Genomic DNA, 70,969 nt, shown 5'->3' on the forward strand with positions numbered 1-70,969 from the left:
CTTGAAAGACTTCAAACCTACCTTGAGATTTGATTAGTCATTTCACTTCTTTACTTACCTAAAGATGCCGATGTGGCAGTCCATAAATTTAATTGGGTAGTTAATTACATGAAATGCATTTTATGACATTCTACTACGAGATGCCATTGCCCCTGCCTCCTGAATCACAATGCCAGAGCGGAAGAACTAGGGTTATGTTCCACTACTACCTAAAACTAGGAGGGCAAGTTGCATTGCACCCTTGGCCTACTTGCGATTTGCATTAGTAGAAGTCCTATCACCAAAGTTAATAAATCAGTTATTTGCCACTAAAAAAGCTAAATTATTCATAATGTGTACTCCCTACGTCCTAAAAAAAGACAAACCCTGGGTTTCCGTGTCTAACTTTAACTGTCTGTCTTATATGAAATTTTTTTATAATTCGTATTTTCATTGTTGTTAGATGATAAAATATGATTAGTATTTTATCCGTGACTTGTCTTTTTAATTTTTTTCATAATTTTTTTAAATAAGACGGACGGTCAAACGTTGGCCACGGAAACCAGGGTTTGTCTTTTTTTGAGACGAAGGGAGTAGGTATCGATGATATTTCCCTTCACCCTTCTTCCTCATGGCTGGAATGTCAGATCAATGCGCATTTCCACTCATTTTGGTGAAAGATCAGGGAAGAAATTGCAGCACATCTGTCTTTGCTTGTATCTAGTGCTTGTTGCCTGCTGCTAACATTATTCATTTATTATTTATGGTGTCCGTTCTGAGTGCCTGAATTTATGTTTGCACTTCTGAGCAGTTCACAAGTACTGCACAGCGAGGAGTAAACCAAAAATGAAGTGACAGCTACTTGTCCTGCAATATCCTCATTTGATTTTACTCGTGAGACATGGAAATACCAGACTGTCATTTCGACCAAGTGATCCTGATAAGAACATATGGATGCATTAAGAGCCATGTTGGCAACTTGGATCACGTATTGAACAGTATGCAAGGAGATGCTGCCTGTCAATATTGATGCTAGTACTTTCTTCTGATAAGTGCATTTTCTGTTCTGATGAGGATCACAATCAAGAAACAGAGTGGATGAAGTTACATTACACGGACCACGGTTCAATAAATTGATGGAAGTTGATAGTTGTAGCAGCGTTATCTACAAACATTTATGTTCTAATTAGGATCACAATCAAGAAACAGTAACAGATGTTTCCACTCGAGAAAGCAGCAGATTACGAATTTACATTGCACCACAGACCACGGTTCAATACATTGATGAAATTGATAGTTGTGGCAGCACTTTCTCTACAAGTTAAAAACAAAAACAAAAAGAGAAAAAAAAAAGGGGGAGTGTTTTTCTGGTTCTCTATTTTCTCTTTACAGTTGTTGCAGTACCCTCTCTCAGATCAAATGTAGTCAGGTAGCAGACACTAGAAACCAGATTAGTAGCACCTCTGTATATATATAGTACATTTTAAGGAAAAACTAGCACCAAGGTCTGATCCGGAGTAGGATCTCCTGTGCTCATCAAGAGTCAACACAGCTCATCATCTGCTTGGAGTTTTTGAAGTGCTTTCTTCGCATAAATAGTTATTGCAGCGGTAGAAACTGCAGCAACTGAGAAGCCAAGGCCGTTGTAAATTATCTGATCTACCGACAAGAATGAACCTTGGGTAGTAGCTACGGCTAGGCTTTGGAGAAGTTTCCCACTGTTATCACAAAATTGAACAGGTTAACACTAGATAATAATTCAGTAATAATTAACAAAGTGCGTCATATCTGAATAACAGAACAGGGTGCAATGCAAGAGGTACAAACCTGTATATTGCAAGGAAGGTTTCATGTACCGTTCCAGCCATTGAACCAGCAATATATGGCCCATACTTGACATTTGTAGCCACAGAGGCATAGTTAAAAACTAGATATGGAAATGGAGAGATCCTAAGTAAGGCAACTGCTCTAAATTGATGGAACCAATCCCCTTCACCAGCAAGTCTAACAAAAGCTGCTTTCTTCGGCCACTTCTCCAACCACCTCTGCAGAACAAATACCATTACAATTTTGTAGAAAAAAAGAAACTCTTGAACTTATATGTGTAAAATGTGAAGGAGGTTAAGATACTCACGTGTATTTTAGAATGGAATGCGGACCCTATAAAGAATGGCAACGACATGCCTATGCTCATTGCTGCTGTAATTATCAAAAAGCCATAGAAATATCCAAAGGACATCCCCGCCATCCACATAAAAGGAGAAGAAGGTAGCAACACACTTGGGAAAAAAGCGATTGCGCCGAAACATATCAGAGCAATGACTGGCCTGCTGAAAGTTCTTGACTCCCATTCAATAACCGGAGCAATCACCTGCCAACGACAGCAACATGCAGAACAAGGTCAGCAAGACAACAATAGGAGACTTGCAAAATAAATATCACAGCATCACAATCAACATAAGCATAAGTAACAAGGCAATCATAAGAGTTCAAATATTCATTGGATTGGACCTAGTAAAAATGATAGGCCTTTCTGGTTTCCAGTCAGATCATGCAACAATATCTTGATAACATAATATCAAGAACCAGCAGCAATTTCAGACTATTCCTATCAGTTCCACTTTCAGCGAAAGCACACAGAGCATCAACCAACACAGACCACTTGTTAGCCCATGTCAAAATGCCATCCACAAGCACCGACTGGCATTTAACTGAACATCTTGGCTCATTCTGCCCATTTAACAGACATCGCCATCCAACATCCTGATATTCCTTTCTGCTACGAGTGATATCCTTGAATACAAATGAATAGTTATCTAACGAGCCAGCTATATCACCAAACAGAAAACTCGTCATCCAGCACCAGTGCGATATATAGGAGCCATAAAATACATCTCATTTACTCTCCTCCTCCTACAATAGCCAAAAACATGACCATGGAAACAGACCAGGGGAAATATTTTCCTTGTAACTACTTCTGGGCAACAGGCTGGCCCCAAGAGATTGCTTTCAAGTAACACCAACCTGCGGGTCCAGCCCCCAAACACCAGCACATACTGAACTTGCTTGTTGTGTCCATTCCATGTGCTCTTGTAGGTATGCTTTTGGAAGAGGTGGGCTGATATAATTTCCATGTTATTGAGACTAACGAACAGTTCACTTCCTGACAGCCAAAAATATCAGGAACCAATTGCTTTGTGATATTATTCCTACCCATCCACCTAGTAGTGAAAGCTCCCTAGGCCACCAAAGCACCAAAAGCTTGCAGACCCCACATATAGAGCCACTGTGCAGGCCCAGCATACCAATTGACAGGCTCTGGCCAGTATTAGCTGATTGATATTTGATACCTCCGTTCCTTGCAAAGAATATTTACTATATATTACGCATGGCACAGTGTATATAATCCATATCCCCAATTGCGACGTTCCCATTTGATCCAGCCGTCCCCATAACTTTATGAGAAAATCTATGAACATTCCATATTCCACTAGTAATAATTCAGATCCTGCAGGCCGCTATAACTTATTTACTTTTGTAAAACTATGTGGAACTAATCGTCCAGCACCACCACCATTAATCACTTCCTCCAATCCATACGGTGGTAAAATTGAATTAAACATCTATAAATTATTCATTTCGAACTAGACAGAACTGGGCTAGGATAACAATCCAGGCAAAAAAAAAACAGAATCAATCCTAAAGTAGTTCAAGGAAAGAATAGCGCGAAATCAACAAAACATGTGCAAACATCAACGAGCGAGAAGCAAAGTAAACTAGGAGGGGGGTAAATTTGCGAACGTTTTGCTAGCACAAATCAAATCGATTCTACAGCAAACATCCTGAGCAGAATTTGAAGAATAGAGGAGAGATCTGAAACATCGGTGAAGAACCCCTCTAGTCGGCAAGGAACCTTTCCCCAACCAAAAGGGGAAGGAAGGAAGGGGGGAGGGGAGAAGGCGGAAAAGGCAAGCTCGCACGCACCTTTTTAATGACGAGGGGTCCGAGGAAGACGACGGCGGCGGCGGCCGCACCGGCGAGGAGGATCCCGAGGGCGGCGACCTGCGCCCACCACCGGATCGCGCGCCACCGCAGCACGGCGGGGCACTCCCCCTCCCCCTCCCCCTTCCCCGCCTCCTTCCCCAACCCGGCCTCCACGTCCTCCGGGATCCTGATGTACTCGCCGGCGCCGCAGCCATTGGTGGCCCCCGACATCCCCATCGTCGGCTCGTCGGTGCGGACAAGGTGAGCCGATCAGGCGGCGGCGGCGACGACCATGCCCCGGAGGAAAAAAAAACGCGCAGCTCGCTCCCCGCCGCCGGATCCCCGCTGCCCCGCCGGTGTGGGTGGGTGGGGAGGCGAATCCGGCTCGAGCTGGCGGATTCCGATGGGGCTGGGAGGCTAGGGTTTGGGTCGCGGAGGCGAGGGCGAGGCGAGGCTCGCACGCGCTTATGAGGGGGAGGGGGAGGGGGAGGAGAGAGGCAACGGCATTGGAGCGGAGTCGGAGAAAGAATACAGTACAGCCTTTTTTTTTCTTTATTTGTTTTCTTTTATTTCTTCTGTGGATATTTTAATGGCGTTTCGGTTGGAAATTCGGAAAGGGGAAGGGGAAGGGGAAAGGGCAAGGGATTAGAGCTCTGGATTGACCAGTTTGCCCTTTAGGTGTTGTATTTCTACCCGTGTTCGTCCCAAATTAAAGGGGAAATTCTAAAAAAATCAAAATACCATTGTGAGTTTGAGATTCTGACTCGTATGACTCCTAAATTTAGTTTCAGAAATTGGATCTGGAGTAAAGTTGTGGAGTAGTCTAAACTCAGCTGCATATCTCTAGTTTATTTTGAAAGCGATCCACCCAGCTCCGCTCCTATTTTACATGGAGCTGAAACTGTTTGGCTGGGCTCCAGCTCCAGGAGAGATAGATTTAGAGTTGGAGCTACAAGCCCCTAATTCATCTTGGCTTGAGATTTCTTTGTATTTGGTGTTGCTCGTGTATTTTTTTTCCTTTGTTCCGCATGTGTTATATGAATTAGTATATCTCTTGATGGACATGACTCTAAACACATCTGACCCATGTGACCATGGCTACTCGCCAATTAGTATCCACACGATCCATGTGTGGGGTTTGTAGCTCCGAGAATAGCCGAGCAACGGTAATTGAGAGAATCTCAAATAAAGATTAATTAGAAGGGGCTATTTGCAACAAATACTCTTGTAAAGAAGAATCTCAAACTCATGATAACACTCAAGGTGGTTTTGTAATTTTCTCCAAATAAATCTTTTTTAAGTTTAAACTTTGTTTCAAAATTTATTTCCCACCTAATTATTTTTGAAAGAGGGAGTATGTCCGAGGTCCATTCGAATTTAATAAATATTTTACTCGATTATACAGATAAATTAAATATTACTAATATTATAAACCAAACAAATAACTTAGATAAGTGTCTAAACAATGTAATATAGGAAAGATCTTTTGAGAAAATATATATTTGTAATACATTTGAGCAAAGGTATACTAATGCTCAAATGTATTATAAATGGTCCATTACTTTTACAAATGTTTTACAGATATATATCGTCAAATTTGTGTGGGAAAAGATGAGAAAAACACTTATATAAATATTCTATATATGTTGATGTGTTACAATGGGATTGACTCTTATTTTCTTATATATATATATATATATAGCTTCCACCAAATCAAATCAAACGGCTAAAAAGTATATATTTCTTAGTATGAGTTTTGTACTAATGTTTTAATTACGTAGAACACTGCTTTATTCGTCGCTAGATATTGTTCATCCTTGAATTTGATCACTTTCTTTGATTATTACTTCCCCTGTTTCACAATATAAGTCATTCTAACATTTCCCACATTTCATATTTATGTTAATGAATCTAGACATTTCCCACATTTCCCACAGTCAGTCTAGATTCATTAACATCAATATGAATATAGGATATGGTAGAATGACTTACATTGTGAAACGGAGGGAGTTCTAAGTTTATATTGTTGAGGTGATATGTTTCGAATTTTTACCGTCTAACTCAAGTTGTGTGAGTTGTGACACAAAATATCTATATATTGTGTTAGGTAGTATCCCTCCGTTTTTTTATATTTGACACCGTTTTTTCTTTACAAAAGTTTGTCTAATTATTATTATTATTATTATGATTTGTTTTATCATTACAATTACTTTAACCCTGACTTATATTTCCACACATCTGTATGATTTTTTTTAACTAAAACGAATGATCAAATGTAAATTTAAAGAGTCAACAATGTCAAAAAAAAAACATGGGGGAATGTATGTTTTGATGCGAAAGAGAAACATAAAGATAAATACAGATCTGCCAACCTAATTTACCTATCGAATAAAAGCCTAGCTCATTTTTGGAATTGTCACACGTGTATAGTGCAAACCCCACGAGTACTTATATAGTTTAGTTCGTGGTGACCGTTCCATTGACACAGCCAGGGTGCCAGCATGAAGTTTGCATGACTTGCACACATGAGTTATGGACGTCACATGCTTTTTTTTTCCAGGTGAAAATACAGGGCAGACTTGACCAAGAAAAGGCCATGGCCAGTTCCGTAATTTCGCACGATTAATTACCAGCCATTTTCCCATTAATTAAACAATCACCATATATCCTACTACTACTACCACTGACTGGGAACGCCCCCCGGTCATGAGGTGGGCCCACGAGTCCAGCGACGAGGACCTCCTACCCGTGGGCCCACCTGTCAGTGGCGGTGGGCAGCTGTCCGCCCGCGTGAACGAAGCTCGTTTGGCCCGGTCGGCCGAAAGCGACCGCCCACGAGCCGCGCCGGGTTGGTCACGGAGGCGGACTGGCGGAGTCAGGCTCAGACCACCCATCCGTTGGCTATTTTCACTTGGAGTCTAGCGCTGAGTGGATGACATGTGGGTCCGGATAGGGCGGGCCCGCTGTTGTCAGTGGCGCTGGGTCGTTGCGTTGCGTTGCGTTACCTCGCGGGATACGGCGCGGTCAAAAGTCGGATTCGTTTCACTTCGCCGGCTCGCTCGTGCGGCCGTCCAAAAAAGTGAATGAAACAAAATATATTTAAATTTTTCTCATTAATTTCACTCGGTTTTTTTTTCTTCTTTACTTTTGAGATTCGATTCTATGGCGGTAGGGTAGAAGCCAACACGAAATGCACCGCCGCGATACACACGGCTGGTTTATTTTATCGCAAAATCTAAACCGAGAAGCCTCTCGGTTTAGTCTTACAGCGCGACACCGCTGAAGCTATTACTCTACTCAAAATATATTAGTCCATCAAGCAAATAGTAATAATCTATGCTTCAAATAAAATTTTCTCTTAAACTACTCATCCGATCTACGATCCGATTACACCATTGTGTTCGTAACAATTAAATATTTATAACAAGATCTCACATGATTATATTTTGATGAAAAAACTTGCTCTAATATGGCATCTCTTCTTCCTTTTCTCCTGCAAGCAAATGGTGATAACTTTTGTACTCCCGTGCCCCTATGAATTGTATGAATAGAAAAAATAGAGGAATAGAAAAAATATAAGATTTTTAACATAAATATAAGTGTAAAATAGAGGATTACAAAACACAAAAAAATACTAAATGATCGTTTGATTGAACCGTATGATAAAGAAAAAAAATGAGGAGAGATAAAAACTCAAAGGAAATATTTCATGAGGTTCTGCCTCATGAAATATCCTCCGAAACTTACCTGGAATGAGACATTTCATAGGATGTCATATGATTTATTCCTAGTAAAAAAATAAAATCCTCCAAAATTCGGGACATTTAACTTATTGCCACTTTTAAGATGTGGCAATTAATTATTTATCACTCGCTGTCTATAACATGTGGACCCTCATGTGTCTATGATATGTGGGTCCAGTGGCAAATAATTTAGCACCGCTCGTAAGAGTGGCAAATAGTTAATTATTCCCCGAAATTCCTATAATTTTTCTTTGAATCGAAGGGGGCCTAAAAGGAAACTTTCCTTGAGATTTTACCTCGTGTTAAATTTCTCTCAAAACTTACATGGAAAGAGGCATCATAGAAAATTCATAGGATTACATACAGTTATTCCTTTGATTCAATGGTTTTATAGAAAAAATTTCTATAAGAATAAAATCCTCTAAAATTTTAGCCTAAAGGTACGAAGCACTGTGCACATCAAGTGCAGGCTGTGCACACAATTTTTCCACAAGTCCTTTTCAAGCTAAGAATCAATGTCAAACTCCACCTGATAAAACTCCACCAAAAGCATCGGGTACATCCTTGCTTGGAAGCAAGATAATTTCGTCTTTAAAAAGAAGGAAGCAATCGGATTTCATATTGAAAAAAAAGAAGCGACCTAATTAATTCTGATCCACTTTTTCGCTGGATCTGAAACTGAAACGGATGGTTGGAACCTAATTTCCTCTGCGCCTAACTCGTTTTTTTTTTTATTTTTCCTACCAGTTGAAGCAGCAAGTGCCAACTCCATCAGGCTACGTGTGATGTGAGATGGCATGGCTTAAAACTACAGGAAAATTTGGGTCCTGAAAAAAAAATGTAATACTAATAATGAAAAGGGACGACACCAAATCATGCCCTGGCTGATCAATTGATTGAACGTGCTACAGATCATTGTTTCAGTCTTCATGACGCCAATCCATTGTTAATTTATTTATTGATCAATATCCTCTCATATAAAAAGGGACAGTATTCATTGTACAACCTAGTTTCGATGATGACACCATGTGGCTTCCAATGATATGGAACTAACAAAAAGAATGTTGGCTTTCATGGCAAAATAATGACCGAACTGAACTTGAGGACTGAGCTTAATTACTTGCAACTTGACTAGTTATATGAATTAGAATTTCAGTCATCAAGTGCAACTCCCTTTGTAAATATTTAACATGTAAGACAAAAAATAGAAAAAAAAGTTAAAACTCTTCTCAAACGATTAGTTAAAAAAGAACATATATACACATTTATCTTAAAATACTAGGTGAAACCCCGCGCATTGCTGCGGGAATTTAGTATGATAACAATAAAAAAATAACGTGTAAGATAGCTAGATAACATCAAATTAAGTAAATTAATGTGGTTTATGATAATTCAAATTTAAATAGTATGTAGAATGGTGATTCAAACGTAAAAAGTAAGGTGTTATGACTTTATGGAAGAAGAAAAGTAGAGAGATAGTTTGGACCGTAGATTAATCATCTAAAGGCTAAAAACAATTGATGTGATATGACTTAATTAGAGGAAAAAAGGAAAAAGATAATTCGGACCATAGATTAATCATTTAAGCACTAACTAAGTGAGGATGAACTATATAAGTATATAGGATATCATAAAACATAATAAAGATATACATTGAAAAATTATGTGAATTATGTTGGATGATAATTTAATTTAACATGTTTGTATTTGAAAAGCTCTTAAATTATAAAAACTATAAATATATAGCATGTTTGCATGATGTTTAAATATGATGATTGTTAGTGGATGATGATGTGGCATCTTGTTAATTAGTGGATGATGATGTGGCATCTTGTTAGTGGATGATAATGTGACATCTTTACATGTTAAGTTTAAGGAGTTAGTGGGGGATAACTTTACAGTAAAATAGGATTCTATCAGGATAACATAAATTTATCTCAATAATCAACTTATATTTTTTTTATTAACCATCTTGGTTGGTTTGTAATTGTTTTCTGTGTATTTGAGCGATTCTGATTCTTTCGCTGTTAGCTCATACTTAAGGCCTCATTTGATTTGCATGAAAATTATAGAAGCATATAGTAGTAGAAATTATTTGGGCCAATGGTTTGTATAGATACATCAGTATTTTGCTAATTTATTGTTAGGGGTAATTTTATTTTCTTTAATCATACTGTTAACAACCAAATTTGATACCTAGATTCGAGATATGAAAACATTGCTAAAATTTACAAAGGACCGGGTTTCCTTTATGAAGCCAGTCTAACCGCCGCCTATGGGCTGATCTGACCGATGATATGGGTCTAGTTTGACTGTCGGTATGTGGCCGATCTGACCGGCTAAGTCTGAGGCCAAGTTGAATTTTGTCGGGTCTCAGGTTTTCTTGCTTTTGAAGGTATTTTTCGAGTTATAATTGGTCTCTACCCCGAGTTTAACATGGAGGAGATCCTGTAGGAGACAAGACCAACCTCTTTTATAAAGGCTATGGACGGTTCAATTGGACACACAATCTACTTTCAACACAATTAGCCAATTGAATCGTTTTTTCAATATCACATCTACTTTTGCCTAGTTCTAGCGTAGTTTCATTCATCTTTATCGATTTACACCGTAAATCGTCCGCCTTCGCTACGAGAGTGCGAAATCCTTTTGTAGCTTTGTCCCGTAAACCTTGTTTATCCTTGTTTATCCCTGTCCGCCCACGAAACTGGTGTTTATCCTTGTTTCATCTAAATTGGCTTTGCTAGCCGGTTTAGTTTTAAAAAGCCATCTTGATTTAGTTTTTGTTAGATTGAGGTGATTGGCGGCTCCATATTATCGCAAGACGTTTAGGTGTTCCGATTATGATTGTCAACTTGCCAAAAAAGTTACCAACACGTAACGTAAGTCACCCGTATAGCAGCGATGGCGACTCTTCATTCTCACGTCGCCTCCTCCATCCGTCGCTGCCATTGCTGTTGCCATTTGATCTCCCTGTCTAGACGACCCGAGCGCCCAATCCCTGCATAGGAACCATGACTGGCGTCTTCGTATGGCTTAAGTTTGGATTTGCATGCTTAAGTAGTTTTGCCCTGTTGGTCCATCCCAAATTCGTGATGGCTTCATGTTAGGGTTGTGGTCAATTTCAGGTAGCACATCTACAATTTGGTTCATCTCTCAAACTTGTTTGCACTCATGTGATCTGTTAATCTTCTAAATGGTTGAAAAAAAATGTTATTTCTATCTTAGCCCTTGTCTAAAGTCTGAACTTGTTTTAGAACAAATCATATTGTTTCTAAGGCTTCTGCATGGGTTTTGCTCTAGTATGACTTAATTTGGCCTTTGTTGATGATTCTATACCTATATGTGGCACTATAAATTGCTTCACCATTACCGCCATAGATTGGCGTTATAAAGGGGGCAGTAATTCAGGATTAACGTCTTGTTAAGATGGTTGCTGCAACACTACTTAATTTCATGCTCAAAGTCAGAGATAAATGAGACGCTAACTTCTTTGGAAAGTACGGCCTAACTTAGGGTTTCCAACTGAACTAAGACATGTAAAATCACTTTACCCCTCCAAGTCAGCATTTCTACGGGTGATTCTATCCTCCTATGTTTCTATCAGCATTAATTAAGGTAGTAGTATAAATGGATCTGAAACTTTCGATAAGAAATGATCAACGGCTTAGATTTAACTTATAATACCAGTAGAGAGCACCGTAGCAGGCTTTTGAAATAAATAATTGAATCCTATCTATTTATTTAAATATTTATGGAATGTATAATCCTATAAAAATTTTGAGAGAAAATTAGCAAGAGCTTAGATCTCTTTAAAAAAAATCTTTTGAGTATCTCTTAAAAAAATTTCTTTGCGTCCATTTCTCTCTATCATATTCTGTATTTTTTTATGTGGGCTAATCAAACAATTATTTCTGTAATTTTTTTCGTGGTTTGTAATTCATTGTTTTACACATTCTATGTTTTTTTATATATTTGTTTTTAATCTTGTGTTTGGAAGGAGCTGCCCTTGAAGGAAATTCCGGTGATCCCAGTAGTGCGAGCATAGCGGATTTCCCAGGTTGCAACGGGTCAACGGCACCACAAAGTGGACACTGGACAGTGACACAGTGGAGATCTGTCAGCATACGTGCATAACCATTACTACGTCCATTCTGTACGGTGATCGATCGAGAATGTACAGTACACCGGACAGCGAGCCACATGATCGAGCAGATGTAGCGTACAATCCACGTACCGTCATATCCGGCTCCAGGTCCCCTGGGCCTCCGTTACAGTTGGCGATCAAAGGAAGTTTTCCACTTAAAAAAGAAAAGAAAAGGAAAGAAAACGATCAGACAAGGAATCACTCATCGGCAACCAAAACCAGACGCAAACGCCAACCCCGGCCACAACGAACGAGCGAGCGAGACAGCTGCTATCTTCGTCAATCTCGTCATACGCCTGGTGAGTGCGCGTCGTTGCCGTTTTTGCCCCCCAAAATCCGCACGCAAGCAAGCAAAGCAAAGCAAAGCTAGCGTGCGTGACGTCGGGGCTCGGCTGAACGGCCACCACGAGCACGAGCGAAGGTGGCAAGGCAAGAGAGCACGATCGCGTGGGCAACTTGGCCGCGCCGGCGCCGTAGCCGCAGGACGCATGATTGGTTTGCGCGTTTCGTTCCTCCTCGTCAAGCCAGGCTGTGGCCGCGCCGTAGGTTGGCGAGGCCGCGAGATCCACCGGGGCTCGTGTCGTCCTGGCGTGGTTGGTTGGGGGGTTCCGGTGCCGGTTTGTGACCCACCGACAGGGACGCGTTGCCGATCCAATGGCATATCCCCCGCCCCCGGTGCGGTTTTAGGGACCACTCGGATGCTATACTAAATTTGTCACCATTCACCATACTTTTATGCCACACTTATCACCTTAGCTACTAAAATAGGATTATGCCACACTCTATTGAGTTGATGACATGTGGGGCCATAATAGATGGGTAGAAATCTTACCACAAATATGGCTATGAACCAAACAATATGCTAACTTGGTCAAACTTGCATAACATGAGGTGTGGTAATCTTTGTCAAACTTAGGGAGCAAACCAAACAACCCCTTAGACCGGTCTACCATCTCATGTATAGTACGACGATCAACCGGGCCGGGTCGGTCTGTCTGCTTCGCACATGTAAGGAGCGTGCTACTCCATCCGTCCTAGAACTGGATGTGACACATTCTACTATAACAAATCTTGACATATGTATATTCAAATTCATAGTACTAGGAATTGTCACATCTAGGACTAGGTTGATTTTTTATGCGACGGACAGAGTACTAGTATAGTACATAAAATGGGCCATGATTGATTGAAACACGGTACAAACATAGGCGTTCACGATACGTGTACGCTCACCTCTATAAACGTATATACGTACACCCTATCTCTGCGGGTAGTTGTAGTATGCAACTGTTACATTTACTTTGCTAGGCCAAATGATGAAGCAAGGTATATATGTTCTGAAATGAACAAAAGCACGTGTGTTAGATGCTCGAGGGAGAGCGGTCAAAGGTATCAACGCGAGATTAAAAGCCAAAATTTTTGGCGCCGGACAAATTCATTTTGTAAATGCAGTTAACGTTTCTCAAATTTGGTGAATACCTCTGTATTAACATTCGTCCGAGTCTACTGAAGCATATCACTAATTTACGACTCAATGTTAAACCTCGTAATAGCTACTAAATCTGTAGAGGCTGCTGGAGGGATTGTCGACAGGTCAGGCAATGTGCACATCTCAAAAGGTCCTTGGTGCAGTCATCGTTGTATTTGCCCTGGTTCCCCATGATTTCATCCTCCAGTAATGTGTTATCAAAATTGCATGTTTGTGTTCTTTATATATCTTTAATTACATCAAGATCAATCCTAATGAGATGTGTACCGGGGAATTTCGATTCCTCCTATATATACATTGTGCTCAACCTTTAATATTCTTGAAAATAAGTTCCACTATCCTTTAGAATTTTTCACACTTCATGTTTTATCCATTGCTTATGTATTCTTTGTGGTAGAATGAAAGTACTCAAGATCGTGGTGTTTTTTTGTACTTGATAGTAAAATAGAAGGGATTTCCCATACTACTTAATTTAAAAATTTACTGCTAAGAGATGAGTGGACAGAGTAGAAAAGTCACTCATTTTTCATGTGTACGTGTTTGAAGCCTTTAGGCCCCCGGTGTTAATTTTGGTAATTAATGACAAGCACTAATTGTGGACTAACCGTTGTCTTTGAGCTATACATTTTAAGTTAGGTCCACGTCATATGTGCGCATGGATGATTATCGATGGATTAAAATTGACGGCGCAAAGCAAAGGGGAAGAAGACGGTAAAACTAGCGCTTTAATTTAGAATTGATCGAGGTGTAGGGCGATCAAATTTGCTAGTTTAATTTTAGTTTCGCCGTACTATTAAGAGGGGTAATGACCTAGCAAAGAGATGATTTTAATTGCCACATTAGGTCATTGCATTTTCATTTGTGCTCTCTTTTTCATTACACACATATTCACTTGCAAATTCACTGGGTTCGGCCTGACCAGGGGCGGTCAGACCGGCCACATAGTGGCGGTCTGACCGGCGTGCCCTGCCCGGTCAGACCGGCTACATAGTGGCGGTCTGACCGGCGGCACTTTCCCGGTCAGACCGGCCCCCTAGAGGCCGAGATGGTGCTGCTCGGGATGGCCGATACAGAGCCGATGGAGCCGTATTCGGTCAGACTGAGCCGAGGCCGGTCTGACCGGCCACCCCATGCCGGTCTGACCGGCCAGGCCGATGGGGCCCTCTGACAGGGCTACAACGGCTAGTTTTCTAGCCGTTGCAAAGTAGCACGGTCTGATCGGCCACATACCTCCGGTTAGACCGGCAGAGCACAGAGTTGGGGGATTTCGCCCCCAACGGCTAGTTTTGGTGGGTGGGAGTATAAATACTCCCCCACCAGCAGCAAGGGGGCTCTCTTGGCACCCAATTCAATTGCATACACCCCTTGCACCTCTCTCACACTCACTTGAGCTTTGTGTTCATCCATCTAGTGTGTTAGAGAGTTGTTTAGCCAAGAGTCAAGTGCATTTGTTTCCATTGTAGAGCTAGTGTGGCACTTAATCATCTCCACACCGGGTCATTGCTTGTTACTCTTGGAGGTTGCCGCCTCCTAGACGGCTTGTGGAGGAGTTGCCCAGTGACCTCTACGAGAAGATTATGGAGGAGGCCCGGCGCCGGTTTGTGAGTGGTTTGGAGTTCACCACCTTCGGAGTGAAGGAAGAACTACCCCGAGTGATTGAGGCTTGGGTAGTCCTCTCCGTGGGCCGGCTCCCACCTTGCCCACCCCTTGACGAAGGGGGCGTGCGGTGGCTTCGTGGTTGAGCGGTGGAGTTGGGCTCGCCTCAACGGGGAGTAGGAAACCGGCGAGTTTCTGAACCTCGGTGAAAAATCTCTTGTCTCATTGTCTCATTTGATTGTCGCATTTACATTTGTGCAATTTACATTTCTAGAGACACACTTGAGATCATATCACCCTAGGATTGCAAAACATTGACATATGAGCGTGATTTACTTTCCTAGAGATATAATTGAGCCACTATCACCCTAGGTTTGCAAAACATAACTTAGTTGCTTAGTTAGAGTTCACCCTCACCAAGCCCAGCAAATTAGGTTAGATTTGATTAGGTGTTATTTAGTTTTAAATCGCCTATTCACCCCCCCCTCTAGTCGACATCTCAATCCTACAGTGTTCCAAACTACTAAACGGTACCATTTGCAAAAAAATTTTATAAGAAACTTCTTTTAAAAATCATATTAATCTAATTTTTCATACACAATCAATCATACACTAATAGTATATATATCTCGTTTTACGTATCTTCTCGATCTTCTTTTTCCCACTCCTATCAAACTTAGCCTTAGGGCCTCTTTGATTCGTATGAAAAATCATAGAAATCTTCTAGGATTCAAATCCTATAGGAAAATTTCCTATGAAAGCATTGTAAAATCAAAGGTGTTTTTAATTATTATTCTGTGATGAACAATTGGGCATTGAAGATTATTGGTTTTGTTATTTGGAATTTATTTACGAAGTGGTTTTGGAGAAGATTGGATTTCACAGGTGAATCACAGGTTTGTTATTTCATATGACCGGTCAGACCGGGCAGTGTGTGCCGGTCAAACCGGCGGTGATCGAGCGGTCGGACCGGCCGACGCTGAGTCGGTTTCGGTTTCGGGTTGTTTGTTTGGATATCCGTGATTATTTCATGATTATGGCTTCTAGATGGATACTATACGTATGTAATACTGTTGTTTGCTACTAATAAGTCAAGTTGGAGATAGCTTGGTCTCGGAATATGGTTTCTTTGTTTATTTCATGTGTAGGTGACTCGATGCCTCAGGAGAGTATTTGCGGTGATGGACCGGGAGTCGGCTTGGGGATAAGATGACGTCCGTAGTGGTCAGAGATCATGCGGGATACTTAGGCTAGAGTTGATGCACGTGGTTGATGGAGATTTCATATGGCATACGATGGAGGTATTGTGTGCGTATGGGATGCGGAGTCGATTTTGGAAGGAGTCCAAATTTGGTACGATTGGTTATGTAAAGTTTCTTTCTTGTACTAGAGAGTTTCCTAAGGTGTTTAGGACTCTTAGTATGAGTTTGGTTCGTGGTTTTAGGCTGCCTACCTCATGTATAAATAGAGGGGGAGCGTGAGGCTTCCCAGTATTGCTTTTGAGAGCAATAGAGTTGAGTTTTGAGTTAGGGTTTCAAGTTTAGTCAAAATTTTTGTAAGGAGTTCTGTTGGTGCACTTTGTAAACACAGAGAGAATCAATAAAGTTGTCATCCACTTTAAGAGTTCTTCGATTTGTGTTTCACCGGGTTTCGGCGATCTAACCAGCAACTCACCGGCGGTCAGACCGGCGGCAAGCGGCGGTCAGACCGGCGGCGGCTTCAGGCGCGGCAGGCGACATCGGCGGTCAGACCGGTGGCATCCACACGGTCAGACCGGCAGATCAATCTCGGTCAGACCGATCTCTGTCGATTTCAAGGGTAACTTTTATTTCCGCTAAAAGTTTTCGGTTTTTGGGTATACCAACCATTCACCCCCCTCTGGTTGGCTTAGTTATTGTGATTCGATCCTACAATTGGTATCAGAACCTTGTTTTCTTCTTTGGATTTTTATCGATCTAGAGTTTTTGCCATGGCTACTCTTGCTAGGTTTTCAACTAAGCCTCATGTTTTCGATGGAACGGATTTTTCTCATTGGTGTAGTAGGATGCATTCTTACATTATGGCTGAAGATTATGATATTTGGAGAAAAGTTTCTCATCTTTATGTGATTGCTGAAGCTATTAATACTGCTGCTGAAAAAACTGCTTTTGAACAAAATTGCAAAGCTCGCAACATTCTTTTGAGTGGTATTTCTCGTTCTGATTATGATTGTGTTGCGCACTTTCGAACTGCTCATGAAATTTGGAATGCTTTGAGTAACTTTCATCAAGGAACAAATAACATTAAAGAACTTCGATGTGATATTTTCAAAAAGGAGTACATTAAATTTGAGATGAAACCTGTAGAAGCTTTGGATGACTATCTTTCTAGGTTTAATAAAATTTTGAGTGATACTAGATCTGTTGATTCTTTTTATGATACTAATTATCCACAATCTAAGATTTCTCGTCACTTTTTGAATGGTCTTGATATGTCTATTTGGGAGATGAAAGGTACATCTATTCAGGAGTCTGTTTTAACATGTCTACTTTGACTTTGGATTCACTTTATACAAAATTGAAAACACATGAGATGAATGTTCTTTCTCGAAAAGTTGATTCTAAGTCGAGTGCTTTGGTTTCTTCTTCTTCTTCTTTGGATGTTGATGCTTCTTCATCTAAGCCTTCTTTTCTTGTTGTTTTTAATGCCACATCCGATGATCAACTCGAACAGATCGAGGAGGAGGATTTGGCTTTGGTTGCTAACAGAATTGCTCGAGCTATGAATAATGCCAGGAACAGGAAAAGAGGTGGTCCAAATCGTTACTTTGAATGTGGTTCAATTGATCATCTTCGTTCACATTGTTCTAAGCTTAGAAGAGGCAAAAGAGAAGACAAAGATGGTGAGAAGACCAACAATAACAAGCCAAAGGGTTCATCCCAAGGAAGGAAGCTAGACAATCTCAGGAAGGCTTTTCAACAAGTTTGCGCCGCCTTCGAGCCACTAAGTGATGTAGATGGTGAAAGTGGAGATGATGATAAGGGAAAGAACATCACCGATGTTTGCTTCATGGCGCGTGGTGAATCTGACATAGAGTATGAAGATAATGAGGCTTTGGTGGCAAGGAAGGAGAATGTGTGGATCGTGGATTCCGGTTGTTCGCGGCACATGACCGGTGATAAAAATTGGTTCTCCTCACTCAAAAAGGCATCCAAGACTGAATCGATTATCTTTGGTGATGCTTCTACAAGTGCCGTTCTTGCTACATGTTTTGTTAAGGTAAATGAAAAATTTGAATTGAAGAATGTAGCTTTGGTTGAGGACTTAAAGTACAATTTGCTTTCAGTTTCACAAATTGTTGATGAAAATTTTGAGATTCACTTTAAGAAAACTGCAAGTAAAGTTTTTGATTCTTGTGGTGATTCTATATTGAATATTTCTCGCTATGGAAGAGTGTTTAAAGCTGATTTTGAAAATCATGTTTCACCTGTGATAACATGTTTGGTTGCTAAGTTTGATAAAGATGTGATGTTTTGGCATCGTAGACTTGGACATGTTGGTTTTGATCATCTCACTAGGTTAAGTGGTTTGGATCTTGTTCGTAGTTTGCCTAAACTTAAGAAAGATCTTGATTTGGTTTGTACACTGTGTTGTCATGCTAAGATGGTTTCTACTTCACATGCTCCTATTGTTTCTGTGATGACTAATGCACCGGGACAGCTATTACACATGGACACTGTTGGTCCAGCTAGAGTGCAATCTGTTGGAGGAAAGTGGTATGTGTTGGTTATTGTTGACGATTTTTCTCGATATTCTTGGGTTTTTTTTATGGCAACTAAGGATGAAGCTTTTCAACACTTTCGTGGTTTGTTTCTTCGATTGGATCTTGAATTTCCTGGTTCTTTGAAAAGAATACGAAGTGATAATGGTGGTGAGTTTAAAAATGCTTCTTTTGAACAATTTTGCAATGAAAGAGGTCTTGAACATGAATTTTCTTCTCCTCGTGTTCCTCAACAAAACGGTGTTGTTGAAAGGAAAAACCGTGTTTTGGTTGAGATGGCTAGAACGATGTTGGATGAATATAAAACTCCTAGAAAATTTTGGGCTGAGGCAATTAACACTGCTTGTTATATTTCAAATCGGGTTCTCTTGAGATCTAAACTTGGAAAAACTTCTTATGAACTTCGATTTGGACATCAACCCAAAGTTTCACATTTGCGTGTTTTTGGTTGCAAGTGCTTTGTCTTGAAATTTGGAAATTTGGATAAGTTTGAGGCACGTTCTACCGATGGATTGTTTCTTGGTTACCCCGCACATACTCGTGGCTATCGTGTACTTATTTTGGAGACTAACAAAATCGTTGAGACTAGCGAAATTTCTTTTGATGAGGCTAGTCCAGGTACTAGACCCGATATTGCAAGTACACTGTTATAGGTTCAGGGGGAGGATGGTCGTATTTTTGAAGACGAGAGCGACGACAACGCCGACGACGAGGTCGGCTCGGCCGGTCAGATCGGGCGCCAGGCCGGTCAGACCGCCAGCACACCTCCGGTTAGACCACCACAGGAGGTGCGGTCAGACCGGCCAGGATCGTCGGCTGAGGGTTCTGTTGATGCTGTTCGAGATGGTCCTCCGGAAATTACTACTTCGACCAGTACTGATACAGAACGTGGATCAACTTCAGAAGTTGCTGCTCCTTTGCACATTCAACGACGACATCCGCCGGAACAAATTATTGGTAATATAGGTGAGCGGACTACAAGGTCTAAGGTAATGACTCATGATGTTTGTGCAAATTTTGCATTTGTTGCTTCTTTTGAACCCAAAGATGTGTCACATGCATTAACTGATGAATCGTGGATTAACGCCATGCATGAAGAACTTGAAAATTTTGAGAGAAACAAAGTTTGGACTTTAGTTGAACCACCTTCTGGACATAATATTATTGGAACCAAGTGGGTTTTCAAAAATAAAGAAAATGAGGATGGTTTGATTGTCAGAAATAAAGCTAGACTTGTTACTCAAGGTTTTACCCAGGTGGAGGGTTTGGATTTTGATGAAGCTTTTGCTCCTGTTGCTAGAATTGAGGCAATTAGACTTTTGTTGGCTTTTGCTGCTTCAAAAGGTTTTAAATTGTATCAAATGGATGTGAAAAGTGCTTTTCTAAATGGTTTTATACAGGAGGAAGTTTATGTCAAACAACCACCAGGTTTTGAAAATCCTGATTTTCCCAACCATGTTTTTAAATTGCCTAAAGCTTTGTATGGTTTGAAACAAGCTCCTAGGGCATGGTATGCTCCTAGGGCATGGTATGATAGGCTTAAAAACTTTTTGCTTGCGAAAGGTTTTACAATGGGAAAGGTTGACGAAACGTTTTTTGTTCTTAAGCATGATGATAATCAACTTTTTGTTCAGATTTATGTGGATGATATCATCTTTGGTTGTTTAACTCACGCTTTGGTTGTAGATTTTGCTGAGACTATGCGCAGGGAATTTGAGATGAGCATGATGGGTGAGTTATCGTACTTTTTGGGATTGCAAATTAAGCAAACACCTTAAGGTACTTTTGTGCATCAAACGAAGTATACGGAGGATCTTTTGAAACAGTTCAAGATGGAGAAGTGCAAGCCAATTTCAACACCAATTGGTTCTACAGCTGTGTTGGATCCTGATGAAGATGGTGAAGCTGTTGATCAAAAGGAGTATAGAAGTATGATTGGATCTTTGTTGTATCTAATTGCTTCTAGGCCAGACATACAATTTGCTGTGTGTTTATGTGCACATTTCAAGCTTCTCCTCGTGCTTCACATCGTCAAGCGGTCAAGCAAATAATGAGGTATTTGAATCATACACTTGAGCTTGGAATTTAGTATTTTACTTCATCTTCTATATGCTTAAGTGGATATTCCGATGCTGATTTTGGTGGTTGTAGAATTGATAGGAAAAGTACTAGTGGAACATGTCATTTTCTTGGTACATCATTGATTGCATGGTCTTCTAGGAAACAGTCTAGTGTTGCTCAATCAACTGCTGAATCTGAATATGTTGCTGCTGCTAGTTGTTGTTCACAGATTCTTTGGCTTTTATCTACTTTGAAAGATTATGGTCTTACTTTTGAGAAAGTAGCTCTCTTTTGTGATAATACTAGTGCTATTAACATTTCTAAGAATCCTGTTCAACATTCACGCACAAAGCACATTGATATTCGTTTTCACTTTTTGAGGGATCATGTTGAGAAGGGAGATGTTGAATTGCAGTTTTTGGACACAAAGTTGTAAATTGCTGATATTTTCACTAAACCTTTGGATTCTAATCGTTTTGCTTTTCTTCGTGGTGAATTGGGCATAATTCATCCTTTTGGCATGGTTTGAGGGGGAGTTTGTAACTCATGGTTTTATCAAGCAATAATATGACAATAAAAAAATTGAGAAAAGAGAGATTTGTTTATGCATATGGTATTTTCTTGTGCATGCTAGCAATACTTTGAAGGTTTATTTGTCTCTAGCATAGCTTGTATGTATTCTAGTCTTTTCATGAGATTTATATTTTACTTTTAAGGGAGATGATACATGACACTTAAATTCTACTTGAATTAAGTAAATATGCAATGTTGATGCTATCATATGGTTTGATTTATAAATGCTCTATATATATGCTTTATTGAATTGTTATTCCTCAAATAGCTTTAATTGCTCATTGTGAAAAAGAGAATAAAAAATATGAAAAAAATGAATACCGAATCCTTGGAAATAGTCTTGATGACAAGGACGTATTCGATGTGAGCAAAATAATGGGTGCCAAATCCTTGGAAACAGTCTTGACGACAGGGACGTACCCGGAATAAAAGAGAAAAATATGAGCAAAAAGGCTCAAGAAAAGAAAAGGTTCAAAAAAAATTCTCTTGGTTATTTTGTGCTAAAGGTTATTTGAGAAAGAGTGATAAATGCAATAGATATATGTGTTTAGTGTTTATTCTTCAACCTATGTGCTTGTTAAGATGTTGCATTATAAATCGTATGAAATCATGAATTTTGATTGTTGATTCAAGCTTAATTGTAAAATCTTTAGTTCATGGTTATACTTTAATGCATGCTTGCTATATTATAAATGAGTTCATCTTCTTTTTATTGCAGCACATGACTTGATATGCTATATGTATGCTAAGCTTTTGAACATTAATGAACATAATTCCTATGCTTGATGAAATCATTGTCAAAAGGGGGAGAAGTAATGTGAAAATTTTTAGATTTTTGGAGAGTTGTTGATGAATTTTTGGAGAGTTGTTGAGAGTTGTTGAGAAGAGCATGTTTGGTTCAATTGGGAATTTCTTTCTTTTAAAAAGGGGAAGAAGTTTTCTTTTAGATTTTTCGAGCACGATGTGTACGTTTGTACGAAGTGTGCTTTTTACCACTTTTGTTTTTATTTTTTCCAAACACCAAAACATTTTTGATGAGTTTGCCAATGTGTTCATCAAGGGGGAGATTGTAAAATAAAAGGTGTTTTTGATTATTATTCTGTGATGAACAATTGGGCATTGAAGATTATTTGTTTTGTTATTTGGAATTTATTTACGAAGTGGTTTTGGAGAAGATTGGATTTCACAGGTGAATCGCAGGTTTGTTATTTTATGTGACCAGTCAGACCGGGCAGTGTGTGTCGGTCAAACCGGCAGTGATCGAGCGGTCGGACCGGCCAGCCCGCGGTCTGACCGGCCGACGCTGAGTCAGTTTCGGTTTCGGGTTGTTTGTTTGGATATCCGTGATTATTTCATGATTATGGCTTCTAGATGGATACTATACGTATGTAATACTGTTGTTTGCTACTAATGAGTCAAGTTGGAGATAGCTTGGTCTCGGAATATGGTTTCTTTGTTTATTTCATGTGTAGGTGACTCGATGCCTCGGGAGAGTATTTGCGGTGATGGAACAGGAGTCGGCTTGGGGATAAGACGACGTCCGTGGTGGTCAGAGATCATGCGGGATACTTAGGCTAGAGTTGATGCACATGGTTGATGGAGATTTCATATGGCATACGATGGAGGTATTGTGTGCGTATGGGATGCGGAGTCGATTTTGGAAGGAGTCCAAATTTGGTATGATTGGTTATGTAAAGTTTCTTTCTTGTACTAGAGAGTTTCCTAAGGTGTTTAGGACTCTTAGTATGAGTTTGGTTCGTGGTTTTAGGCTACCTACCACATGTATAAATAGAGGGGGAGCATGAGGCTTCCCAATATCACTTTTGAGAGCGTTGAGTTTTGAGTTAGGGTTTCAAGTTTAGTCGAGTGCTGTTGGAGCACTTTGTAAACACAGAGAGAATCAATAAAGTTGTCATCCACTTTAAGAGTTCTTCGATTTGTGTTTCACCGGGTTTCGGCGGTCTAACCGGCAACTCACTGGCGGTCAGACCGGCGGCAAGCGGCAGTCAGACCGGCGGGAGCACAGCGGTCAGACGTGTGGCGGCTTCAGACGCGGCAGGCGACATCGGCGGTCAGACCGGCAGGAGCACGGCGGTCAGACCGGTGGCATCCACACGGTCAGACCGGCAGATTAATCTCGGTCAGACCGATCTCCGTCGATTTCGAGGGTAACTTTTATTTCTGCTAAAAGTTTTCGGTTTTTGGGTATACCAACCATTCACCCCCTCTGGTTGGCTTAGTTATTGTGATTCGATCCTACAAGCATTTGAAACAAATCATTGAATCATATCATATCTTTGAAATTCCTATGGAATGTACTATCTTATAGAGATTTTAAAGAAAACTTAGCAAGAGCTCTGACCTATTGGAAAATTTTCTTTTTTTTGTCTATCTCTCTTATCCGATTCCTATGTTTTTCCTATGTTACAATCAAATAATTTTTCTTATATTTTTGTATTTATCTGTTTCGCACTTGTATTTCAATAATGTGTTTTTTCTATTTTTCTGATTTTCCATTCCTCTATAATTTAAAGGACTTAGTTTATGATAGTGATGGGTGTAGATTTTTTTTTCCAAATTCTTTGTTCGAGAATATGAGATGTGAGATATTGCTACTGCTATGCAGCGACAAAACGGGTCCCATCCGATCACCTGTCCTTACAAAGTGGGCCCAGGATACAGCGACCCAACCAAACCCCGCCGCACACGGTTTCCTCCCTCCCACCCGCGCCGCCACCGACACCTCCCCTACGCCCTAGCTCCTCGCCCCCCGCCGCCGCCGCCGCCGCCGACGACGACGACCGCGCGTGTCCCTCCCTCGCCGGAGTAGTGAGGGGGGCACCGCGAGAATGGATTGCTGCCGGCGCGTGAACCCGTTCCGCGCCTGCTCGCCGCTGCGGGGGCTCGGGTACCTCATGCTGGCCTTCGTGGCCGCCATCGTCGCCGTCTCCTACTACGCCGTCGTCGTCTACACCTGGGGCCCTCTGCTGCTCGGCGGCGGCGCCGCGGCCGGGGCCGCGGCCGTCCTCGTCGCCTTCCACCTACTGGTAAGCGCTGCTTGCCACCCTCTCCTCTCTCTCTGGGTGCCTATTTTTAGTACGCTACGCTGCGAGCGGAATCTGCGATATGTGGCGCTAGACAGAACACTTTAGATTCGATTTCCGTTGAGATCGCGATCTCCCCGCTTCCTCATTGATCACGCGGTGGAGTCCTCTGCTACTGCGGTTTTCGCTTTTCAATTTAGGAATTCTATATGTTACTTCAGCCATTCTTGCCAAATTAGCATCTCAATTACACCATTGGATGTCAGGACTCAGAAGAATTGATTCTAACAAAATATTCCTTTTACACATACAAATTACAGCTTACCTTTACTCTTCACACATGCAATGTTTCTTGCTTGCCAAATTTAACAAATTGTGGCACAACCCGGTAATTATGTGAGAACTAGATTGAATACATTGAATGACAATTCTTATTGGTTGATCAATAGAATTAAAAGTGTTGTTCGGTTTGAAGTGTTGTTCGGTGACTGAGCTATGTGGCACTATGTGTTGGATGTGGTGGTACATATCGCTGCAGGATGAACAAATTGCCAGTTTATTTATTTATTTGGTAAGGATGGGGTCACCCATTGGTGTTGAGCATAAGTTAAATTAGAAGAAAGATGGTTTCACTGGGTCTCGTGATAAGAAAAACATGGTTTTTCTGGTTATGGATTGGCGTGCCACCAAATAATTGAACATTTCTAAACGTGATTAGACAACGTTTGACATTTGGTCTTAATTTAGGTGAAAGTGCATTTCTGTAATTAGAGCGGACTCATGGTTTAAAGGTAAAACCTAGTTTCAGAAGCTGTAACTGAACCCTGATGACCCTGTCCCAATTTCCATTAAGAAAACAGAGTCCAATAAGGTTCACAGCAGTTTGAGTTCCAAGAGACACCATACCATGAGTACACGGCAGTACAGTATCACTGTGCCTCACAAAATCTTGACACTAACCCAGGAACAAAACAGGCTCCCAATCAGGTTGGTGCAGGACTGCAGGTATATGATTTTTGACAGCACTGCCCATTTTTCCTCCATTGTCAAGACCATGATTCCTATAAATGATTGAGGATCCTTTTCTACTGTTGAATTTGTGCACTAAAATATCTGAATATGTCTGCATATATAATCATTTTGGAATGTATTCATTGCACATAGTTTCCTCTTCCATGCCATTTTTTGTTAGATGTTATTATCTGGCAGAATAGATATACCAAATTTGATGGTATGACTTGGTTGACAGTTTCCCTAGTGTTAGATAAACCACATTTGATGATATGACCGGTCTGATAGTTCCATTAATCTTTTTGAAGAATTCTTTTAGTCCTTTTACTCATCATACTAGTATTTTGCTTTTAGTGTTTTCTACTCCCTCTGATTCCAAATGTAGATCACTTTAGAATTCTCTACTCTTCTCTAATTGTGAGTTGTCATATAACCTCGAGATACTCGTCCTCTATTTTTTCTTTTTATGCCCTTGCTAATCAAGAAACTACTCTCATGTATGAATGAGGTACCATTTCCAATGTATAGTAACTACAGGGCAACAAGTACATTTTAACACTTTCTTAATTCCTGTGCACAACTCTAAAGCAACCTATATTTGAAATCAGAGGGAGCATATTATAAGCAAGGAGTTTCGATTCCTGGAAATTTTGAAGGCAAAGAAAATATTGATTCATCCAACTATACTGAGAACAATTCATTTATGCATGACATCTCTAAATGCTATTTAGTTGTTATCATGGACTTTTCCTTTTCTAGAAGGAGAATAATTTACCATGATTGTGTTTGATTGTTTGTCTTAAAACTTCTTCAGGGATCTTGTTTCTTCTGCAGCTTGCAATGATTATATGGTGCTACTTGATGGTTGTTTTCACCGATCCTGGTGCTGTACCTGAAAACTGGAGACATGCTTCTGAAGAGGATGGCATAGGTGTGAACTCTAGGACTATATCATATAATTGGGATGCTACATACCCCAATCCAGAAGGGCAAAGTGCACAAAAATATTGTTCTCGCTGCCAAAATGGCAAGCCGCCTCGTTGTCACCATTGTTCTGTTTGTAAGTCAGCTTTCCTGATAATGACACTTAATCTATAAACTTATACTCACTGTTTTGCATATTCCACATAATTCCTTTTTTACATTAGGCAATCTCCATTTTTCAGCAAAAAAATACATAGAATGTTGTCTGTGATGCACATGATCTAAATTATCTGATTTTTGCAGTACTGTGCTAATCATTGCCCCCTGATCTATATCATTACTTCTCTTGTCATTGTCTTTGCAATGATTGAAGAAATGAAAAATCTGTCAAGTGTCTGTCATAAAACCAAAAGTTAGTGGAAGAAAACAAAGAGCAGTAGCCAGTTATAGTATAGCATATCTAACCGATCACATGTACCATCCAGAAGTGTGGAAGATCCAGCATTAAGATGATATATGCCTTGAGGCAATAAGATTTGGGCGCACCAAATCCAATAATTCACTGTAACCGGTTCACACTGCTAATTTTCCTTTTTGTAGAATGTAGTTCCCTCTGGTTTTCCTCTCCAGTTTCAACCTGGCACTGAGTTCTACTTACAATTTAAGCACTTTTGAACTTTCCAATTGAGATCGAACACTTTCAAACTGCACATTTGAAACTCTGAGAACTGAGATTGAACACTTTAAAATCGAATAATTCGTGCTACTAAAAAATAAGAAAGGACTGGAAACACCAGTTTTAGCTAAAAGAAATGCACAAGTTTCATCCAAAAACTTTGAACTTCAAACATGATAAATTAAACCTCTTGTGCTTGGAGATATAAACTTCCAACTCAATTACTGAAAGACACTCTAGGATACACTTCCATTTCATGCTAACCCGAATAACACAGGTATTTGATTTCTGAGAGTAAGTGGGTACCTTATAAGTTACAACTCCATGAAAGGTAAAGATCAACAGTAGCCAAAAAAAAAATCTGATTTGAAGTTGTTCATATTATAAATAATGTGCTTGTTCACTTTGTTGCCACTTTCAACCTACCACATTTTGGCAATGTCAAATTTTTGCTTATTTTGTCGTTACAAAAACTTGGCCGTGTTGGATGTCTATTGGTTTAAAGCCTTACCAAATTTTGGTAGTGTTTGAGAGTGGAAACTTCCCGAATTACCAAAAGTTGGTAGAGTAGCAATGGTAAGGGTTGAAAGTGACAAGAAAGTGAACAAGCCTTTAGTCTGTATCATGCTTGACTGATTATCTGCCATCTTTTATGCCTTTACTACTAATTTGTCCTTGGAATTTACTAGGAATAAATTCAAGTAATATGTTCATTCTCCTTATTCTTTTTCTGAGCGTGAGATGTTGCCTACGCAGGTAACAGATGTGTGCTCAAAATGGACCATCATTGCGTTTGGGTGGTAAATTGTGTTGGGGCAAGGAACTACAAATATTTTCTCCTTTTCCTGGTACTTCCGAAACACTTTGATTTGCAATTTCTTATCATTTGCATTCATGACAAGTTTTCTATAAAACATCTGTGTTCGGTGAAAGAGAGAAGGTTTGTTTCGTTTTCCACGCGCACGCTTCCCGAACAACTAAACGGTATGTTTTTTTGCAAAAATTTTCTATATGAAATTTGCTTAAAAAATAATATTAATCCTTTTTTGAAGTTTAAAATAGTTAATACTCAATTAATCACGCGCTAATGGCTCACCTCGTTTTGCGTATCTTCTCAATCTTCTCTTTTCCTCTCCTCTCAAACTCAGCAGTCCCTCTGTGTCCACATAGATTTCGATTTTTATAATGCTATAATTTGTTTTATCCATGCTCAACCTATCACTGAATACATACACATTTAGAAAAGTTGGGCAGGGTGCTAATTTCTTCCTTTCGTATTTTGTAGACAACTTGCTTATCTGAACTATACATGGAACATAAATTCCTTGCTAGAATAGACGTAGGAATGTACTCGGTAGTATTGGTTTAGAAAGTGTGCAGTCAAACCTTAAAAACTTTGGCTTCTAGGTATGAAAAAAAAGAAACATTAAGATTTTTTGTGAAAAATATTTTCATAGCATCATATTTTTCATGGATAATGGTCCAATATTTGTGTTGGAGACAAGTGAAACAGAATGGAGGGAGAATGTCTTCAACCCTCTTAAAATATTTTTTCCCTGTAATTTGGGGACCTGAAAAGTATTTATAAAGCCTTAAAGGCTTCAAAATTTTACTCCAGGTTCCACTTTTTTGCTGTACTTTTATTTTATAGTTAGCATGCTCACAAGCTAACAATCAATGTATGATATGCTTGGTGTGTGAGCACTGGCTTTTGCTACTACATAAATTCATAAATTTCATATCAATGAGCAAGACATTCTTCTTCTCTAGTCTCAAGTGCCAAAACATCAAACAAGTCACTGAAGACTATTTTATATTTTCTGTTTACTAGCATCTTCTATAGTATATACTTTATAGACCATTTCTATTTAGCTTCATTAATTCTTTCTATTTTCTATGTAATTGCATTTTGTCTGCCTTTTAGGTATATACATTTGTTGAAACAGTGTTGGATACATTGGTACTACTTCCTTACTTTATTGAGTTCTTCCGAGATGAAAGCAGACGTTCCAGCTCACCTGGCGATATTGCTATTCTATTTGTTACTTTTGGTATCCTCTGCCTTCGAAGCATTTTAACTCGCCTCAAAATTGTGCAAGTTACTTACTAGTAGACCTTTATTGCAGTTCTTAATTTGGCATTTGCACTGAGCCTTCTATGTTTCATTGGAATGCACGCATCTCTTGTTACAAGTAATACGACTTCTATAGAGGTAATTCGGTGAACTATAGATTTTTGCCTTAATGTTTGTAATGCTTATTATCTTAAGAAATGCCTCCATGAAACCTCTAAATTTCATGCTGTCATTTACACTGGAGGACCTGTTAATCAGGATCTAGACACTGTTCTGAATATGTCCACAATTTACTACTAGATTCAAATTGCAATATTTGTTTGTAGGACCATGTATGTACAAATGTTTCAGAACTGTACAATTATTTCAAGTGAGCAGCTCGGTTTGGATAATTTACTCTGTTACCAAAGTGGTAAAGCTAAAGAACTTCAAGTAGTTTATGCATGCAATTCTCAAAGATCAAAGGCATAAATTTCATGAATTTCCTTGCTTGTGATCTGGAGAGCTTAGGAGAGCTAAGATAGCCAAGCTCATGTATGAAGTTGTTACGCACTGATTGGTGTTGAATTTCTTGATCTCTTGGTTGTAAGGGTGCTACTAGGTTGGGTTGAAATGGACTGAATTGGTGGATTTAAGAGTGGATTGATTTTGGGTGGGTTTAAATGGGTTGATGTAAGAATTGGGCTGGTTCGATTTGGTCCTGCTAGTGAAATGGTTTGGATTTTATTGGTATTGGGTGGAGTTTTGTTGGTTTTAAATGGACCGAACGCATGGGCCCAACCAATTCCTGGACCACGGATACTCTTCTGTCCATAGGAGAAGGCGCTGCAATACGCTTTGTCTTTGAAGCATCTAGCTGCTGCCAGCGGCCGGTCGCCTGGTGTGATTCCTGCTCCGCCTTCACCCTCAGGCACCGCCTCGCCACTATAATTACAGCTTCCTGTTACTTGAGGGAGTTTCAAATTACAACAAATGTAAAATAATTCATTAGTAATTTTATGTTGAACTTATACAATTCATTTCACATAATGTTTCTTCTAAGTTGAGATTAATTAAGAAAAGAAAAGTTGGTTGTTTTTTTACCATGATCTTACTTTATTTTATCGCCAGTCCAGTGGTACAAGAGCACCCTGGCTTTTGGTTTGACTTTCTTCAGAATCTGGCCTAGATCCCAATTGAATAATAGCATATCATATTCCTTGCTTGTCATGCCGATGTGTGTTTGATCGAACTTATTTCAGGTCCATGAGCGAAGGAATTCAGTCTCATGGAAGTATGACCTGGGATGGAGAAAAAACTTGGAGCAGGTTTTCTTTACTGCATTTTGAGTTCTCCATCTCCCCTTTTTACATTCCTCATATCAGCAAAATAATTTACTGCAGGTTTTTGGCACCAAAAAGTTGCTCTGGTTTCTTCCATTGTACTCTGCTGAGGATCTGCACAACATTGGAGCACTTCATGGCCTTGAATTCCCTACTCGATCTGATGCAGTCGTCTGACTACATGTACTTCCACCAGCATCTTGTTCAAAATATTCCATATTGCCGACTCACTTGTAGATTAAGCTACCTGATTTCTGTACAGAAATCCATCGTCGTTCTTTCATAGGAAGTGTGAAATGCAATATCATTCTTTTTGTATAGTTTTGTGGTACTTGATCCATGGACCATACTAAATTACACAAAATCATGTTAATTCTTTGGTTGATTTAAACGGCGTGTATCATTTCAATTGAAGATCTTCACAAGGTCATTATGAATATGTCAGCTGACTCGGTGTTATTTGCACGCGTAATGGATGTTCATGGCATTGTTCATGTTCAGTGGATAATTGGATACCGACATTTTAAAATTTGATGTTTTTAAGATAACTGAATAACTTTTTGTCCTCTATTTCAATTATAGATGTCATCAGGCAATAATAAATTTTAGTTGGAACCAACATACAAGGAGTGAAGGACAAAGCTTGTAGAGTTGTAATATGTACTCCTATATGTGATGCATCGTCAAACAAGTGAATAACTCCTGAGCATCTTCATAAGCAAACTCAACTCGTTTCTGCACATCAAATAGAAACAAATAGGAGTATGGTTTGATACTTGGATGCCACAATCTTCCAAGGATTTCTTTCTCCTTATTAAACCTCTTTGGTTCACAGAAAAGTAAAGGCGATATTCCATGACATGACATGACATTTTTATGGCTTAACTTTATAGGAAAATAAACAGCCCAATATCTCGGAAATTTTGCTTTGTGTTCCTTTTTTTTTTTCTTTTCGAGCAGAAAAGAGCTTTCCATTAACTTGAGACGCAGCGTAATCATGGGCCACTGGGTTATAATGGGCCTAACATTTTAGCCTACAAAATTTACAGGCTAGATAAAAAAGGTTATACTGAGATTTAATAGATTTTTGAGTATTTAGCATGTGTTTGGTTTGGGGATAAATCAGACAATATCGTGGGGACACTTACAAACCAATGCCACTAAGGCGTGAGCAACTTTATTACATACTCGAAGAGCAAAAATAAAAGAACAAGAAATGAAACTAATTCTGATCGGGTTCTTCGATTTGTAGATTAGCCCACTAGTGATTGCCAATCGTTTAGTTTCTTTGGTACCATTGAATTAGTTTCAAACACCACATGACTCATGCCATGTTCACTCGCAGCTCTCCGGTCAAACACGCCATGACTTCTGCCTGGAAAGCATCCAACAGGTGAGGTAGTCTACCTACAGCTGCATTAATCACGTCTCCCTGCGGATAGGCAAAATTGCAGTAACATGGATAATCAACTAGATAGAGCTTAGATTAAAGGACATGTGTCGCGTGGGCTAGAGGCACACAAATGTATTCCTAGCCCATGTGCATATTTGCACCGGCTGAATTTTTGGCATAACCGTATACAAAATTGTCATCTTCCTCTTGCTCGTTTTGTTTTCAACCAATGCGGCAAAGCACCATGGCCTGGCAAGGTGATTCCTTATGTTCCACAACCCGATCTGTCCCCTCCTCTGGTCCTCCCTCGTCCCCACCCACTCCGTTGCTTCGCCATGCCGCCTCCTACCTCACCCACCGCCCTCATCCGATTCACCAGCGGCAACACGCCAACCGCTACTCAAGACCAATCAACCACTCCCTCGGTCATCCCTTCAAGCCTTAAGAAAACCCCACCTCCTCCTCCCAATGCCCCGTCCCTCCCACCCACCCCACCTTTGAACCCTAATTCTAAACTAGTCGGAATGCACATTAACCTTTTTCACTGGATAGGTAACTTTTTAAGTACAAACTTCCATATCTTATAATTATATTTTTAATATATAATCATGTATGCCAAACTTTATAATTTAGTAGGTGATTTAAGTAATAGGTAACCTACCAAATTACTTCTTGCTACCGAAGTATGTGAGATCATGTCCAAAACCCCAAGAATTTTGGAACCAAAGGGATTGATTGTTTTTAAATTTTCACATGAGTTAAAAAGAAAATCATATTTAAAGTCAGAGTAACATAATATATATTTTTCATTGACAAAATTTGCTACATGATACTCGAAAAGTTTAGTTAGCTATAAGACATCGTAAGAATCTGAATTTGTTGTTGGGCAATATAAATTCGTAGTATTTTGCTAGTGGACATGCTTCTCGTTAACATAATATTAATCTATCTGAGTGATCAAAAGATAAACATAACAAAGAATGACCTAAGTACCCTTCTCATTTTCACTTCTTTTTTTAAAAGAAGGAATTGGTTCACTTAATCGGAGACAGTCACACATCTCTCTCCCTGGAGCATTCGTGAATGGGGAGGGAGCCACTGGCTAGCATGTTGGTAGCATTTCGGTACTCCGGCTAGTCTCGCTCAGTGGCTTGCAGGCTCTCCTCCTTTGTCACTGCAGGTTGCTCTGCATGACAGTCTAGCTTCTCCATGCAACAATCCAATCTTCTCCACAGCCACCAAGGCATTCTTCTTCAACTTCGATGAAAACTCCAGCGAGCCTGATCTCTTCATGCATAGCTCTATTTAAAATTTTCTTTCACCCATGAGTTCTTATATTAATACTTGCTATATTTCTATTCAAATGGCTTTTATTTTCTTTTATCGTCAATCAAATTGTTGTCTTGGCCTTCGTTCGGACCTTGCACTACTGACTCCATTGGTGTCGAGGGAGATGAAGAAGAGCACGTCCAACTGCTCTCCTGTGGCCTATCCGGTCTCCTTGGCCTCCGCGAGGTTGCAAACTTGGATGATAACCAGTCGACCACAAGCAACAGACTCTCCAGGTGCCGGCATGGTTGACGAGGAGGCTGAATGTGACTGCATGAGGATCTGAATCCTGAGACTCCTCTCTAACGGACACAAAACAACCATGCCTTGCCGTTGGACGGTAGGAGGAGAGGCCATCGATCTATAGAGTTAGTGCATCTTGCGTCCGGCGATCTGCATAATATGAGAAATGGGCTAACCATAAAAATTTAGTTTGGACATAAGGGTAAAATGGAAAACTCATAGGGCTTCTCTCTCCTCAATCGTATGAAAATAATATAATAATGCTCGTGGTGTCTAGAAAGAAAATATCATAATTTTGTAATGTCTAACAGCACTATATTTTCTCAATATGAAGTAGCTAATATCACATCTTTTGAGTTTTATACATACAAATTTTGTCATTTTTATTCCGTTATAACGGCGAGACACACTGCGAATGTAAAAGAGAACGAAAACCAATTTCCCGCCCACAAGAATCTGTAACTAGCGCCCCCCGAAATCGGTTAAACCCTAGAAGAGATCGCGAAGAAGGCAAGCTCGCATCGAATCCAATCCATGGCGGCGCACGACCCCAAGGACGACGTCGACCGCCTCTTCGCCTGCTTCAAGTGCGGCGTCTCCCCTCCCCGTAAGCTCCTGGACCTCGAAAATGGCGATTTCTTTCCCTTTCCCCCCCAAATTTCTGATCCGGCTTTGTTCCAATCGGGTGGATTCAGAGTCGGCGTTCAGGGAGAGGCCGCGGCGGGCGGGCAAGAGGTCGCGGGTAGCGTCCACGGCGGATGGAGGCGGCGGCGGCGGCGGCGGGAGCTCCTCCTCTTCTACTCCTACGCCGGACGCGGCGGAGAAGGTGCGCGTGATGGGGTCTCCATGAGGTTCTAGCTTAGAATGTACGTAAGAGGCAAGTGATGAACTGCTACGATTGTTTTCCCTATCCAGCATGAGGCGCCGTCGTCGGCGGTGATCAAATTTACTGGCCGCAAGCAGATGTCCCCGGTTGTGTTCTACGGTTCCCCGCAAGGTGTCCCGGTGAAGAAGCCGCTCAGCCTGTTGCGGTTGTTGCGGGAGATCCGAATTGATCTCAAGAAGCAAACTGATTTGGTCCCCAGGTCTCTGAACCTCTGATCTGTTCTGATGTTGCATTTGTTCAAAGCAAATGAGCCCCCATTTGTTCTGAATTTTGTTTGTTGGGTGTGCAGTGCCGGTGTTTGGGCAACCTTCCCTAGGCAAGAGGAGGCAATCAGGTTCTGTAAAGCACATGCTTATACCAATGTCTTTAGCTACCAAGATCATTTAAGTGGGCAGAGAAGATTCCTCGTGTCTACATACGATGAGTTCTGGAAAAGGTTGTGACCATGATACATTGTGTGCCTCTGCATTTCTGACATACCTTGTTGATTCCTAATTTTTCTTTTGTGTAATGGCCTATTACTAGAGTTTGGAACATGCCACGCATTCTCATTGATGAAACTAGTCAAATTTCTTGCACAATTGTGCAGAATTATTTTAAACAGAATTATATTTTGTACATTCCCTTATCTCTATATATCCTTTTCTCTTTATCCCTTCCTTTTCTCATTTTCCCCTTATTCATGCAACTTTGTAACTTATCATTTCTATCAACGAAATGGCTATAAGGTAGAGCTGGTTCTACCTTCTTATGTCCGTCCCAAAATATAAGAACCTAAGACTGGATGAGACATTTCCTAGTCTGTCCAGATACATTGTACTAGAAAACGTTTCATCCGATCCTAGATTCTTATATTTTGGGACGGAGGTAGTAAAAAAAAGAAAATTCCATACAAATCTATCTCTATTTGTAAAAGTATAATTGTAGCTATCCATCATTCCATCTATAATCTGGTCCTACCAGGTGTAGGTCTTTCTCTTTTTCCTCCAAGTAACAAAATATTTTAATTTTTAACTAATTTCTAGCCTTGAGAGTGAACGTGGTGGTTCCTTTTAGCCCTCTCTTAATAATATAACATATTAGAATGTTCATCACTTCTTGGCTAATTTAAGATGCTTCTTTTCCTTTTATCTCCATGGATTTATTCTGTTCTATGTTGTGACCTTCTCTAGGTACAATAATATGGATCCGCAGATTCGCCATCACTATGAAGTTATACAGGATGTAAGTATCCATATCTGTATTTTGTTGAAATGGTAAAAATATTATATGCTGCCAAGTAGTAGTTGCATAAAAACGCTTTTCATATGCTTGTTCTTTTTCCCAAACCTGATGGTAATGATGTGATCAAATATTTGGTAAAGCACATACTTGATACCACAACTTCTCTTTTGACGGGAATTCTCCTTCTCTAAGGGCCTTAATTTTGGAATCATGTCCATAGAATCCTGGCCTCAAATTTGCAAATATATTTGTTTGTGCATATCCTCTTAATCATTATTGTTTGGGAATTATTCTGTTACATCATGAAGATAGTGCTATCTTTTAGGATGAGGAATCAACCTGCATATAGTCGTACAAACAAATGTCTGAAAAACGGTCATACCCTAGATAGCCAATAACATGTTACATCAATTTTGATGCTACAGGGTTCACCTTGCCATATTTACTTTGATCTTGAGTTTGACCCAAGATTGAACAAGATGAGAGATGCAGATGAAATGGTGGATATATTGGTTGCAGCCACATTCAGTGCTTTGCATGATAAATATTCCATTGAAGGACAGGAGGAATGGATAATAGAGTTAGACTCGTCTACTGAAGGTGCCTTATTACCTCCTTTTGCATGTGTGTTTAACCTATAAAATTATGTCAATAAGATCAGTGGGATCATTTTATGATGAATAAGATTAGCCTTTGCATCTTCTGGATGGCTAGTTGCCTAATCCTACACAAGGATTTTGTTTTCTATAATAGTCTAATACATTTGTACTGTAGGGCGTTTCTATGAATCATATGTTTTAAGTGGATGCTATGCATGATGAATGGAGACATTGTCTCCGTTGAGCCTAAGCAGTTCTCAAACTTCAGTCTTAAGGTAGGGTTATTCATAGAAGCTGAGGGATATCCAAGTTGAGAAGATAGGAAAAGGAATACTTACCATATTGAACATAGGCCATATTTGAATAAGTTTTAAGAAGAGTTGTAGCAATTGTTCAAGAATTAGTTTGGCTTTTGTGCACTCTATATATGGATTTCATCCACAAGCTAATCCTACATGTGAGTGGGGGGAGAATGAAAGGAAGTTACCTTTTTAATTATCAGGAAGGATCTACTATGCGACCCCCATACCCTTTTTACATTATGTATTGGTCAATCTCAATCGTTGTGACAACCTTATGTGCTGCATACTGGTACTCATATGAAAACTTCTGTTGTTTGCTTAGAAAAGTTCTCACGCCATTTGATCATCCGCATACCGAAGACTGCATTCAAGGACAACTCCCATGTTGGTGCATTTATCTCTGAGGTACTATTCGATCTCAATCTTCAGTTTTATTATCATCAGTAGATTTGTTATTTTCAAGTGCTCTATGTTTTGTTGAGCTAGTTATATTCAAGCAAGGAACAGTTCTAAGTCTATATCTTTCAGCAATGCTCCAAAATAAAACATAGAACAAATATATGAATGAAAATGTTTTGTACCATGGATACATAGTATATGACCCTGACCCTGATAGCAGATACATGGAACATGCTCTCACCTACACTGAGAATAGGATCTAGTTACTCAGTGGAGCATGTTCACCTATTTAATAGTTTCTTTAACTCTTTAGTCTGTCTTCATCCTCCCCATGACGATGGACACAAGTTTTATTTGTTTATCCTCGAAGAGAATCCAGGCTTGCAACTAATCTATTCACTCCAAAATTGAATTTACTTTGTCTTCATACGTCAAGTTTTTGAGGAAAAAAAAATCAAAATGGAATAGGTCTATAGTACGCAGTAAGGCCCATATGAAACACAATGTATTTATGCTAATGAGTTGTTATCTTCTACACTAGAGGTGCTTTGAGCACTTGCACATTTCTGTATTGATGCCAAGTTACAAGTAAAGTAGAAACCTATCTTTGTTCTTGCCATACTTCTGGGCCTCCTGCGTTAGTCAATTCATCTTTTGGTAAAATGAAATGCAACTCTGAAATTAGAAAGAACCAGAATAAATTTCTTCTACTTTACAGGTGTGTACATCAACGCTGACTAGCAATTGATTTGCAATATATATGTTCTGCATATATGTTTGCCAACAAACTTAAGATGTGTATCCTTTTTTCTGGCCATGGGATTTATGTTCAGAACATTTGCCTTTTTTGCTTTGCTTGGTTCAATATAGAATCGACGTGGTTGATTGGAATTTTTTTTCTACACTGAAGTATTGCTCTTCTTTGCAGATCTGCTCACGGATCGCATCTCAGCGTGCAGCTAATCCTAACTTTGATAAACTGTACATTACGAAAGATAGCAGTTGTACAGGTCATGCTGATCATCTCTTTATGGATATTGCTGTTTACTCCCGGAATCGTTGTTTTCGTTTAGCCTTCTCATCGAAGTCTGGGAAGAAGTCATTTCTTGTGGCTACTGAGCGTTTCAAACATAAAAACATGGTGAGACCTTGATCATAAGTTCTTTTCTTTGTTCTCGATAAATATTCCTAATGTCAAGTTTTTGATTTCACATGCCGACTTGTTTCTGTTCTTCAACTACATTAGAAAATTTAATTTCTTCTTGGAGATTTGATGTAAATAAACGTCTCCTATTTCAAATGGTAGAACAATTTTTTGGGGACGGAGAATAATTGTAAGCCTGTAATAGTGATAAAAAGTTGATGGTTTATTGTTTCATGCCATGATGCTGAAATACAGAAATAGTGAAGATGTTCACTTAAAATAGTTGTTTCTTGCTTTTTAAACTTAAAAAGGCTATTTTATATGGCCTTGGACCTGTCAAGTTTTCCTGAAATCAGTAAGAGAAGTACTCTACTAGTTGATCTGGTCCTCGCTAGTGTTGTATTTGTTGACACTTGTAAGCAACACCATTTCTGAAAAAAAAAACATGTGTCTACACAGTGGGAAAGTGATAGTTTTTTCATTTGCTTGTAAATCAGCTCTTTTTGGCACCCCAGTTCTGATAGACTACATAAATTTTGGACTGATGAACCGCCATCAATTTTATATCTATTCCAAGGAGGCTTTTTAGAATAATATCACATTTGTTTTGATAGTCCATAATTGCCCTGTTTTTTTTTTCTTGAACAAGCCAGTTTATCAACACCCTAGTTCAGGAGTAGTTACTAGTTAGTACTGCTTGGTTTCCAGAACCTGATCCATTCTTGAAACCTTTTGATCCATCGGTTACCACAAAAGAGTGTATCACAGATTGTCCTTTCGGTAGTAGGTCCTTGTATAATTTCTAAAACACAGTAGATGAATTTTAATTTAGATCTGCACTGCAGTTTGATATGCCTGCTGGTATGGCTAATCTGCTCAGTACAGCGATCCTAATACTTTATGTTATCTTTTCTGTGTTGTATGTCTTCTTTGCCTTATGTTATCTTCTGTTGACTGCATGTGAACATGGAACATTTTGTCTGAGGAGTTATGACATTTGGATATATGTCACCCCTGCACTCCGACAGCTTGTTTGTCTTAAGGAGTTATGAGATTTGGATATATGTCCCCCCCTGCACTCTGACAGCTTGTTTTAAATGTTACAGAGTGATAAGGAGCTCTTTATGGAGTCACTTATTTGCAGATTAGATGATGACTGTCATAAACTTTTGACATGCAAACTTGATTTAGATTGCAAGAAAACATTGCATTTTGACTCGGAAGCCAGCATGATACGAGTAAGTATATATGCTTTCTTGTATTACCTTGCAACTTTCCTGCTTGGGCATTTTCTGGAATACCCAAAATAAGTTTATTTTTCATCCATCCCACACATACCAATACAAAACCTAAAAGACTCTAATACCCCTACTCTGTCAAATTCCAATGCAACTATTTATCACTTTATCTATTTCCAATATAATTATTCCCTATTTTCACAAACTCTGATGCAGGTTTTGTTTGACGTATTTTTTGACCAGCTAGCTATGTGGCTTAGAAGTTGCAATAAATGACTCGTGCATTTTGAAGCTTCACTATTTCTGAATTTTGTATTGAAAATTTACAAATATATTGGTTGTTACAAAAGTGTCCTACATTTTGATCCTTCACTAATTCTGAATAGTTTATTGAAAATTTACAAAATATTGGTTGTTACGAAAGTGTCCTATTGGTTAAATGTGTCACGTGCTTCTTATAAGTCCTGTACCAAATATACTTAAATATTCTGTTGATTTTGTTATATTAATTGGTTGTCTAATGTGCTGTGGTTAGATTCAAGGAAGAAACAGCAAGGACTCCATTGGTACCTATCGAAATGATTTTCCTGTTTCAAATACTTATGGGATATCTCCTTTTCCAGCTCTGGATGTCTTTATTGAATCTATAGCTTCTTTTGGAAATGTCTCAGGTGGTTTATCTTCCTCTCAATTACCCCTCTTTCTTATTGATAATCAATCAGTCATCAGGACTCTGTTTCACTATGTTTCTCTCGGTCTTTCTGGAATTCGAAGGGTGTATTTATGTGCATAGTCAGCTCAAATAGCTTGGTATGGGTCAAGTGGTTTGTTAAATTTTTGTGTGAAAAACATTAGTGAAGCCAGAGTAGTATACTCCATAAAATTCTTGAACTTTCCCTATCTCCACTTGATGCAGATACTACTCTACATTATCTAAAAAGGATGCCATTATGCATTATCTACCCAGGATCCCTCCACCGTCAAAATTTGACTCTGCACACCAATACTGATGACTTTCTGCCCTGCTCCAATTATGTTATTAGACAATATATTGTATTGGTCTTATTTCTTGTAGTACTGTCATTACTTGCATTTTAGGCAAAAGATTAACAACGCTGCATCCCAGGAAATACGAGCTGCACACTTTCACTATATCTTAAAGATTTCTGCACCCATCTCTGCAGGAAAAATTAGATGCTGGTACTGGTTTTCACATTATGGTTTGATGATTTATAGTATGTCAAGGAGTAGATACTGTGAGCATATTGGAAGAGAACATAAAAGCAATCATGGTAACAATTTACCTTTGTTCTGTTCAATCTTCTTGTACATTAGTGCATTACTTCGTTAATGCTGATGGAAATTTTGTGCAATGAGTAGAAAAAAGGAGAGTTATATTTATGCTTCTACAGTCTTATTATGATACCTACTTCACTATTTGCTCTTGCTATCACATGCTTTTGTTATTTCTTTATTCCTTGTCAGTATTTTTTTTGTAAAAACGCATGCACCGTATAGTGGTTTTTATCTTTTTCGTTTTCTTCTCTTATATCTTCTATTTAATGTTTGACACTTTATCTGGAAATGTTTTACATGTCTGTTAAGCAAACCAATCTTGTGTTTTGTTTCCTCACCTGTTTACTACGGTGCAAAATAGTTAACTGCATTGTAAGTTGATTTCATAATATCTCTATTTATTTGAACAGAATAACGCTGTGATAACAAAATTATGCAAATTGTTAGTTTATGCTACCATGATATCCGAATCACTGACATGCAACCTCACTCCATGCCGTTCTATCGTTCGAATATATTATTGGTCCTATTCACATTAGCTAATCACTAGCCGTGCTTGTGCAACAGTAATGTATATTGTTGAATTCCAGAGAGCTGCATATTACCAAAAGTGTTATGACCCTGACTGCCAAGGTAAAGCACGGGAAGATACTCCATAAGTTCTCACTTATACATGATCCTTTTTTCTCTTATCATCATCACTTTGGAATAGGTTACCGTTCTCCATTGCGCCCTGTTCCCTGGGACGTGATTCCTGAGCTCAGCTCGATATCCGATTCAGCCCAGAGGGAATATCAGGGGGAAGTTGTAGAGATCAACATTGAGGGGAGGAACAGGAATGATGAGTACCTTTGCAATGGGACGAAATCAGTTACAGAGAGCGGTGAGGATGATCCGAGCTGGTGGGAAGAAGCGGTGAAATTTGCTGACAGCATCGAGAACACCGATCATGGTCCTGACACACGTGACCAAGTTGGTAGTCTCTTCTGTTGTCTTCTTCTTCTTCTTCCCGCTAGTATTTCCAAACGTGCTATCACAGAAACTGCCATCCATGTATGCGCGCAGGACAAGGATTGTGATGACGCAGACTGGTGGATGGATGCTGAAAGGATTATGGTGCAGATTGAGGAACAGATAGGGTCACAGAGCAACGCATAGCCGTCCCTTCAGGTACGCGTCCCTGAACACGTTTGTGTTATAGTGTAGCTGCCCAGAAGAAAACACGATGTACATAAAGGCAATCATGATGCATATTTGTACTCCTAATCCTGTGGTGGTGCCTTCCATGTTTACTGGATATAGAAATTATAAGAAATTTCTGACCCTCTAGCAGTGGAGGCAACAACCTGCAGATGTACTGTTCTTCTAGTCTGCTAGGATATGGCCAAGCTATGAATATAGCTGTGGCGGACAGCCATACTGTTGTTTAAGTTCTAGGCTTCTAGCAAAAAGCTAGAGTGCTACTCTCCCCGTCCCAAAATATATATACGGGGTATATATAGTATAAATTTGAACTACAAAATTAGCTATATTTTTAAGGACGGAGGGAGTATTAGGATGGTTTTCTCTGAATTTTCAGTTTGCTCGTCAAGAATCAAGATGCGAGCTGAATGAGGCGGGTCGACCGTCTCGAGCCGTAGAAGTGTCGATCTTTTTGCCCCCAAATTCTCCATTCCACACTTGCGATCTGATATGTAACCGCCTGATGGTAGTAGGAATAAAAGCTGTCGTCTTCGCATAAAAAATAATCTTAATCCTCTAGGTAAAGCAATAAATCTGATCAATCCGGTGAATAGCTGAGCTGTCCAAATTGAAGGGTCACGCCCAGCAGTTAATTTTGAGGGACCCAAACTTTTAGCAGTTCTCTCGAACTCTTGATGAGGTCGATCCCGATGAACTGACTGGTTTATTACTGGTGGTTACTTCGTACTCCATTACACTGGGGAACTTATCCATGACCAAATTCTTGGGCAAACTTTTTATTTAGACAAAAGGCAAGATGCCCTGCTTTTGATTGAAAGCAAAGTTTGTGGCTGGGGAGACCAGCGTTCATTTTAGCACAGTTCACAGAGACAGACACAGCAACCAACTCACATAAGTTCATTTTGGGACAGTGACTGGCTAATCAAAACTCAACTCACTAACAGAAGAGCAAAAGGAAATGGAAAACACATCAGGCCAGCGATGACTTCAACGCTCACTTTGTGGATGCATCCGGCCTGCCGCTTCAAGCAACCAGGATATTACGCACTCCAGCTTCAGGGCCTTCTTTTGCTTCATTAGAATCCTCCACTGTTATAACAAGGAAACAAGTCCATAAATCACAGTTAGAGGGGTCGAAACATTCTTATCTCTAATCAATTTAGTTATCTTAGCTCTTTCAGGGAATCTTCTCTAGAGCCCTACCTGGAGTACTAGGATCTTTCCTTATTCCTCCCAGAGACTGATCATGTCATTCCAGGTAATGCACAGCTGCCAGCTGATCGCAGCTAAGATTACAAAACTCATTCTATTCACAGACACATCAGAAACATGTAACACTAGAGAGAAAATAACTTTCAAAGCATCCCTGCAAATGCACCATACAAATCTAGCAATTGGACATCTAAAATCTACATGCTAAGCATTTTCTATATTCCCACACAGCTCACAATACTCAGAGCCCTCCCAGTTTCTTTGTTTCAGTTGTTCGGTGGTTTGGATCCTGTCCTTCATGGCTAACCACAGGAAATGCTTTTGTTTTAGAGGGACAGGGGAAAGCCAAAGCATAGTTAGGCTATTGGAGCTTGGCTGGCGCGAAACATATTGCGAGATTATTACCATGAGGAATAGAAAGGTGGTCTGGCGTGCAAGCTTGTTTGTAGTTAGAATTGTACAGTTTTTTTTTTCCTTTTCTATGTAATTTAACTCCTATCAATGTAACGTCATCCAATCTGTTTGGTCGTTCGGGAAAAAAAAAGCCAAAGATTCTTAGCATGATATTGGGGAATCTCCTTGCTATTACTCAAACAAGCATGAAACGTATGCTTGCATATTCGTCCATAGGGCAAATCGGATATGTAATTATTGGAATAATTGTTGGAGACTCAAATGATGGATATGCAAGCATGATAACTTATATGCTTTTCTATATCTCCATGAATCTAGGAACTTTTGCTTGCATTGTATTATTTGGTCTACGTACCGGAACTGATAACATTCGAGATTATGCAGGATTATACACGAAAGATCCTTTTTTGGCTCTCTCTTTAGCCCTATGTCTCTTATCCCTAGGAGGCCTTCCTCCACTAGCAGGTTTCTTCGGAAAACTCTATCTATTCTGGTGTGGATGGCAAGCAGGCCTATATTTCTTGGTTTCAATAGGACTCCTTACGAGCGTTCTTTCTATCTACTATTATCTAAAAATAGTCAAGTTATTAATGACTGGACGAAACCAAGAAATAACCCCTTATGTGCGAAATTATAGAAGATCCCCTTTAAGACATCGTAGGATTACTAACCCCTCTAAAGGTAAGGGCTTGGTACATTGCTTGGTAAATTCTTGGCAAAATGGGGAACTGATCCACGCACATCGCCTGATCCTGATATTCCCTACCACAAGCTCACAACCGATAGCATCGAAGATAACCCATTTTATTAAACATTACCCTGCAATCAAACACCCCCTCTCCAAATAATCGTGGCAGGTCTAGCAGCATCTCTACAAGAACAGGTGATCAATTTAAAAACATTAAGATCTGATTATATTGCTGCCAAACTCAAGAACATCTGGATCACCAGATAAATCTTTTATATCGTCCTGCCACAACCTGACGGGAATTTGTCCTCGCATCATTGCTCATGCTTAACAATTTTTAAATCGTCAACCTTTTAGTTTGGGAGAAAGGCATCCTCGTGTCCCATGCACGATGATATATATCGTGCATATGAACTTCAAACTCCATTTTGGCAATGCATGGTAAGGGGAAAAAATAACATATCCATCATCATGGAATCTAGGTTGGGCAGCCAGCCAATATAATCTCTTAATATCTTAATATAAGTATGCGTGCTCGTGTTCCTTACATAAGCATGAAAATTGAAGTGTGTCAACAGAATTGTACATTTAACGTGACACCAGCTGTATATTTGCTTTTTTTTCTTTGACATCCTCTAATTTTGACGATAAGACGAAATGTTTAGTTAAGAAAAAATAATTTCGTAATACCTTTGTACTTAGGCCGAGTTTAGTTCCAAATTTTTTTCTTCAAACTTCTAACTTTTCCATCACATCAAAACTTTCCTACACACATAAACTTCCAACTTTTTCGTCACATCGTTCTAATTTCAACCAAACTTTCAATTTTGGCATGAACTAAACACACCCTTATTACTATGTTATTTTAGGTGCCAGATATATAATGATATTATTTTAGGTGTATCGAAGATACATGCATGATGATAGAAGTTAAATTAGTTCCTACAGTGGAATCCTGGTAAAGCATCCTTTTATTTAACTGCTATCAGAATATGATCATCTTCATCCTACGTTGTAGAATCTTAATATTCTCCTGACTACTTTTAATATTTAATATTCTGTAAACCCAAGCCAAACCAGGAGAACGTGCTTTGAACCGAGCTGCGGAGCCACTAGCCGGCGACAGTCTGCGTCTCGTCGGTGAACACATAATTAATTAATATATTTTTTTCAAACATGGTACAAACATGCACTCATATGGAGTAAATTCGTGTGCACTCACTCATATAGCGCACACGCGTACTCGCTACTCTTACGACTACCTCTAAAGAGCTGACATATTCTAAGATTAATGAAATCATAATTAGGATCTGTGTAGACTGTAGCTAAAATAAACCTTACCAAATTTTGATAATGCTAAAATTTTGGCAAGTTGACAATATTACCAAAATTTTTGGTAGGATTTCTTATGTATTTACTAAATTTGACAACAAACTAAATATAGATATTTTTTTGGCAACTTTGCCAAAAAATGGTATAGTTAAAAATGGCATCAATCTGGCCACTTAATATTACTTTGATATTGTTATAAAAATTAAAAGCATATACTTCTTTAAGCAAATACTTAACCGGGCTCTGTATATTTTTGGCCCGGTCACTAACCAAGCGTGAGCAATACTCCATCCGTCCTTAAAAAAAATAATCTACATAAATAATTGATCCATTGTAATACAACGAATAACGAATATGAATAGGGACTATTTAAATTTGCTATATTAGGATGGATGACATAGGTGGTGTTTAAAAGTCCTGAAGATAAAGATGAAGATGAAGATTAAGTGTTTTACGCAAAACAATGTTGTAATAACATGTGATTAATTGAGTTTTAATTATTCCAAACTTAAAAAATAGATTAATCTGATATTTTAGAACAACTTTCATATATAAAGTTTTCGCACGAAATGCACCGTTTAGCAGTTTAAAAAACGTATGCACCGTTTAACAGTTTAAAAAACGTGGCACGAGTATCCAAAATTTAATCCAACTTTTATTGGAGAAAAAATAGGGCCATAGATTAGGTTTTATGTGACGAAGGGAGTAGCTAGTAATCCTACGTCTAAACCAAACATTTTGGTTCGAACCAACGTGACGGCCAGATGGAGCATCCAGGGGAGGGGGCGGCACCATGTATTCGTACTAGATAAAATAGAGAATTATTCTCGTGGGTCTCATCATTCCTAAATTATGTGAAAAAGCGTTGCTCAAAGAATAATCGAACAGGTATTTTTTTGTTGTGGGTCCATGGCCGATCTTTGGTACGTGAACTAGCATTAGAGATTCCCTTATTAGGATGATAACTAGGATTCTCTCGTCGTAATTTCCAGAATGCGACAACGGCAATACTATTGGGTATTGGATTTTCTGTCAGGATTCTGATTTCAACAGTAAAATGATATCTTTAGATTTTATTTCTGAAATATTTCGTGATACAATGGTATAAACTATAGGTGTTTTCGAGGTAAACTTTGAGAAGGGGGACATGGAGTTCCTGTTTCATATTAAGAAGAACAAAAAATTAGAAGAAAAACCATACAACTATACGATTTATTGATGAAAAACCGTCACAAAACCCAACTCTGGTCATCTAAACAACAGACCATAGCAAAACAAGCGAAACCGACAAACCACCTATGCGCATGGCGATGGAAATTAGTTGTCAGAAAAGTATTCTTTAGCACTCTGTGATGTAAAATAGCACATATCTCCTCTTTTCTACCAAGGATTTTTTTTGCAAAAACTGCTAAATCTTCCCTGCCACACAGTAATAGAATCTCATATCCACAGTTTGTCTAAAGTCAAAACTGAAAACGGCCTTTTATTTCCTGTTGGTAGCTTCTATGCCTCATGTTTCTGCTAAGGCATATCCGTTTATTTCAATAGAAATGGGAGGGGATAATCTCTCTAGTTTAAAGAGGAATGGAAGGTTATGCTATTTTAGAATCAAATTTGAAAATATACTTTGTTTTTTCATATTTTACGTTTATATACATGTCTGGGATTAATTTGCAAAAATATACCTAATCCGCAGAACGGTTGCGCGGGAGCGATGGCAAACCGCAGACTGGGAAAGCGGGAGCGGAACCCGAGCCGGTCGCGTGAAACCGGGATGCGCGACCGAGCCGGTCCCGCAGTGCCGATGTGCGGGAGCGATGGCGCCCTCGGCCGCGTGGCGGTACCGCGGAACGGCTACGCGGGAATGCGTAGGCGGCTGTGTTATTCCCCCAATTTTTCTAACTCATCTCCTTTTTCCGCACACGCTTTCCAAAGTGCTAAACGGTGTATTTTTTGCAAAAAGTTTCTATATGAAAGTTGCTTAAAAAAATCATATTAATCCATTTTTGAAAAAAAAATCTAATAATTAATTAATCACGTGCTAATGGACTGCTTTGTTTTCCGTGCGGGAGATGTGTTCGCTGTTTGGGGGAATGATGCATGCGGAAGAGTCGGTCCCGCACATCTGGCGTGCGGGAAAGAGGCTGGTCCCACGCATCCATTATGCGGGAGCGTGCCAGCTCCGGGCATCGCCCAAAAAACCACGTTGCTCCTGCAGGACTAGCGCGGTACTGCATCCCCGGCCTGCGGGACCGGCTCGGTCCCGTATCCCGGTTCCGCTGGACCGGCTTGGGTTTCGCTCCCACATCCCTATTCTGCAGGTCGTCCTCGTTCCCGCGTAGCCGTTCTGCGGATTGGGTATATTTTTACAAATTAATCTCATGCATGTATATAATCACAAAATATGAAAAAAAGTAATATATTATCAAATTTTATACATACGTCCCTCTCGGAACGATGCTCGTTGCACGCATTAGCTCTAGAATCACTATAGTTATCCGAGTAGCACGTACAATCAAACAAACGACAACTGATTTATCGATCGATGTAGAAGCCCTATATATAAAAGCAGAGCCTATCCCTCATCGCTGAGCCACACGCACAAACTGCACAATCAAATCAAGCGTTGGAGAGAGGAAGAAGGTAAGCTAAGCAAAGCAAGCAAAGCTAGAGAGAAAGTGACAGCAGCAATGGCGGGGGGCGAGCTTGTGCTGCTGGACTTCTGGGCGAGCCCGTTCGGGCAGCGGTGCCGCATCGCGCTGGCGGAGAAGAAGCTCCCCTACGACTACTCCGAGCAGGAGCTCCTCGGCGCCAAGAGCGACCTCCTCCTCCGCTCCAACCCCATCCACGCCAAGGTCCCCGTCCTCCTCCACGGCGACGGAGACGGCCGCGCCGTCTGCGAGTCCCTCGCCATCCTCGAGTACCTCGACGACGCCTTCCCGGACGCCACCCCTCGCCTCCTCCCCTCCGCCGCCGACGACCCGTACGCGCGCGCCCGGGCCAGGTTCTGGGCCGACTACGTCGACAAGAAGGTGTACCCGGTGGGGACGCGGCTGTGGAAGGTCAAGGGGGAGGAGGGCGTACGCGCGGCGGCGGGGGCGCGCGGCGAGCTGGTGGAGGCGCTGCGGACGCTCGACGGCGAGCTCGGGGAGAAGGAATTCTTCGGCGGCGAGTTTGGGTTTGTGGACGTGGCGCTGGTGCCGATGATGCCGTGGGTGTACAGCTTCGCGAGGTACGGCGGGTTCAGCGTGGAGGAGGAGTGCCCGCGGGTGGCGGCGTGGGCGCGGCGGTGCATGGAGCGGGACAGCGTCGCCGGCAGCCTCCGCTCGCCGGAGGAGATCTACGACTTCATCGGCCTCCTCAGGAAGCACTACGGCATCGACGACTAGCTACGCTATTGTGTGTACACCTTAATTTGGTTGTTATTATTACTGCTATTTACTCATTTAACTACTTGTCGTAATTAATCAAGGTCGTTCAAAATAACTTGTTTAATTTCGCCGGCTGGCAGGTTCAAGTAATTTGTATTTGAAGTTTACAAGCGTAAACTGTACTCTCCGATCATTACTTTACACTTTAAAAGAATTAAGAAATAAGAAAGATAGATTCACCTTCCTGTTCCATTCATCTCATCTTCTTTGTCCTCACTCTCTCTCTCACGGTATCGAATAAGGCGTTGGGAAGAATTTTAAGTTTGTTTGTCGCATCGGATATACGGATACATATTTGAAGTATTAACCGTAGTCTAATAATAAAACAAACTACAGATTTCACCAGAAATCTGCAAGACAAAATTATTAAGCCTAATTAATCTGTCATTAGTAAAATATATTTCCTTTCTCATTCAGAGCCTCTATTCTACCTACATGTTTTATGAAGTTTTAAACTACAGCCTAACATGTATACTACTAATTTATATATGTAACTTTATCCGTATAAACTTTATATATACTAATTTTGTACATAGAAACTTTATGTATGCATATTTGTAACTTATTATATATAAACTTTACACGTGTAAACTTTCAACGTAGATTTGTTTTCTAAAAAAAATATATAACTGGTTTTTAAATAAAATAATAAGCTCAGAAAGAAAAAATATTCAATATCTTTCTACTGTATTAAAGTGGGCCAAAGTAGAAAGTAGAATTTATTCAAGTATATTTGTAATATAGTTTTTGAAATAAAACAATTTAGACACATGCAAACTTAAAAAATGGTGTGGACCTCCTTACGTACACAATAGAAAAGTCAAGAAAAACAAAGAAGTGCATGGCAGCATGGCATGGGGGCCTCCGATGATTTATATCCCCTGGGTCCCACCTTGAAAATGATGTGACATATGCAACCCGGACAAGTAGTGCTGTAGTGGAAGACTGGAAGGAATCGGAAGAAAAAAAACGCAGGAAGTGTTTGTGCAGGGATAACCCTCACCAATTAGCTTTTCCATCTAACGTATGTTCAGGTCACGCTGAAATTGAAAGCTTGGTTGAAATTGGAATGATGTGACGGAAAAGTTAAAAGTTTGTGTGTAGGAAAGTTTTGATGTGATGTAAAAATTGGAAGTTTGAAGAAAACTAAACTCGGCCCCGGTCTCCCCATCTCCCATCTTTTAGGGTGTGTCTAGTTCACACCAAAATTGAAAGTTTGAATGAAATTGGAACGATGCGACGGAAAAATTAGAAGTTTGTGTGTGTATGAAAGTTTTGATGTGATGGAAAAGTTGGAAGTTTAAAGAAAAACTTGGGAATTAAACCCGGCCTTATTCAGATATTTTGTAGGTAAGAGAATTCTCATCACACAAAAAATAATTATTGCTTTAAAATCATTTATCACTTTTTATTGTTCTGTATCATTGAATTCATTCAGATTGATTATTCGTTGAATTCATTTGTTGATTAGCTATGTTTAACTCGTAAAAAATACGTTCTTCAGTCCTATCATGACCCGCATGCCATCCAAACTATCAAAAACAAATTCAATTAAAATCGAGAGTACACACAATATCATCACTTCACGAACTCATGCATAGTTAAATTATATCTACAGTGTTGAAAAAAAAACTCTAAGTGTGAATAACATTCCAAATAAAAAATCCCTCCATAGTTTTTTTTGCCATATTCTCACCCTTTACATGCCACCCAACTATTGTAGAAAAATTACCAAAGACCGGTAGGTATTAAACTACACATCCGGTTATCAGAGCATCTAAGAAATTAAACAAAATTCTAAAAGTTCTTAAAATAAATTAAAAAAAATCAAACCTTAATTCATTCTTGAAACCAGTGGTCCCACCATTTTAGCATGCGAAAACGTTCCCTATCTTTTATGTTAGTTCATTGTATTTCATTGTAAACTTTAGCAACTAGCAGCACAAGAAGATTGATTGATCAATATGCACATTGAAAGTTGATGTTTGACAAACCCCCACTCTTTGTCGTGGGGGATCCATGACTAGCCATCATCTTCACTCTTCTAATAGGACCTCAGGCTGATGCCATCAAAGAAACAAATCAGTGATCCAAACCTTAAGGACTACATTGCCAATTGGACCGTGAACAACCCGACAGACAAGACTCTCTAGGTCCTCAACCTCACAAACGAAGAAGCCACTAACAAAAAGAAAGAAGACGAAAGACAAATCTAAACTCTAGGCTTGCAAATAGATATAATTGAAAAAACTTTGTGATGAAGAAATCATAAAGCTTACTAAACCAGAACAGAGACAAGATCCCCCTCTCCATCGTCATCGGTGCGGGCATCGGAGAGAGAGGGGATCAAAGCGGCTGCGAGTCTAGGGCTCCATGTGAGGACGTCATGACTCACGTCCCCAAGACTCCACCAGGCCCGGAGCAGAAATAATGTTCCATAGTTTTAATAACTTAAGTTTGGTCCTTTCAACAAAATTATTAAAGAATGCTCGAAAAACAAATTCATAATAATTTTTGTGGGAAAAGATCGGAACTTTTAACTCACCTAAAATTAAATATTCAATTATTATGGTAAATTATTTTATGGAACATTAATATGGTGCCCGCGCAAGTGCGGGGGCTTCCGTCCTAGTTGATCCAATAGCCATATACAAATTATAATCGTATGTCTAAAAGCGAGTTGTATATTAAATTCAATCCTTGGGGAATGTATTTTAAACCTTTGAGGGGATGTCCCCTAAATATTTTTCACGCCACACAAATAGATATTATAAAAATAATTTTAACAAGATAGATTAATATGTACTATATCACTTCTATCAGCGTACGCATGCCAATATTGGGAATCCAGCGGGACCTCCTTTTGTGAGTTCGGCCCGGGGTGGGGGGGGTGTCACGCTAGAGTGGGAGCTTGGGTTTATACATGTTCAGACCACCCAGAGGTTAATACCCTACTCCTATTATGTTGACAATTTCTCTCTTGGTGGAGACGGATCTTACAAGTTTTATACAGACTCATAGCAGTTCCTCTTCCTCTCTTACGGATTTCCTAAGAACTTCACATCTGGTAGCTATGGATTTCTTAAGAACTTCGCAGCAGGTAGCTATGGATTCTATTTCTCTGGGTTCCAACCCCCTTTTGATGGTCATGGCTCTCCCCTTATAGTTTTACAGGCGGACACCATGTTGATGGCTGTTAAATGCCAAATTTACGCCATCAATACTGTCGGTGACATGGGGCCGGGGGTATCGTGACTAGAGGCTTGGGTAGCCGCGGTCACCCACGTGGCCTGACCCCCTCGGGGGGGTCGGGCCCGAGGGTGACGTGGCCACCCCTCCCTCAGTCTCCCCGAGGGGTCGGGTCGCTCCCGTTTCGGCCCCGAGGGCTGGGGCACCCCGACCCCCTGTGGTGTTGGCGCCACGTGTGTGGGTTAGGTGAGCACAGCGGCGCTCACCTAACCGCATTTATAGCGGGTTAGACGAGCGCGCCACGCCGCATTCAATGCGGCGCAGCGCGTGCTTATCCGGTCTGTGACCAGTCGCGGTATGTGACCGGTCACAGACCGGTCAGATCGCGGGTTAGGTGGCAACAGGCGGCCTGTCGCACGCCTCGCCCCGTCCCGTCGGAATGATGAGAGCTTCCTGGCTCTCGTCTCTAGCCAGAGCTGGCGTGCTGACTCCTGGAGTTGGTATGTCAGTCCCGGTCAGATCCATTCCAGGCTTCAGCGCAAGCATGGCAAGAAAGTCACCGGCCATTGAATGAAGGTTGAAACGGGCGTCCACCGGGAGAGCTGAGGAGCGGAGCAGGAGGCGTGTGTACTGCTTGTCAGAGGTCATTTCCGGCTGTAGATTAGCCCTCATTGTAAAAAGCATGTTTCTTTTCTTAGGCATCTAGAGGCCCATGTGGTGACCCCTAACAAAAAAAAAGGAGGCCCTGGCCTAAAAGAAAAGGGAAGGAAGGGGAGGTCGGAGGCTGGCGACGGGATCGGAGAGCCAGAACTCTCTGGCTCTCGAGCTCTTTGGCGCTGGAGCTCTCTGTATTCCTTCACACACAGATCCACCAGAACACAGGAGTAGGGTATTACGCTTCTCAGCGGCCCGAACCTGTCTACGTCGCCCGTGTCTCGTGCGCTTTTTCTCACTGACATTCCTCAGATCGAGGGCGAAGAACCTCACATAGCGCCCCCGGCCGAACCGGCAAAGGGGGCCTGCGCGGTCTCCCGGTGAGGAGCCCCAAGCTCCGTCATCTGGCGCGCCAGGTAGGGGGCGCGCGTGTTTTTCGAAGCCCTCGTCCTCTTTCGTGTGCGCCAAGCTTCGCTCGCTCAGCCCAATGGCCGAACGGGCAGTGGCGCACAGCCTCTCTCCGAACGCTAGCGGTGACGACGGGGAGCAGAACCCGCGCCGTCGGGCTCGCACCCCACCGTCCCCCTCTCGCCGAAATCTTGAGCGGGGGGAGGCGCTCAGGGAGGTCGGAGGATCCGCGACTTCGCCACACGTGGGCGACGGGGGAGGACGGCGAGACGGGGCGCGTCGCCGCCTCATCTACGGCGATGGCGGCACGCCCCAGGGCGCGCTCCAGGCTGCAGGCGCGCTCCTGCGTCACCCGCCCGTCGTCCCCGATCCAGAGACTCCAGCCCGACGTTGGCTGGATGACGTGGCCGATTTGGTCATGACGGCACAGCAGCGCCTAGGCGCCGGCAGGCGGTCCTCCGCCACCGAAACCTCTGGCGCTGCCGCCGCCGGCTCCACGTCGTCGAGGCGGAGGGCGCGGCGAGCGGCGGCCGCTACCCGCCGTTCATCCGCCATTCCCTCGTCAACGCCTCCGACCCAAGAAGATGTGCGTGGGGGGCTGGATGCCCAGCTCGACATCGAGCGCCGGCGCGACGATCGTCGCGCCGCCCACGCAACGGAGGGCGCTTCCTCGTCCGGAGCGCCACTTCGGTCCGGGCACGGGGGCCGGCCCCCCATGTCCCCGGTTGGCGGTGCCGGCTGTCGAGCCTTTGTGGCGAGCCTTCGGAACGTCCGTTGGCCCCCAAGGTTCCGGCCCACCATCACCGATAAATACGACGGAAGCGTCAACCCCGCCGAGTTTCTCCAGATCTACACGACCGGGATCGAGGCCGCCGGGGGTGACGACAGGGTCATGGCGAATTTCTTCCCCATGGCCCTGAAGGGTCAGGCGCGGGGTTGGCTAATGAACTTGCCACCCGCGTCGGTCCACTCTTGGGAGGATTTGTGCCAGCAGTTCACCACGAACTTCCAGGGCACGTATCCACGCCCAGGCGAAGAAGCGGACTTGCATGCGGTACAACGAAGGGACGATGAGTCTCTTCGCTCGTACATTCAGCGGTTCTGTCAAGTCCGCAACACCATACCGTGCATCCCCGCACACGCGGTGATCTACGCGTTCAGGGGGGGCGTGCGGCACAACCGCATGCTCGAGAAGATCGCCTCCAAGGAGCCCCAGACCACCGCGCAGCTTTTTGAGCTCGCGGACCGTGTGGCTCGCAAGGAGGAGGCCTGGACCTGGAACTCCTCCGGCTCTGGTGTGGCAGCTCCGGCCGCCCCCGGGTCCGCCGCTCGGTCAGGGCGACGAGACAGTAGGAGGAAGAAGGGGTCGGCCCGTTCCGACGACGAGGGTCATGTCCTCGCCGTCGAGGGCGCTTCGCGGGTCCCCCGAAAGGGGAGGCCTGCGAGCGACAAAAAGAAGGAGGCCGGCGCTCCCAGCAGGGAGCGCCCGACCGGCAAGTGGTGTACCGTGCACAACACCTCCCTCCACGACCTCGCGGACTGCCGCGCGGTCAAAAGTTTGGCTGAGCGGACGAGGAAGTGGGAGGAGGAGAAGAGGCAGGAGCGCCGTGAGGGCAAGACCCCTGCGGCTCCCGCCGGCAACCGGCGAGGTGAGGCCAAGCAGAAGGCCACCGCCGAGGACATCGACGATGGCGACGATGACCTGGGGTTCCAGGAGCCGGAGGCCACCGTCGCCACCGTCGATGGGGGAGCGTGCGTTCACGCTTCTCGCCGGAGCCTCAAGGCCATGAAGCGAGAGCTTCTGGCCGCGGCCCCTACCCATGAGGCGACGCGGCGGGCGCGGTGGTCGGAGGTTGCCCTCACCTTCGACCAGACCGACCACCCGCCGTGCGTTGCCCGGGGAGGACAGATCGTGATGGTGGTTTCCCCCACCGTTTGCAAGGTGAAGTTGGGGCGTGTCCTCATAGACGGGGGTGCAGCCCTCAACATCCTTTCCCCCGCGGCCTTTGACGCCATCAAGGCCCCGGGGATGGTGCTCCGGCCGTCCCAGCCGATCATCGGTGTGACGCCGGGGCACACCTGGCCGCTGGGTCATATTGACCTCCCGGTCACCTTCGGTGGTTCCGCCAACTTCCGCACGGAGCGGGTGGACTTCGATGTGGTGGAACTCAGTCTGCCCTACAACGCGGTCCTGGGGAGGCCCGCGTTGGTGAAGTTCTGTCACACCCAGAAATTCCCGAGTAGAATTTCAAGCAGAATGTGCATTAAAATCCCCGTCTAGGACCGGCCGGGGTACACAAACGACAATGTTGACATTCAGATCCACGTCTTACAAACATCATAAAAGTCTTACATAAATGCAGCGGAAGAAAAGAAAGACAACAAGAGCTAAGCCTTGACTAAAACTGCAGCGGGAACACCACTCCACAGGCATCCTTGACGGCACGGACGAAGCCTACTCCTCGGAGAAACCTTCATCTGACCCGAACTCGAACTCTGGGGTTGGGAAAAGTAGAGCAAGACTGAGTACTACCCACTGTACTCAGCAAGTCATACCGGAATAGGGGTATGGTGCAAGGAATCATCAAAGAAGAGCTAAAGTGGTTCATTTGCATAAAGCGAGCATTTATAAACAGAAATTGAAAGATTTAAATAGTTGTAATAATTAATTAATATTAATCATCCGCTGTCCAACGCTATCCCACGTTGCGACAGGCCCAGCCATCCACCTAAACTATCCAAATTCAAAAGATTACACTAAGGTGAGACTAATCACGGTGAATCTGGTTGACCGCCCATAACCGCGGGCACGGCTATTCGAATAGTTTTACTCTGATCAGAGGTGTACAACTGTACCCACAAGACACAGCCCCACGACACGTTTCCGTGCGCCGACATGCCACCACGACACACCGGAAAGAGGCCGTGACAGGACCCTTCGCATAACCCCCTCTAGCCAAGCACACCACACCTCAGGTTTCACCCCCGTCCCCAGCGAGCAACGGGCAGTCCCCTCTCGTGCCTAGGTGAATCCGGAAGCGACAGAGGCCGTCGCAGGGCCCGCCCCGCTCCATCACGCCCACCCTTGCCTGGATGCGTCGACTAGAGGAAAGCTACACTACAAGCCCAGCCGTTGCCCACGCTGGCTTGTGGTAAGTACGATAAGTTCTTCCAGGGCATCCCGCGAACCGGTCCTTAACTGCCATGGGTGCGACCAGCAAAACCATGCACCCACAGCCCACCATGTGATACATTTTAATTAACCAACACCAAAGCGGTGTCACTAACCCAACAAAACCATTAGAACCAACAGTCTAATCATTAATAGGATTTTCCCCAATGTGAACTAGTTGAACTAGGCATGGCTAAGCAATCCCTAGTCCTAACTCTAATCATGTTAGAACCCCAAGTTGACAAAGAAACAAGGTACAACAATAGCATGGCTACGGCAATAGGTAAACAACCCATAGTAATATTATAAAACAATGCAATATTTGAAAGAAAACAATAGAGCATTTGCAATATAGGATCAACATGTTCAAGTGACAAGCATGACTTGCCTTGCTCTGCTGCTGGAGGAACCTCGGCGACTATCTCGAAGTACACCGGAGCGTCGGAGGAACCGGAATCTAGCGACATACAAAGCAAACATTGCAAACAGACTATAAGACTACTGAAACAGAGAACGAAACCATTTTTAATGGATTCTACACATTTTTCTTGATTTACTGAGACTTGAATGGGCTTAAACGGAGCTCGGATGAATTAGTTATGAATTTTAGAAGATTCAGTGTGTTTATTACTATAAAAGAAAAACCTTAAATCATTTATTGCGCAATATATTCCAGGGCTGACGTCATCAAGGCGGGGCGCGGCGCCGGCAAGCGGGCCCCACCGGTCAGCGGCTCGGGGAGGGAGGAAGGGGTGCCGGCAAGCGGGCCCCACCGGTCAGCGGCTCGGGGTGGGCGGTCCACGGCGGATCGGGTCCACGGACCGGGGAGGAGCGGCGCGCCACGCGGCGGCCGAACCGATGGCCCCGATCTACCCAAGGGTAGATCGGACGGCGGCGGGAGCTCGCGGCCGGTGCGCGCGGGCACGGCGCAAACCGGCCCGGCGACCATGGCGCGCGACGGCGCGGCGCACATGCGGCAGCGGCGCAAGACGGCGGCCGGCGGCGACTGGCCGGCGGCGGAGAGCGGCGGCGTCGCGGCGAAGCGGCAGCTACGCGGCTAAGCGGCGGCGCGATGGCTAAACGGTGCGGGAGAGAGAGAGAAAGAGGAGGAGAGGCCTCACCGACAACGGTCGACGACGGCGGGACGAGCTCCGGAACCTCCTAACGAACAAAAGGAGAGGGGTTAGAGGGAGAGAGGAGAGTGCGAGAGGACGAGGGCGCCGGCCGAAGGCGGCGGCCATGGCATCACTCACCAGCGCACGACAGGGATGGGGCTCCGGCGGCGAATCTCTACGGAGGAGGGGTGGACGAGGTGGACCTCGGCCGCGCGATCCCAACGGCGGCGACGGCGCGGTGCGGCGGCGAGTGTAGCGGCGGCTAGAGGCGGCCGGAGTAGCGGGAGAGGCGGCGGCGGATGGGCGCACGGCGCGGGAGTGATGGGGAGCTCGGGAGAGGGAGGCGAAAAGGGGAAAAAGCGAGAGGGAGCGACGGGGGAGGTTAAATAGGGAGAGAGAGGGCCGGACGTGGCCGGGAGAGGCGGGAATCGCCGACCGACGTGGGGGAGAGGGGGAGGAGAGAGAGGCGGGATTCGAAAATCGAATCCCGGCCATCTCGGGCGCGGGCGCGAGCGGGAGAGAGAGAGGAGTGGGCGCGGGAGACGCGGCGCACGCGCGGACGTGGCCGACGTGGACCGGAGGAGGTGGGGGCGTGGACGCGGCGGCGGTTGCGGGCGCGGCGGTCGCGGGCGCGGCGGTCGCTGGAGGTGGGGGAAGGACCCGACAGGTGGGCCCCACCTGTCGGCGACCCCGGAGAGAGGAGGGAGGCGGCCGGCCTGGCTGGGCCTCGGCCTGCAGCCGGCCCAGCAGGGGGGGGGGGAAGGAAGGGAAAAAATGGGCCGACGGCCCATTTGAAAAAAAAGGAGGAAAAAGTGAGGAAAAAGAAAAAGAAAAAGGAAAAAGGATTTTCCCTGGAATTAAAATATTGCTTGCTCAATTTTAATTGGTTAAAATTATTTCTAGAGCTCTGAAAATTCCACTAAAAATCCTGTTAGTGAATTTTGACATGTAGAACTCAAGAAAAATTCCACATGCCAAATCCGATTATTATTTGCATTACTTTCTTAGGGTTTTCTCTTGATTTCACCTACATTTTCTTGGGGTCGTTTTAAAAATTAAATTTTAGGCTTGGGAGGAGAACTTCGGGGTGTGACAAACCTACCCCCCTTAAACGGAATCTCGGCCCCGAGATTCGGAGGAGCTGGTGAAGAGGTGCGGATGGGCGGCTTTCAACTCATCTTCCCTTTCCCAGGTTGCTTCCTCTTCTGAATGATGACTCCACTGAACTCGGCAAAATCAGGTGACCTTGTTTCTGGTTCTCCTTTCACTGGTATCAAGTATACGAACCGGCTTTTCCACGTATGTTAGGTCCTCCTGGATATCAATGTGTTCCGAATCAGCCTGTTCTTCAGGTACCCTTAAGCACTTCTTTAATTGGGACACGTGGAACACGTCATGGATGCCGATCATGTTGGATGGAAGTTCTAACTGATAAGCAACTTCCCCCCTTCGTTCCAGGATTTTGTATGGTCCCACGAAGCATGGTGCCAACTTGCCTTTCGTCTGAAAACGGTGTACTCCCCGGAGCGGAGTGACACGAAGATACACGTAATCTCCTGCCTCAAAAGTGAGCTCCCTTCGACGGTTATCCGCGTAGCTCTTCTGTCGAGACTGGGCAATCCTCAACCTTTCCCTGATGATTCTGACTTTCTCTTCTGCTTCCGCTAATACCTCTGTTCCGAACAGTTGACGCTCACCTGTCTGATCCCAGAAGAGAGGTGTGCGGCACTTCTGGCCGTATAAAGCTTCAAACGGTGCCATCTGTAGACTGGCCTGGTAGCTGTTGTTGTACGAGAATTCCGCATATGGCAAGCTTTTGTCCCAAGCTCCACCAAAATCAACAGCGCAAGCTCTCAACATATCTTCCATGATTTGATTGACCCGCTCGGTCTGACCATCAGTTTGCGGGTGATAGGCCGTGCTGAAATTTAAACGGGTCCCCAATTCTTCCTGCAGCTTCTGCCAGAATTTTGAGGTGAACTGACTCCCTCGGTCAGATACAATCTTTTTGGGTACTCCATGTAGGCACATGATTCTCGAAAGGTAAAGCTCCGCCAACCTTTTGCCCGTATATGTGGTATGTACTGGTATGAAGTGAGCAACCTTAGTGAGTCGATCCACTACTACCCAGATCGAATCGTGACCCGACGATGTCCGGGGCAGTCCCGTTATAAAGTCCATTCCAATCTCCTCCCATTTCCATTCCGGGATTTGAAGAGGTTGGAGTAAACCTGCTGGTCTTTGGTGCTCTGCCTTCACTCGTTGGCAAACATCGCAGAGTGCGACGAATTCAGCTATTTCTCTCCTCATGCTGACCCACCAAAACTTTTCTTTGAGGTCTTGATACATTTTAGTGCTGCCTGGATGAATGGAGTACTGGGTCTGATGAGCCTCGGTGAGTATCAGATCCTTCAGTTCCTTGTCGTCAGGTACACACAATCTTTCTCCCAACCAGATTGTGCCATGCTCATCTTCGTGGAAATCCCGGGCTTTTCCGACTCTCATGTTCTTTTTCAGCTCTGCTATTTCAGAATCATTTACTTGAGCTGCTCTGACTTGATCCACGAGCGTAGGCCGTGCCTCCAGAGCGGCCACAAACCCGTGTTCAACAATTCCCATGTTGAGATGCTCAAACTCCTGCCGCAATTCCTCACACATGCCCTCGATGCACAGGGCAGTGCAGTAACTTTTCCGGCTTAAAGCGTCTGCCACCACATTGGCTTTACCCGGGTGGTAGTGAATACTCATGTCATAGTCTTTGATTAGTTCCAACCATCTTCGTTGTCGGAGATTTAGGTCCGGTTGGGTGAAGATGTATTTCAGACTCTTATGGTCCGTATATACTTCGCAGCGGTTACCAATCAGATAGTGCCTCCAGATCTTCAAAGCATGAACCACTGCTGCCAATTCCAGGTCATGAGTTGGATAATTCCCTTCGTGTGGACGCAACTGCCGCGAGGCATACGCAACCACTCTGCCCTCTTGCATTAGGACACATCCAAGTCCGTGACGGGATGCATCGCAATAGACTTTGAAGTCTTTCATCTGGTCGGGCAGAATCAAAACTGGTGCGGATACTAATTTCTTCTTGAGCTCCTCAAAACTCTTATCGCATTCAGCTGTCCATTTAAACTTCTCATCTTTCTTAAGTAACTGAGTCATGGGTCGGGCGATTCTGGAGAAGTTTTCGATGAATCGGCGGTAATAACCTGCCAGTCCTAGAAAACTTCGAATCTGCGACACGGTCTTCGGTGGGGTCCATTTGGTAACTGACTCTACGTTCGACGGATCAACTACCACACCCTGAGCTGTAATGACATGGCCCAGAAATTTGACTTCCGTCAACCAGAAGTCACACTTGCTGAACTTGGCGTATAGCTGGTGCTCCTTCAACTTCTCGAGTACCAGACGGAGATGTTGCTCATGTTCTTCTTCGGACTTTGAATAGATAAGTATGTCGTCGATGAATACCACAACAAACTTGTCCAGAAATTCCATGAACACTTTGTTCATCAGATTCATGAAGAATGCAGGTGCGTTAGTAAGTCTGAAGGATATAACCGTGCACTCATATAGCCCGTACCGAGTGGTGAAGGCCGTCTTCGGAATATCCTCTTCCCGAATTCTCAACTGGTGGTAGCCTGATCGCAGGTCTATCTTAGAAAACACTTTAGCTCCTTTCAGTTGATCAAATAAATCGTCGATTTGCGGCAAGGGATATTTGTTCTTGATTGTGACCTCGTTGAGTGCGCGATAATCAACGCACATCCTCTTCGTTTTATCCTTTTTCTCCACAAAAATGACCGGAGCACCCCAAGGTGAAGTACTTGGTCGAATGTACCCTTTCTGCAGCTGCTCATCAACCTGCTTCTTGACCTCGGCTAATTCGTTGGCCGCCATTCTATACGGTCTCTTGTAAATTGGAGCGGTTCCCGGTGCCAAGTCAATCCGGAATTCAATCTCTCTCTTGGGTGGCATGGTAGTGAGGTCTTCGGGAAAAACTTCTGGATACTCGCAGACTATGGGTATATCTTCCAATTTCCTCAAGTTTTTCTCCACGGTGTCTACTGGGATTTCCGTCTCAATCTGATTCAAAGAGACCCCTTGCTTTGGTGAGTCTGGTGATTTGTACACTACCGTTTCTCCCTTCTCGTTGGTCAAGGTGACTGTGCGATTCGCACAATCGATGACTCCCTTAAACTTGGTCAGCCAATCCATCCCAAGAATGACATCTAGGTCTTTGGATTCGAGAAGAATGAGGTTGGCTAGAAATGGTGATCTTTGGATTTCTATTGTTATAGAAGGGCTGAATTGAACCGAAGTGGAGCTATTCCCTGGGGTATGAACCCGCATTGGTGTGCTAAGTTCCTCTCTTATTAACCCTTGCATCCCGACAAACTTCTTTGAAATGAAATAATGCGTCGCACCAGAATCAAAAAGTACTATTGCAGGGATTGAGTTAATAGGGAACGTACCCAGTATGACCTCTGGTGCTGCTTGTGCCTCCTCCGCAGATGCGTGGTTGACACGAGCCTGGATAAACCTTGGCCCGGCACGCCTAGGCTTCGGGCATTTGTCAGCGAAGTGGCCAAGCTCGCCACAGTTGAAGCAGGACCCTGGTTTTGCTCCTGTCTCCTTCTTGGCTTGCGCGGGCGGGCCTGATTGTGCCGGTGCCATTGGTGGGCGTGGAGCTGCACCGCGATTGGACTGACCTCCATGGTGGTTCTGACTGCCACTGGTGCCCTGGGGAAAGTTGCTAGGGTTGAACGGGCGGTGCTGACGGACGATCATGGTGGTAGGTCCACCCTGCTGCCCGGGAGCGAAGCGCGACCTCTGGTGACTTCCCTGAGGTGCCCTGAACTGTGCGGCCTTCCTCTTCCTGTCCATCTTGTTGCGTTGATCCTCCTGACGGATTGCCTTATCAACCAGCCTCTCAAAGTCAGCGTAGTCCCCAGATATCAGTTGGTTGGTCAGCTCGTCGTCCAGACCTGCCATGAACTTTTCCTGCTTCTCGGCGTCGGTACGGACATCCTCTGGTGCATATCGCGCGAGGCGATTGAACTCATGGAGGTATTCCGTCACAGTCCTGTTGCCCTGATGGAGTGCACGAAATTCCCTCTTCTTTTGTGCCACGACCCCGTCTGGCACCTGTGCCTTCCTGAAGCTACGGCAGAATTCTGCCCAAGTGACTTCAATACCTGGTGGGCGGGTGGTCATGTGGTTATCCCACCAAGCTGACGCAGGACCTTGAAGCTGGTGTGTGGCGAAAGCAACCTTCTCCTGATCATTGCACTGCAGGAGATTCAGCTTCTTCTCTATGGCATGGAGCCAATCATTCGCCTCCATAGGGTTGGTGGTACTGGAGAAGGTGGGTGGCCTGACACGTAGGAACTCTGGCAACTTGGACTGAGGGGGAGGGGGACCAAACTGCTGATGCTGCTGTTCGGCGTGCTGCAGCATCCGCTGGTGCATCTGCTGGTGCTGCTGCTGCATCTGCTGCATCATGGCTGCCATCATCTGGGTCTGATGTGCCATTACTTGGGCTAGCGTCGGATTCTCGGGAAGTGGTGGCGGACCATTGCCAGAATCGCTGTGGGGATGCGCCCCATCAGTGCGCTCTTCGCCGTTGCTGCCCTCGCCTGTCGCGCGGCTACCATTCCTGGTGTAGACCATCTGGAGGAAAAGCATACGGGGAGAAGAAGAAAAACAGATGCTCAGAAACTAAGCTTTATTACAAAGGAATTTAAACTGCAATTGTTCTGATCTGAATTAAAACACTTAAAGAGCAAGCAAAAATCCTTATTAAGACAGCCATATCATAGGCACATGATATCGACCGTCGACTAACCCCAAAAAAGCAACCTAAACACACAAACTAACAAGCAGAAGCTAGACAGTCGATAAACTAATGGAAAACGAGCCTAATGCTCGGAACGGCTCCTGCGGTCGGTGGAGTCGAAGGCGTCCTCCTGCTCATCACCAGGTCCCTCTGAGCGACTCCCGGAGCCTGGCAGATAAGTCTCGCCGCTGCCTGACTCTGAGCCACTGGAGCTGCTGCTGCTGAGATCGCGGCTGCCACTGGGAGTAGCAGACAACCAACCTCCGGTGCCACTGGCTGGACCCCTGGCGGCTGATGCTGGAGCGAAGGAGAGAGCGGACGCGGGAGCTGGAGCTGGAGCTGCAGGAACTACGGGCGGAACCGGAGGTGCTGCGGGAGCTGCTGATGGAGGTGGGTTCCTGGGCGCAAGCTGGATGCGCACGGGTGCCGTCGTCGTCTTGCGGGGCGTAGTGCGGATCCGGACTCCTCCTGGCGCGGGAAGACCCTTTAACTGAGCATTCTCCCTCTTCAGGCGCGCTATCTCGTCCTTCAGAGCGACGATCCTCATGAGCTTCCCATCGTTCAAGGCCTTGGTCGCCTTGTGCAGGTCCGAGTGCATCCTATCCAACCCCCTCATCACAGCACACATGTGACCAAAGGTGGTGTCGTTCTCGCCGGCTGTCGGACGGAAGGTACTGACATCATCATCACTGGCTCGACGAGGTGAAATCGGTACGCCGTGTCATGGAAGATGTAGTTGTGGCGCTCCCGTATCCTGGCCATCATCAGGTATGCTGCCTCCTGACAGGCGTGATCTGCTGAGCCTCCGGATGCCTCAACCACCATGTTAGCTAGGCAGGTACCCACGTAGTCATGGACCTCCAGGCGAACACGGTGAGGAAGCTCGCCACTGAGCGGTGGAATCGTCGTGTACTCTGGCGCGTTGGGGTAGCCCACCACCAGTGTCATGCGTGCCAACTCTGCCACAAAGTCGATCATGCCTTCTCCGTGGTGGTTGGGTGGGTGACCGGCCATCTAGAGAAGACAAAGGGGTAGGATCAATGCATGCTCAAATCCAAATTTAAATAAAGCAATAAAAGACTCAAATAAGGGAATCGAATAAGAGCGAAATTTTTATGCATAGATCATTTTGCATGAGAGCGAATAAATAAGACAGACTCACATAACGATAAAATAATGAGAAATTAGATACATACTAATAATAACAAATAAAGCATAAATACCTTGCAACCCATGTTCCTGAGCTAGGACCTAATGCATTTCACCCATCAAATCCCAACTGACTGACGAATAAATCCCAATAGTTTTACTAAAACCCTAGACTGACTCGTTTTGAAAAATCTCACTTAAACGAGCGACCAAGATTTTTCCCTTGAACCACAAGAACAGATCCCAATTTTCCCGGAACAAATCCAATTGCAAAGAACATATGCAATGAAAAGAATTCAGAGGGCTCTTAGGTTTTTCCATTTGGCTTGTCCTACGGTCAACCTGGCTCTGATACCAACTTGTCACGCCCAGAAATTCCCGAGTAGAATTTCAAGCAGAATGTGCATTAAAATCCCCGTCCAGGACCGGCCGGGGTACACAAACGACAATGTTGACATTCAGATCCACGTCTTACAAACATCATAAAAGTCTTACATAAATACAGCGGAAGAAAAGAAAGACAACAAGAGCTAAGCCTTGACTAAAACTGCAGCGGGAACACCACTCCACAGGCATCCTCGACGGCACGGACGAAGCCTACTCCTCGGAGAAACCTTCATCTGACCCGAACTCGAACTCTGGGGTTGGGAAAAGTAGAGCAAGACTGAGTACTACCCACTGTACTCAGCAAGTCATACCGGAATAGGGGTATGGTGCAAGGAATCATCAAAGAAGAGCTAAAGTGGTTCATTTGCATAAAGCGAGCATTTATAAACAGAAATTGAAAGATTTAAACAGTTGTAATAATTAATTAATATTAATCATCCACTGTCCAATGCTATCCCACGTTGCGACAGGCCCAGCCATCCACCTAAACTATCCAAATTCAAAAGATTACACTAAGGTGAGACTAATCACGGTGAATCTGGTTGACCGCCCATAACCGTGGGCACGGCTATTCGAATAGTTTTACTCTGATCAGAGGTGTACAACTGTACCCACAAGACACAGCCCCACGACACGTTTCCGTGCGCCGACATGCCACCACGACACACCGGAAAGAGGCCGTGACAGGACCCTTCGCATAACCCCCTCTAGCCAAGCACACCACACCTCAGGTTTCACCCCCGTCCCCAGCGAGCAACGGGCAGTCCCCTCTCGTGCCTAGGTGAATCCGGAAGCGACAGAGGCCGTCGCAGGGCCCGCCCCGCTCCATCACGCCCACCCTTGCCTGGATGCGTCGACTAGAGGAAAGCTACACTACAAGCCCAGCCGTTGCCCACGCTGGCTTGTGGTAAGTACGATAAGTTCTTCCAGGGCATCCCGCGAACCGGTCCTTAACTGCCATGGGTGCGACCAGCAAAACCATGCACCCACAGCCCACCATGTGATACATTTTAATTAACCAACACCAAAGCGGTGTCACTAACCCAACAAAACCATTAGAACCAACAGTCTAATCATTAATAGGATTTTCCCCAATGTGAAATAGTTGAACTAGGCATGGCTAAGCAATCCCTAGTCCTAACTCTAATCATGTTAGAACCCCAAGTTGACAAAGAAACAAGGTACAACAATAGCATGGCTACGGCAATAGGTAAACAACCCATAGTAATATTATAAAACAATGCAATATTTGAAAGAAAACAATAGAGCATTTGCAATATAGGATCAACATGTTCAAGTGACAAGCATGACTTGCCTTGCTCTGCTGCTGGAGGAACCTCGGCGACTATCTCGAAGTACACCGGAGCGTCGGAGGAACCGGAATCTAGCGACATACAAAGCAAACATTGCAAACAGACTATAGGACTACTGAAACAGAGAACGAAACCATTTTTAATGGATTCTACACATTTTTCTTGATTTACTGAGACTTGAATGGGCTTAAACGGAGCTCGGATGAATTAGTTATGAATTTTAGAAGATTCACTGTGTTTATTACTATAAAAGAAAAACCTTAAATCATTTATTGCGCAATATATTCCAGGGCTGACGTCATCAAGGCGGGGCGCGGCGCCGGCAAGCGGGCCCCACCGGTCAGCGGCTCGGGGAGGGCGGTCCACGGCGGATCGGGTCCACGGACCGGGGAGGAGCGGCGCGCCACGCGGCGGCCGAACCGATGGCCCGGCGGGAGCTCGCGGCCGGTGCGCGCGGGCACGGCGCAAACCGGCCCGGCGACCATGGCGCGCGACGGCGCGGCGCACATGCGGCAGCGGCGCAAGACGGCGGCCGGCGGCGACTGGCCGGCGGCGGAGAGCGGCGGCGTCGCGGCGAAGCGGCAGCTACGCGGCTAAGCGGCGGCGCGATGGCTAAACGGTGCGGGAGAGAGAGAGAAAGAGGAGGAGAGGCCTCACCGACAACGGTCGACGACGGCGGGCGACGGAGGACGATGGCGACGGCGGGACGAGCTCCGGAACCTCCTAACGAACAAAAGGAGAGGGGTTAGAGGGAGAGAGGAGAGTGCGAGAGGACGAGGGCGCCAGCCGAAGGCGGCGGCCATGGCGTCACTCACCAGCGCACGACGGGGATGGGGCTCCGGCGGCGAATCTCTACGGAGGAGGGGTGGACGAGGTGGACCTCGGCCGCGCGATCCCAACGGCGGCGACGGCGCGGTGCGGCGGCGAGTGTAGCGGCGGCTAGAGGCGGCCGGAGTAGCGGGAAAGGCGGCGGCGGATGGGCGCACGGCGCGGGAGCGATGGGGAGCTCGGGAGAGGGAGGCGAAAAGGGGAAAAAGCGAGAGGGAGCGACGGGGGAGCTTAAATAGGGAGAGAGAGGGCCGGACGTGGCCGGGAGAGTTGGGAATCGCCGACCGACGTGGGGGAGAGGGGGAGGAGAGAGAGGCGGGATTCGAAAATCGAATCCCGGCCATCTCGGGCGCGGGCGCGAGCGGGAGAGAGAGAGGAGTGGGCGCGGGAGAAGCGGCGCACGCGCGGACGTGGCCGACGTGGACCGGAGGAGGCGGGGGCGTGGACGCGGCGGCGGTTGCGGGCCCGGCGGTCGTGGGCGCGGCGGTCGCTGGAGGTGGGGGAAGGACCCGACAGGTGGGCCCCACCTGTCGGCGACCCCGGAGAGAGGAGGGAGGCGGCCGGCCTGGCTGGGCCTCGGCCTGCAGCCGGCCCAGCACGGAGGGGGGGAAGGAAGGGAAAAAATGGGCCGACGGCCCATTTGAAAAAAAAGGAGGAAAAAGAGAGGAAAAAGAAAAAGAAAAAGGAAAAAGGATTTTCCCTGGAATTAAAATATTGCTTGCTCAATTTTAATTGGTTAAAATTATTTCTAGAGCTCTGAAAATTCCACTAAAAATCCTCTTAGTGAATTTCGACATGTAGAACTCAAGAAAAATTCCACATGCCAAATCCGATTATTATTTGCATTACTTTCTTAGGGTTTTCTCTTGATTTCACCTGCATTTTCTTGGGGTCGTTTTAAAAATTAAATTTTAGGCTTGGGAGGAGAACTTCGGGGTGTGACAAGTTCATGGCGGCGGTCCACTACGCCTATCTCCAGATGAAGATGCCGGGCCCCGGTGGCCCCATCACCGTCCATGGCGACCTCAAAGTCGCGCTTGCTTGTATGGAGCAGCGCGCGGACCACCTTGCCGCGGCGTCCAAGCCCGCGGGCGGCGACGAGAGGCTCAGCACTTCCGTCCCGGCCGCCCCAAGGCGGCGGATGGTCACGTGCGATGAGGTCCCAGTCAAGGAGGTTGCCCTGGGCGACGGCCCGTCCAAGACCACACGAATCGGTGGTCTTCTGGACGACAAATAGGAAGACGCGCTCGTCTCCTTCCTGCGGGCAAACGCCGACGTCTTCGCCTGGAGACCGGCGGACATGCCCGGGGTCCCCAGGGAGGTGATTGAGCACCGTCTTGCCGTGCGGCCGGGCGCAAGGCCGGTCCGGCAGAAAGTGCGGCGGCAGGCCCCGGAACGTCAAGCCTTCATCCGCGAGGAGGTGGCGCGACTTCTGGAGGCCGGATTCATCCGTGAGGTCATCCATCCGGAGTGGCTGGCGAACCCGGTCGTCGTTCCCAAGGCGAACGGCAAGCTTCGGATGTGCATCGACTACACCGACCTTAACAAGGCATGTCCTAAGGACCCTTACCCCCTGCCACGCATAGATCAGATTGTCGACTCCACCGCGGGGTGCGACCTTTTGTGTTTTCTAGATGCATACTCTGGTTATCATCAGATTCGCATGGCTAGGGAGGATGAGGAAAAAACTGCATTCATTACCCCCATAGGAACTTATTGTTATACGACAATGCCTTTCGGATTAAAGAATGCAGGTCCTACTTTTCAACGTACTACTCGAATTTCTTTGGGTAGCCAGATAGGACGCAATGTTGAGGCCTATGTTGATGACTTGGTTGTGAAGACGCGCAACCAAGAGACCTTACTCTCGGATCTAGCGGAAACTTTCGAAAGTCTCCGCTCCGCCCGCATAAAGCTGAACCCCGATAAGTGCGTGTTCGGCGTGTCTGCGGGCAAGCTTCTCGGGTTCTTGGTCTCTGCCCGAGGCATCGAGGCCAACCCCGAGAAGATACGAGTTATAGAGCGGATGCGCCCCCCCAGCAAGCTTAGGGATGTGCAATGCGTCACCGGCTGCATGGCCGCCCTAAGTCGGTTCATATCGAGGCTGGGAGAGAAGGCGCTACCCCTATTTAAGCTCCTCAAACTCTCCGGGCCGTTTACCTGGACGGAGGAGGCTGAGCGGGCCTTAACTCAGTTGAAAGCGTACCTCAGTTCTCCCCTAGTCCTGGTCGCCCCGGAGCCAGATGAGCCATTGCTACTCTACCTGGCGGCAACCCCGCAGGTGGTCAGCGCGGCGTTGGTCGTGGAGCGCGACGAGGACAACCCTCGCTCCGCGCGTCCCCACCCTGTGTCGACTCGACCCGGGAGAGAGCAGGGAGGAGAGGCCCCCGAGCTGAACGGCGGCCCAAGGCCCCCGACGGCCGGAGCTGGCCCTCCGCCCGCTTGTCTGACGGTGCCAGGCGCCCCCGACCCCCAGGATGGCCCCGGGGCCACTGAGGGAAGGCCGCGCCTGTCGCCCTCTGACCCCGAGGTCACCGGCACAGAAGCCGAGTGCGCCTCGCGTGGCCTCTCGGACGAAGAGCACCCTAGAGATGCGGCCCCTGGCGAAGAGGATAGGCCCCGCCGAAAGGTGCAGCGGCCCGTCTACTTCATTACCGAGGCCCTCCGAGACGCCAAGACCCGATACCCTCAGGCCCAGAAGATGCTTTACGCTATTCTGATGGCTTCGAGGAAGTTGCGCCATTATTTCCAGGCGCATCGGGTCACGGTGGTTACGTCTTACCCCCTCGGCCAAATTTTGCATAACCGAGAGGGTACTGGACGGGTGGTGAGATGGGCAATCGAACTCTCTGAATTCGATTTGCGCTTTGAACCACGCCACGCGATCAAGAGCCAGGCCCTCGCCGACTTTGTGGCGGAGTGGACCCCAGCTCCCGAGCTCGTCTCCGCCCCCGAGGCCAGCTCGGGCCCCTCGCAGCTGCCTCACACCGCCTACTGGGTGATGCAGTTCGACGGCTCCTTGTCTCTTCAAGGCGCCGGTGTGGGGGTCACGTTGACCTCGCCGAGCGGAGACGTCCTCAGATACCTGGTCCGCCTCGATTTTCGGGCGACCAACAATATGGCGGAGTACGAGGGACTCCTTGCGGGACTCAGAGTGGCAGCTGGACTGGGGATCCGCCACCTCCTGGTGTTAGGCGACTCCCAGTTGGTCGTCAACCAGGTCTCCAAGGAGTACCAGTGCTCTGACCCGCAGATGGACGCTTACGTGCGCCAGGTTCAGCGTATGGAGCGCCATTTTGACGGGATAGAGCTTCAGCACGTGCCCAGGCGGGATAACGCGGTCGCCGACGAACTCTCAAGGCTCGCTTCCTCGCGAGCCCAGACCCCACCGGGCGCCTTTGAAGAAAGGCTTGCCCAGCCGTCGGCGCGACCCGACCCCCTAGGGGAGACGGACGCGCCTGAACGGCCCCCGAGGCCCGTCGGAGTCCAGGCCTCGGGACCCGAGGGGAGCGTTCCCGGCTCCCCTAGATTGATTGCTTGGATCACTGAGATCCAGGCGTACCTCGCAGATAAGACTCTACCCGAGGACCGCGAAGGGAGTGAACGCGTCCGGCGCATCTCCAAGCGCTACGTGCTGGTGGAAGGGACCCTCTATCGGCGCGCGGCTAACGGAGTCCTCCTGAAGTGCATTCCTCGGGAACAAGGCGTCGAGCTTCTCGCCGATGTCCATGAAGGCGAGTGCGGAGCACACTCCGCCTCACGCACCTTGGTTGGAAGGCCTTTCGCCAGGGTTTCTATTGGCCGACGGCTCTCAACGATGCAGTTGACCTGGTCCGGCGGTGCAGGGCGTGCCAGTTCCATGCCAGGCAAACCCATCAGCCGGCCCAGGCCCTGCAGACCATACCTCTTTCGTGGCCGTTTGCTGTCTGGGGGCTCGATATCCTAGGTCCATTCAGGCGGGCCCCGGGCGGGTTCGAGTATCTGTATGTCGCTGTCGACAAGTTCACTAAGTGGCCCGAGGCTTATCCGGTCATCAAGATCGATAAGCACTCCGCGCTTAAATTCATCAGGGGCATCACTGCTCGGTTTGGGGTGCCTAACCGTATCATTACGGATAACGGCACCCAGTTCACTAGTGAGCTCTTCGGCGACTACTGCGAAGATATGGGCATCAAGCTCTGCTTCGCCTCCCCCGCCCA

At 44.3% G+C, this 70,969-nt stretch overlaps 4 protein-coding genes across 14 annotated transcripts; 3 read left to right on the forward strand and 1 right to left on the reverse strand.

Annotated features, from left to right (window-relative positions):
* Positions 1-1,078: 1,078 nt before the first annotated feature.
* LOC4343179 (uncharacterized) lies at positions 1,079-4,490 on the reverse strand. The gene is made up of 4 exons (NM_001422145.1): positions 3,964-4,490; positions 2,114-2,350; positions 1,807-2,024; positions 1,079-1,697 (listed from the first exon to the last, which is right to left on the reverse strand). Exons 1-4 carry the CDS (start codon positions 4,198-4,200, stop codon positions 1,523-1,525), a joined length of 867 nt encoding a protein of 288 aa, NP_001409074.1. The 5' UTR covers positions 4,201-4,490; the 3' UTR covers positions 1,079-1,522.
* A 19,466-nt stretch (positions 4,491-23,956) lies between these two features.
* LOC4343180 (probable protein S-acyltransferase 12) lies at positions 23,957-30,842 on the forward strand. Of its 2 annotated transcripts, XM_015792416.3 has the most exons (7): positions 23,957-24,379; positions 26,222-26,447; positions 27,744-27,835; positions 28,912-29,038; positions 29,114-29,199; positions 30,303-30,368; positions 30,444-30,842. In XM_015792416.3, the coding sequence occupies exons 1-7, from the start codon at positions 24,182-24,184 to the stop codon at positions 30,558-30,560; spliced, it is 912 nt and encodes a 303-aa protein (XP_015647902.1). In that variant the 5' UTR covers positions 23,957-24,181; the 3' UTR covers positions 30,561-30,842. The 2 variants fall into 2 exon arrangements, with proteins under 2 accessions (XP_015647902.1, XP_066168665.1); XM_066312568.1 differs by lacking the exons at positions 30,303-30,368; positions 30,444-30,842 and adding an exon at positions 29,388-30,143.
* A 2,954-nt stretch (positions 30,843-33,796) lies between these two features.
* LOC9272191 (uncharacterized) lies at positions 33,797-43,566 on the forward strand. 10 transcript variants are annotated; one of them, XR_001547289.3, is made up of 16 exons: positions 33,797-33,955; positions 34,044-34,174; positions 34,264-34,433; positions 34,524-34,670; positions 35,407-35,458; positions 35,884-36,058; positions 36,682-36,764; positions 37,687-37,899; positions 39,009-39,140; positions 39,676-39,811; positions 40,325-40,432; positions 41,004-41,069; positions 41,149-41,408; positions 41,502-41,606; positions 42,551-42,897; positions 43,182-43,566. XR_001547289.3 is itself a non-coding variant. In XM_015789821.3 (15 exons), the coding sequence occupies exons 1-14, from the start codon at positions 33,883-33,885 to the stop codon at positions 41,592-41,594; spliced, it is 1,839 nt and encodes a 612-aa protein (XP_015645307.1). In that variant the 5' UTR covers positions 33,797-33,882; the 3' UTR covers positions 41,595-41,606; positions 43,182-43,566. The 10 variants fall into 10 exon arrangements, 5 of the variants coding, with proteins under 5 accessions (XP_015645307.1, XP_066168182.1, XP_066168183.1 ...); XR_010742313.1 differs by having other exon boundaries at positions 42,812-42,897; XR_001547293.3 differs by lacking the exon at positions 42,551-42,897 and having other exon boundaries at positions 41,149-41,412.
* A 4,132-nt stretch (positions 43,567-47,698) lies between these two features.
* Positions 47,699-48,908, forward strand: LOC4343183 (probable glutathione S-transferase GSTU1). The gene has a single exon (XM_015789778.2). It carries the CDS (start codon positions 47,976-47,978, stop codon positions 48,672-48,674), a length of 699 nt encoding a protein of 232 aa, XP_015645264.1. The 5' UTR covers positions 47,699-47,975; the 3' UTR covers positions 48,675-48,908.
* The last annotated feature ends 22,061 nt before the right edge of the window (positions 48,909-70,969 follow it).

This window comes from Oryza sativa, chromosome 7, assembly GCF_034140825.1.
Source record: "Oryza sativa Japonica Group chromosome 7, ASM3414082v1".
Lineage (NCBI taxonomy): Eukaryota > Viridiplantae > Streptophyta > Magnoliopsida > Poales > Poaceae > Oryza > Oryza sativa.

Excerpts from the sequence above, each read along its gene's own strand:
- LOC4343180 (XM_015792416.3), top strand. The coding sequence starts at position 24,182 with ATGGATTGCTGCCGGCGCGTGAACCCGTTCCGCGCCTGCTCGCCGCTG. Across the intron at positions 24,380-26,221 it reads TCGTCGCCTTCCACCTACTG|CTTGCAATGATTATATGGTG; the intron begins GTAAGCGCTGCT and ends TTTCTTCTGCAG. Across the intron at positions 30,369-30,443 it reads GGAGAAAAAACTTGGAGCAG|GTTTTTGGCACCAAAAAGTT; the intron begins GTTTTCTTTACT and ends AATTTACTGCAG.
- LOC4343183 (XM_015789778.2), top strand. The coding sequence starts at position 47,976 with ATGGCGGGGGGCGAGCTTGTGCTGCTGGACTTCTGGGCGAGCCCGTTC.
- LOC9272191 (XM_015789821.3), top strand. The coding sequence starts at position 33,883 with ATGGCGGCGCACGACCCCAAGGACGACGTCGACCGCCTCTTCGCCTGC. Across the intron at positions 34,671-35,406 it reads TACGATGAGTTCTGGAAAAG|GTACAATAATATGGATCCGC; the intron begins GTTGTGACCATG and ends GACCTTCTCTAG. Across the intron at positions 39,141-39,675 it reads CGGAAGCCAGCATGATACGA|ATTCAAGGAAGAAACAGCAA; the intron begins GTAAGTATATAT and ends TGCTGTGGTTAG.
- LOC4343179 (NM_001422145.1), bottom strand. The coding sequence starts at position 4,200 with ATGGGGATGTCGGGGGCCACCAATGGCTGCGGCGCCGGCGAGTACATC. Across the intron at positions 2,351-3,963 it reads GACCCCTCGTCATTAAAAAG|GTGATTGCTCCGGTTATTGA; the intron begins GTGCGTGCGAGC and ends TGTCGTTGGCAG. Across the intron at positions 1,698-1,806 it reads ACCTTCCTTGCAATATACAG|TGGGAAACTTCTCCAAAGCC; the intron begins GTTTGTACCTCT and ends TTGTGATAACAG.